At 40.5% G+C, this 71,482-nt stretch overlaps 5 protein-coding genes and 1 pseudogene across 30 annotated transcripts in view; 1 reads left to right on the forward strand and 5 right to left on the reverse strand.

Annotated features, from left to right (window-relative positions):
- LOC104603101 (PR5-like receptor kinase) overlaps positions 1-1,329 on the reverse strand; it is a 14,347-nt gene extending 13,018 nt beyond the window's left edge. The window contains exon 1 of the mRNA XM_088886395.1: positions 1-1,329. This exon is cut by the window's left edge and continues 2,077 nt beyond it. The gene's annotated coding sequence lies outside the window, so the exon portion shown is untranslated.
- A 4,964-nt stretch (positions 1,330-6,293) lies between these two features.
- LOC148792104 (LEAF RUST 10 DISEASE-RESISTANCE LOCUS RECEPTOR-LIKE PROTEIN KINASE-like 2.7) lies at positions 6,294-39,263 on the forward strand. 14 transcript variants are annotated; one of them, XR_016085838.1, is made up of 6 exons: positions 6,294-7,744; positions 9,722-9,908; positions 22,735-22,829; positions 26,394-28,865; positions 28,948-29,315; positions 29,388-39,263. XR_016085838.1 is itself a non-coding variant. In XM_088904269.1 (4 exons), the coding sequence occupies exons 1-3, from the start codon at positions 7,718-7,720 to the stop codon at positions 22,779-22,781; spliced, it is 261 nt and encodes an 86-aa protein (XP_088760395.1). In that variant the 5' UTR covers positions 6,294-7,717; the 3' UTR covers positions 22,782-22,829; positions 22,929-22,970. The 14 variants fall into 14 exon arrangements, 9 of the variants coding, with proteins under 9 accessions (XP_088760395.1, XP_088760393.1, XP_088760394.1 ...); XR_016085839.1 differs by lacking the exon at positions 9,722-9,908; XR_016085840.1 differs by lacking the exons at positions 9,722-9,908; positions 26,394-28,865.
- Positions 24,964-26,382, reverse strand: LOC148792105 (uncharacterized; annotated as a pseudogene).
- Positions 39,264-43,101: 3,838 nt separating the features above from the next.
- Positions 43,102-48,814, reverse strand: LOC104613278 (LEAF RUST 10 DISEASE-RESISTANCE LOCUS RECEPTOR-LIKE PROTEIN KINASE-like 2.1). Its single transcript, XM_010281024.3, has 2 exons — positions 47,528-48,814; positions 43,102-44,703 (listed from the first exon to the last, which is right to left on the reverse strand). Exons 1-2 carry the CDS (start codon positions 48,348-48,350, stop codon positions 43,526-43,528), a joined length of 2,001 nt encoding a protein of 666 aa, XP_010279326.1. The 5' UTR covers positions 48,351-48,814; the 3' UTR covers positions 43,102-43,525.
- Positions 48,815-51,758: 2,944 nt separating this feature from the next.
- Positions 51,759-59,269, reverse strand: LOC104613279 (putative protein phosphatase 2C 15). Of its 5 annotated transcripts, XM_010281028.3 has the most exons (11): positions 58,895-59,258; positions 58,730-58,790; positions 58,314-58,484; positions 57,559-58,037; positions 57,093-57,264; positions 56,847-57,000; positions 56,667-56,730; positions 56,416-56,523; positions 56,118-56,243; positions 55,681-55,913; positions 51,759-52,155 (listed from the first exon to the last, which is right to left on the reverse strand). In XM_010281028.3, the coding sequence occupies exons 4-11, from the start codon at positions 57,793-57,795 to the stop codon at positions 51,936-51,938; spliced, it is 1,314 nt and encodes a 437-aa protein (XP_010279330.1). In that variant the 5' UTR covers positions 57,796-58,037; positions 58,314-58,484; positions 58,730-58,790; positions 58,895-59,258; the 3' UTR covers positions 51,759-51,935. The 5 variants fall into 5 exon arrangements, with proteins under 5 accessions (XP_010279330.1, XP_088760386.1, XP_088760385.1 ...); XM_088904260.1 differs by adding an exon at positions 52,286-52,364 and having other exon boundaries at positions 58,314-59,269; XM_088904259.1 differs by lacking the exon at positions 58,730-58,790.
- A 3,731-nt stretch (positions 59,270-63,000) lies between these two features.
- The window catches only part of LOC104613281 (uncharacterized), an 18,904-nt gene continuing 10,422 nt past the window's right edge, over positions 63,001-71,482 (reverse strand). Inside the window, exons 5-7 of one of the 9 annotated variants that reach the window (XR_016085842.1) lie at positions 64,878-65,132; positions 64,685-64,764; positions 63,001-63,362 (exon numbers count right to left, since the gene is read on the reverse strand). Coding sequence is in view for 3 of the 9 variants with exons in the window: in XM_010281029.3 (XP_010279331.1) it covers positions 64,737-65,132 (396 nt within the window). In the remaining 6 variants the exon portion in view is untranslated. Of the gene's footprint in view, positions 63,387-64,475; positions 65,133-71,482 lie in introns of those variants that run through there. The other 8 variants (XR_016085841.1, XR_737934.3, XR_737933.3 and 5 more) reach the window with 8 other exon arrangements.

Below are 71,482 nucleotides of genomic sequence, written 5' to 3' on the forward strand. Positions count from 1 at the left end.
CAGCACAGGAATTGTGACTATCGAATCTTTTATAATGCAGAATCCTAGAAACAAAGTTATGTGATTGGTGGACGATTTTTACCCAAATTCTTCTTCTAGGAAACTCAGGTGTTTGGACTTTGGAGGGAAAAGTCTACAGCGAATTGACGCGACGGACCACGCTTCAGGTTCAGGCTCGATATTTATGGGTAGGAAAACCAGGACTCAAGAGATTTTGCTGATTGGCCAGGTCCAGGAAGCAGACCTTGGTGTGAAAATCCCCTTTCTTTTGACATAACGCTAGCCGCCGGTCGAATCTTGGTTCAGTGCTTGATTTCGTACTACTGTAACATTTTAATGACAATTTCTGTGATGTCTCGTGCCGGAAAGCGTGTTGGACAGGAGAGCAATAGAGCACAAATTTGATATTGGAAAATAGTGCAAATTGTACGACGAAAAATGTAAAGCCCAAAATGGAAACCATCTTAGCGATCAAATGGGAAAACGAATGAGAACCAATAAAAACCATCTCGGCAATGTGGGTACTGATGAAACCCAGGGAGTTGTAGGGGCTGAAACTGATGATGATAATGATCTTCACGTTTGCAACTTAACAAAGTAATATTGGGGCTTATTACTCTAAAGGAGGGAGAATTGAAAGTGGATGATGGGAAATTCTTTATGTCATCACATAAGCCAAATTCCAAGCTGCGATGGAGGGAGGAATCACGCATCACAATTGTGTTATTATCACCAAAAATGGATTGAACTTGGTAAGATCTTTCTCCTTCGCCGAAGCCGAATAGGATCGTGGGTCTGCCATCTGGACATTCTAAACGTATGGTGCTCACCAGTCGGCATTCCGGGTGGGTAGCGTTGGAGAAGACACTGTTCCAACAGTCGAATAGAAGACACGACTGTTCCAAGTTGTCATCAGCTGAATGAAGAGCCAAGTGAAATGACACAAGGAAGAGGAAGGAGTAAACACCACCAACAACAAAGCCATGGGTGTCCATCTCACAGTACTAAACGAACGAGAGTTTAGCTTCACTTATTCCATGGGGGATTCGTGTTCCAAATTCCAAGCACTCCGTGAAGGACGATTCAACGCCACCATTCTCCAGGAAGAGAGAGGTTGTGGGACTTACTTCCAAAGACTTATTTTCGGTGGTCACGTCGTCAGTTGACTTGAACAGATAATCAAAGACTTGGAGCTATATTTGGCTACTTCCTGGAAGGCTGGACTGGAACTATACTTGCTCTCTTCTTCAATGTCACCTCATCCAATGTATAATGAGACGTCTGGGGAGGGGGGATGACTCTGCCCGTCATTTGGAAAGTCGACACAGCATCATTGAGGGAGGAAGATGAACCATCAGGTATATAGACGACCGAGGACCCAGGCACAGAGCTGTTGAATTGTCAGCCATCGCCTTGCAAAGCCAACTGTACAAAGACCCATCACAATCAAGAGTCAAGACTGTACAAAGCAGACTGATTGCCAACCTTCTTGATACGTTATATATTATGGTTTATAGTCACTACTCAGGGCCTGTTCGGGAGGGATTCAGCATTGATTGAACCACGTTTACTGAGCCTTTTTTGGAGAAGTTACCACAACTATTTTAATAGGAAAACGTATTTACGTATTTACGTATTGTTGTGCAACCGCAATAAGAAAGCAAACATAAATTTGAACTTCTACATAGATATGGTCAACCTAAGCCCGGCCGGTTAATTAATTTGGTTCATAAATTCGTTGTGAGCCTAACCCCGGTTTCAGCCCGAAGGACCATAATCATAGATTTGAGTCCTTCTCGCTCAGTTTCGAAAAGGATACAAATACAAATACAAATATATATATATATATATATATATGTAGAGTGTGCAGAACCTTAATTGTATTTTGTATTATTTTCTATATGTTTGTATTCTTTCCAAACTGAACCTCTGTCTCAATTGTTCAACTGATTTCACATGTATTATAGGCTTAAGTATATAAAATCTTAAACACACAAAACTAGCATTTCTAAAACAGAATTAACTAAATCATTAAATTCATATTAACATTATTAAATATTTCCTTTTAAAGTGGTTATTGTATTAACATTATTAAATAAAGTTAGGATGAATAATGCAATTTTTATTATTTAGAGGCCCTTATATTTCACATAAGGCTGCAAATGGATTAATTATATCATATGGAAACTTGTATCCGAATCTGATCTAAAATATAATTGGATTTGAAAACATGGGATTTAGATCAAAACTTGCTTTTTATCCGATTCCGTTTTAACTTTTTTAAATACAAACCAAATTAAATAGATCACCAATCCCACTTGTGGTTAATAAAATAGATCACTGATTTTTTTTTGGTAATTAAATAGATCATTGATTAACTTAAGAAAGACTTTTTCACTTACCCCAGACACATGGTTTCCTGAAAAATGAATGGGCCGTAATTAGTTTTTTCATAATTGGATAGATGGTAAAGGTTGTGTTTGATTTAATAGAAAACAAAAGAGAACCAGAAATATGGGGAAAGATTTTAAGAAAATTTGGTTTTCTATCAAAATCAAAATGTTTCTATCTCGATAAAACACAGTTGGTCATGGAAAGTATTACAGTATAGAATTACTATACTGTCACCGTCAGACAAGCTTTAAAGATTTGTTGGCGACTTTCCGGCGTTTTCGTTGCACTGGGCCTGGAGCGCATTTCAATCCCATTCTGTCCTCATGCATGCAACCGTTGAATGGCCACTTCTCGTTACTGTTCATATGAAATGGCCAAGCTGAATCGGGCTTGGCTCAGGTTTTGTACTAATGATAAGGGCTTAAGCTTAGGTTTGGGCCCGGCTTGGCCTGGATTGCAAGTTCAAGCCTAACCTTTATACAGGCCCGGACTGGGCTTACGGGCCTTTATACAAGCCTAAAGACCCATTATAGTGATGCGAGAACACTGGAAAGTTGCTCAATTACACAATCTAGACATGTGTTAAGCAATTAAACCCATTACAAAGCTTCTAGAGCACTTCAGTCATTTGGAGAACACCGTAAAAGGCTATAGAAAACTTCCGCTTTGGCTAGTAAATTTACATATAGACAGGACAGTGGGCATGACATTAGGGTTATAGACCAACGTTAAGGAAAATTAAAGACTTGTTGGTGACCGACTTATAGGATCTTCGTTGCCTGGGCCTGGTGTGCATTTCCCAAACCCATTCTACCCTCATGAGATGCCATTACAGAATGGGATTGGCCACTTCCTTTGATCTTCTTTCTTTTTTATTTTGCCATTATTTGTTTTTCCTTAGTTCCTAGCTGGAAGATGACCTAGACCTTAGTCGTGTAATGAGCTGAACGAAACTGCAAGATAGAGGATCAAAGAACCCGGGGTGGTTAACTCGGCGAGGTCGTTCTGATGCTTAAATCAATACTGTATTATGATTGCGAGCTGGACACTTGAGTGTTAGAATGCTAGTGAGCAAATAATTGCGCATACCTGAGTCTTGGGGGTTGAGGCCCTTATATAACTGAGATGTTGTAGGTCTCTCGAAACGTTCCCAGAATCTTTGGCCCGTGACGTTAGGATTCGTTCCGTTTTGGTAGGAGAGTAACATGTCAATTAATGAGATTTATCATTTCCCTCTGATTCGGACGGGGAGAAGATAAGGCATATGGTTATGTGACGTGATCTTGGGAGATTTAGAGATAATTGGCGACCTTCTAAGTTCGGTTACATAACATCTCGGCGTGTCTGGGTACTGAGGTGCTCTGGTGCCGAGGTGCTCTGACATACCACCTAAACTCCTTGTACCACCTAAACTTTGTAATGGTCTCTCGGCTAACGCGAGAAACTTTGTAATGGTCTTCGACTGATTCACTCTGACGTACCACCTAAACTTCTTGTGCGTGACTCCTTTCCGAGCTGCGGTGAGGCGTACTATTGGGTCAAGTTTCGGTATTTGTAAGCACGTTTCATTGAAACGTTTGATGTAGCTCCGAATTGACTCGTGTTCCCTCTGTACCACGTTTAGAAGGCTCTCTTGTAACTTCGGGCACTTCTTACTAGTGATGAAGTGGGCTGTGAACTTGTCTACGAACTGTCTCCAACTTCTGATGGAGCCTAGCGCGAGGTTCCTGTACCAAGCCCGAGCTAACCCTTTGAAGGTGGTGGAAAAAGCCACACACATACATGCTTCATCTGCCCTGACGAGATGCATTTGAGACTGGAACGTATCTACATGATCACTGGGGTCGTAGGATCCATCGTACTTGTCCAACGGAGGTACCTTGAAATCTTTCTGCATTGGGATTGCTAGTAGCTCGGGTGATAGGGGGGATTGCCGGCTCAACAAAGCTGGAGCCACTTGTGTAGCCAATGACTTTACTTCTTTCCTTTCCTTACTTTGTTCCAACGGTTGGTTGTTCTTCGCTGGCAGGCTGTTCCTGACCTAGGAATGGCGAGTCTTGCGACGTTGCTGCTATTGCTTCTTTACTGGCTCAGTATTAGTGTTGCTGACTTCTGTATGGTCAGGCACCTCAATTCTGGTCCACTCTCACTCCCCAACACTATCACGAGGTGGATAGGTGTTGGCTGTTGCGGGGTTCCGAGGAGTCTCGTCTTGAGCCCACACCTTGGGCCCCAAGCTGACGATCATTGCGTCGTGATCCATTGTTCTCCTACTGCGAAAGTTGCTGTTGGTTGTTCCTCTCGGGCTAGCTGACTTCGGGCATGTCCTTTGGATTCCCCCTTTGAGAAACTGGGGGAGTGTGCTGTCCGTTTGTCCTGCCCCAAGGTGGGGTCTGACCTCTGGGAGGGATCGGTACCTGCGAGGTCCCCTCACCCCGATGGGGAGATTGGCGGACATCTTGACGGACCCTGTGCTGATTTTGGCTCTGGTTCTATCTTTGAAACTAACCTGTGTGCTGTGGTGGAATATGCTATTGGCTTGGTTGTAGTGGCAGAAACTACTATTGGTATTGTTGGTAGAAATAATACTATTGGAACTATTGGAATTGGTGGATCTGCTGCATCTGGATCTGCATCATCCTGACGCTCTGAACGATGTCGTCGAACTGAGAACGCCCGACCCCATGAGGGATCACGGAAGGCTCTAAAAAGGTGGTGTTCATTTGGGGCAATGGGACATTTATCTGTTGGGTTGTCTGAGGCACTGACGGAGAGGGGATCCTTGAAGCAGTCAGGGGAATGGTAAACTGCCCGATAGTCACTAAGGGGCCTTGAGGGAGTGACATTTGATGATCTTGCCCCCTGGTGGCATTCATGTCAATGCCCTTACCGGTGTTGCTGGAAGATGCCATGAAAAAGAGTGTGGCAGTTGATGAAATGTAGTATTGACTTTTCGATCGATTCCCACAGACGGCGCCAATTGATAGTGTGTGATATGGAAACTCCTAGCTGGAAGATGACCTGGATCTTAGTCGTGTGGCTAGTTGGACCAACTGCAAGATAGAGGATCAGACAACCCGGGGTGGCTAACCCGGCGAGGTCGCTCCAATGCTTAAGTTAGTACTGTATTATGGTTGCGAGTCGAATACTTGAGTGCTAGAATGCTAGTGAGCAAATAATTGCGTGTACCTGAGTCTTGGGGGTTGATGCCCTTATATAGATGAGATGCCGTAGGTCTCTCGAAAGGTTCCCAGAATCTTCGGCCCATGACGTTAGGATCCGTTCCGCTTTGGTTGGAGAGTAACGTGTCAATAAATGAGGTTTATCGTTTCCCTTCGGTTCGGACGAGGAGAAGATAAAGCCTACGGTTACGCGACGTGATCCTGGGAGGTTCTGAGATAATTGGTGACCTTCTAAGTTTGGTTACGTAACACCTCGACGTGTGTGGATACCAAGGTGCTCTAGTGCTGAAGTGCTCTTATGCCTAGGGGACCAAGCTCTCGAGGTCCTGCGATCTAATATCGATGCACCACACACTGATCTGTCGTCTGACTAGCAGGCCACATCCACATGTCCTTACTCATTAGATCGGGCCAAATCACTTCTCATTAATGCTAAATGCTAATGTTATTTTGCTTGTGGTCTGGCGCTGATGGCCCATGGGTAAGGCTAAGGGCTAAGGCAGCACTATGATCCCGCTCGCTTTCTATGGGTGGGTCGAGCTTGAGCCAATCCCTCTCCTCTAAAAGAAACGGAAGTGAAACACATTAAATAAATGAGCCCCGGAGCTAAGAGTCAAAGATGCTGTTATTTGGTAAAGCGTTCAACTCAGTGATGGAATAGTTGAAATTGGGGGCTAGTGCAGTTGAACATAAATATCATAAGCTTGCTACGTACCAAACACCTTTGTTATATATATATATATTACTAGGCCCATCACCATACATGAACAGGCCTTGATTTTTAACTTAAATCGGAGTATGAGCACATTGTGTAGCATAACAGTAATTAGGTTACTCTGTTCGAATGACTCAATCTTCCTCGCACAAAGACCCCGTTGCTGGTGGGATAGTAGGTCCACCGTCCTTTTTCTTCACTTGTTATTTCTCCCATAATTGCGTCTTTTACAAGTTAAAACCCATTTGGACTTCAGTTGGTAGGTAACGTCTCTCTTTTCACTTCCCCTGTTTTCCATTTTAATATTTTCCTTTGTGAACCACTTCCCCTGTTCTACATTTTATTTCTAACTACTTCGGGATCACTGATTTTGTTTCAAAATTTATACTTTTAGAGGTGAACCACCATATATGAAATCTTTGAATAGTGCAGATGTATAGTCTTTGCTTTACTTTGCCAACTTAATTTACTTTTGTCAAAGAATTTCATGTACTGAGAGTGAGAGGTTACCTCAGTGCTCTAGACTTTCGAGAGATTCCTCTGCCTCATTCCATCTCTTGTTCCCTCTTAAGAGATAGTTTGTTGCTTTAGCCTCACAATCCATACTTGATCTTTCACTCTCAACTTCGCCCAATGCAGCCTCACGTATTCCTCCCATCTTCCCTGCTAGCGCTCTTCCTGTTTACAGCTATCGTCTTCCTCTCCATTGAGGTTCCATCAGCTTTATGCGGTGATGATCCACAATACTTAAACTGCAATCGCACTTTCGACTGTGGAAACGTCCAAGGAGTCGGCTACCCTTTCTGGGGAGATGGTCGACCCAGTTATTGTGGCCCTCCGGAATTCAGGCTGGTATGCGGAAACAACAACCTAACTTCCATTGAGATCATGTCACAAAGTTACCGCGTTTTGCAGATCGATACCAGGAATCGAATTCTAAAGGTCGCCCGAGTGGATGTGTTGGACGACGGCATTTGTAAAACGCAACCTGTAAACACCAGCCTCAATTTCACCCCTTTCACTTCTATTCCGAGTGATCTGTACATGAATTTGTTCTACGGGTGCTCGTTAGGGTCAGGGGGGCAGGGGTATCCGTATGATAAAATTCCGGCCAAAGTCAGTTGCCCCTACAATGGAGATCCAACTGAGGTTCTCTATATCATCGATCAGGTTCCAATACACGAGGACTACAGTAGTTCTAGTGGAGTATTTCGTTGGAGTTGCAAAGCAGGAGTATCTCTCCCAGTTCCTCCAATACCCACGGAGATGCTTGTAAACAATATAGAGTCGAACCTCAGCCAAGTTATAAGGCAAGGTTTCCAGTTGGGGTGGAATCTAAGCGACGCTTCCTGCACAGAATGTTGGCAATCCAGTGGACAGTGCGGATATAACTCCACTTTGAATCGTGCAACTTGCTTTTGCCGCCATGGATCCTCCGCAAAATCTTGTTCAGGTACCACTTTCCTTCAATCACTTATTGCAGCGGTAGGCATGCTTAATTAATATTTAATTAATTTGATTAAAATTAGGGTCCCTTTGGTTTAGTTTATAGTTAGAATTGGAATTGGAATCCGAACGGTGTATTTTCATAATCTATTTGGTTCAGATATGAATGGAAATGAAAATTGAAATCAGTAGGAATGAGTTTTCATTCCTAAATCCCAATAAAAGAGAGAAGAAATGACCATTCCCTCATTGTTCAGAATAAAGTAATTGCAGTGACCAATTCCAAACATCCTCGGGGGTTTCAATCTAGCTATTAATTTGTAGAATTGTAGTTGGTAAGACAAGACGACAAGACACGGCTTGGCTTCATCTGGAATCTGAACCGAGGAACGTGTGGATGGCAAATTAGTTATTTGGATGGGTGATATGGATATTAGGAGAAATGTCAATGTCAGTAAGACTTTGTGGTATATATGTTGAGATGTGCATGTCAATCCCAAATTTTTCCTCATGCAGTCGTTTTCATGAAGGAAGGACTACTTCAGAGTTCAGTCTTGAGGTATTATGATTATTATATATTTTCACCCCTCTTCCCACTACATTCCTTCTATTTGATCCACTTGAGCAGCTGTTATTAGATGACCTCTTTGTCTTATAATTAAATGCTTCTCAGAAGACCTTACGTACTGGTGCTTACAGCTGGGCTAGCCTAGAATCTCCATTGCCCTGACCACTCTGAACCTGAACCTGTGGCCCCGAGCTAGATCCTATTCTGTAAAAGTGAGCTGGACGTTATGTTCAAACTTCTGCTTAAATGGGGATGGGCTTCAGTTTTATCAAGCTTGACGTGTTATCCCAATAACATGATATTGGTTGGGCTTGCTTGGCTTTGAAGTTTCAAATGCTGGGCCCAAGATGGGCTTCACTCATCTCTCCTACATGAGTGAAGATTCTACTTACTATACATCCAATTTGTTGATGACGACTTGTATGTGAGCGATTGAAACCGGATATAGTTGGGCTTCACTCATCGGGTTTTGACCGAGTAGAAGGATTGGAACCGGACAGTTGGTATTGGGGGCTTGGAGCCGTTGGATCTAATATAATTTGCTCCCATTCATAACAAGTATGCTAGCCCTAACAAAACATTCCCTTGAGGTTGCAATGGCTTGACCGGAAAGGAAGTTCATTGAGCAGCATGACAGTCACTGGTTGTAGTCGTTTGGCAAAGGAAAAGAATGTAGTAAAAGGACTTCAATTATCATGGGGATAACCTACTACTACTTGTTGGTTTGGTTGGTGAGTCTTGGGGCAGGGGGGTAATTAGTCAATGGGACTTTGGTTTTCATTGACTAAGAATTTTATGTTCTTTTTTCAGATTTATGTGGGAACGAGGAAAAGTTTATTTTCTTGGGTATCACTTATCTGAGTATGTGGTATCAAGGTTCAAAGTACTGACACGTATCGATCGATACGTATCATTCCAAGACACCTCCGATACGCCCCTATGGTGAGTGTATCGGGGGTCTGATTGGTTCAAGGGATGGAGGAGCCCTAAACCGGCCCCCTTGAACTGGTTTCAAAAAAAAAAAAAAAAAATAGTATTGATTCGCCTGATACGCCCATACCGACGTATTGGGCATATCAGTATTTTGAACCTTAAGTGGTATCCATCTCCTTGGTGGGTAAATAACTTTCCGGATAAGTGTTTTTCAGGAAAAACTTACCTAAGTAATTACATTTACCCGGATAAGTAACTTACCGAAAAACAAACTGGGCCTTGAAATTTTCTTTAGAAATGTGTAAATTACAATGAATTGGGTTTCATATCAATTCCGGCGATGTTTACCCTTGGACGGAATCCACCCCGAGCACACCCAGTCAAATCCCATTATCTACGTTGTGCACTAGCGTCCTGATACCGGTTCTCCCGATAAGCTACGCCTCTACAACAGTAGTCATTGCCAATGAATCAATTTTGCAGACGATTCTGAGAAATGGTTTCGAGGTGGATTATACCGGTGGAAACGAGAACGACCGCCTGTGCTCGCAGTGTATTGGTTCCGGTGGGAGATGTGGGTATTTGAACGGATTTACTTGCTTTTGCCCTGACCGCCCTTACCCAAATCCAAGTAAGGCGTGTCCTCCTCCTCTACCACCTCCTAGCAAAGGTACGCTTCTTTTTTCGAACGCCAGAGTTACCTTCAATTTCTTTGATCGCTAGCTAGTCTCCCGTTAATCATTAATTCTTGTGAGTGAATAAAAGGATAGAAAACTTGTTAACACAATTTTTCACATAATAATTCTTTTGCATAATCAATGCCTATTGTTCTCTCTCCATCTTCGTCAAGTCATTAATTTGCAGAGGGTTGGTTAATTAGTAAGCAAATAAATATCTACTAGAATCATATTGAGCTGTTCTATATATCTTGAAAACCCAACTGCAGTTTGCAGCATAAGATCCAAAATATAGTTTTTAGTGACCAGTAGTAGCTAGTACAACTACACCCATGTCATCTCTTTCAACTCATTCTACGTTCAGTCTATTCTAGAATTTCAGCAAACCCATAAGTTCCATTCTATATTCTAATAGATGAAACAGATCATTTACAGAAATTTATAGCCTGGCAATACCAGACCAACCTAAGCACTAATTAGGTGCTGTGGCCTGTGGGGGTTGACGATTCTCTTCTTCCAAAACAGCATGTGGAGCTGCGCTTGCACATGTTATTTGTTTAATTGAATGCAAATTCAAACGCAATCCAATTAAAAGGTGACCATAGTTGGATCGAATATGGATCCGTCCCTACCTGATTCCATATGATCATACTTTGACAATATTTAAATATTTACCTTAAATTTGTATCTATTTATTAGTCTAGTTGGTTTAAATGTTCTGTATTTTCTAAAGCATCATAGATTCAAGTCTCATAGATATTATTTTCAATTTATTTATGATATACAATATTAAAGTCGTTTATATAACGAAATATATATTTTGATTATTTTTAGTTTCATTTATTAATGTTATTAGTTTGATTTGAACCAAATCCAAAACCAATGGATAAGACTCGATCCAAATACCACACCACACACATAATACCACGATACCAAACACCCACTTAATAGTGTTGACAGGTTAATTTGGTGAATTGCCAAAAGAGAGGATTTGGGTGTTGGAGGTTTTAAGTTTCATGTGAAATCATGTCTGTTTTCCTCACAACCTTTATCCGTGGCAAGGTACGGGTCCAACTTGGATTGGGTTGGATGGAGCATTTCTTAATTTCTGGCCAACCGTGAGCCCATCTAGTTGAAATTATCAATCTGCACCCTTTAAAGGACCACTCTTTAGACTTCCACTTATTTGAGGAAACTATGACTATTATACTGTTGTTATCAATGTGATCTAATTTTTATTAGGTCGTTTCTTGTTATCTGTAACTCATTAATTCTGTGTATATGTTGATCTCTAATTTTTGTAGCTTTTGAGGATCTCAAGAGCTTTGTAATATTTGATTTTGTATTTTAGGGGTGTTCACGGGGGGTAAATTACAGATTGAAATAAATCATTTTAGTATAGAAATCAAACCAGATTAAACCGCTTTTGGTTTGGTTTATACAATTTGGGCTATTCTATTAGGCTTAGTCTAATTAAAAAGCTCAAATTAATTGCATTGTTACATAAATAACAATTATAATTCAAATATCAAATTGAAATGTTAACACTACCTATTACTATCATATAAATTACATTCATAATTTCTAGAACATAGACAGCTCCTTGAACATTACATTGCAAGTTAAAATTTGAAACAAACAACAACAATGTATGAAATACTTAAATAGTTAAGAGTTATGGAATATGTTTTAATGTTAATTACATGTGTGTGTTGGTTTACAAATATATCTTATATTATATATATATATACATATATATATATATATATATATATATTCGTAAATATATTATTAATAATGTGATTTACAGTGTAGTCCGTTTTTAAGGCCAGACTAGACCAAACTGCCCATTTCAGTTTGGTTTGGTGTGGTTTGATAGTTTGAACCATATAATGAACACCCCTAGTTACTGAATGTGGTTTTTCTGGCAGAGGAGTACTGAATGCAATTTAAAAGGTGCATGACTCCTGCATGTAATTTTATTAAAAGGGTAAATCTCTTAATTCTTTTAGTTGTCCTAGCCCCAAAATTAAGCCTCAGGCTTTGCACATCACAAGGCTAAAGGCTTAAAGGCTTAGTCCTCTAACAACTCAAGGCTTAAGCCTTGGTAATGGAGAGAAAGGCTATCGAGGCTAAGCCTTTTCAGTCAGTGCCTTAATGGCCTTTTAAAACCATAATTAATACCCTAAATATAAGACTTAATGTGAAGGAAGTGAATAAGAAGAAATGTAGCAGTTCAAATTACATTATATACAGTCATAATTAAAGATGGACCAAATTCAAAAGCAAGGGTATTTTAGTTAAGAATAGGATTCAATAAATGTTAATGAAAATGGTACAAACATAAGCTACCTATGTACCAAACCCTCTATCTATTGTTTCAGTCTTGATGTCTTAACAAAAAGAGAATCAGATCTCTCATGGTGGCCTTCCACATTTACACATTTGAAGTCAAACTCAAGCTTTTGAACTTTGGCTCGCATCTCTCTCCCTCTCTCATGGGTAGGAAACATGGGAAAACAACAATTATGTCCCTCATGGGTAGAAAAAATGAATGTTGTATAGTTGGCCCCCCAATGGCCATCAATATTTACTCTTCCCCCTGCCCCCTAACCCATTTTAGGTTTTAGCCCCCCTCATAAAAAAATCTCGGCTACACCCTACCCATTGTTTTTGTTAAAGCTCTATTTATTTTCACTTACATGGGTAAATGAGTTTATCCGGGCAAGTGTTTACTAATTAAAACTTGCCCAAATTAATACAACTCGAGTGTTCTTGTGCAATATAAGTTACCTGGATAAAGAAAGAGGTGTGGGAAAGAGCGTTATTGGCACATGATAAATTGTTTACCATCCTCCAAGAAACTTCTCTTCTTGTGAGACCTAATATAGCGGCAGAACGTGGGGATCGTGGTCAATTACCACCCCGCTAAATATTGGCAAACGGACATGACCTAAATTCTGTTGTTACTTCCTTTCATAGATTTAATTAAGTTGGTGTTCCCTACCGTGCTCATCTCATGGATGGCCTGTTTTGATTCACACCACAAGATGGCTGGCGTTTGGTTTTTTGTGGATGGGACTAGTCTCCAATATATAGTGGACCAACATCGTTCAAAACGTAAAATCTCGTCCACTCATTTATCTTGTGACTGAGTTTGGTCCCCAGTGTTTTGACAATTTGTCTCTCCTACTCATTGATAAGATACATCACACATTTCTCTTTACCCTACAATGGTAATGTTGAAGCTCTTCTCCACCACTGAAATCTCTTTTCCACCAATTAGTATGGGATCCAATAGACCAATATTTTGATGTTATGTTTGTCCTACAATAGTGTCTTTGTTTTTTTTTTTTTGGTTTGCATAAATAATTTGATGTTATGTTTGTCTTGCAATAATTTGTTTTTTGAATATTTTTATCAATAAAATAATAATTTTATTTTTTTAATTATTTTATTAGCATTTTTGTTAAAATTATTATTTATTGGTTAATATTCAATTGCAAGATGCCTTTTGTTTCAATTTATTTAATCATATAGATTGCAAAAATCAGACATTTATGATCAACTGTATAGATTACTACATAAATACATAGGGGTGTCAATGGTATTTGAAAGTCTAATTTCAAATTTGAGACTCAACATAATCGAATCGAATTCGGATAATTTGACTATTTAATCAATTGAATTCGGATATAACCTAATTCGATTCGATAAATATCCAAATTTGGTTGATTATTTAATTCTTATATAAAATATTTAAATGTTTTATATAATTTATATATATATAACAATTAAGTTATATAAATAATTTATATATTTATATATTTATATAAATAAAATATTTATTTTATATATTTACTAATTACTTAAAATATTAACTGGTTGAATTCAAAACGAATTGATTCGGATATTGTCTTATTCCATTCCTTAATTAGATTTTCAATGAAAGATAAAATAGACATTCAGTATTTTTCGTCAATGTTTGATGAAGATGCAATTGCCAAAAAACCTAGAGATTCTTCAAGAGGTTGTGCAAACTGTTACTTTTAGTCCATTTCTAAAGCGTAAGGGAAGGAGTTTCTATTTTCCTGGGTTCAACAAACCATTAATAATATAGGGCCCGTTTGGTAAGTCTTTTTGAAAAGATCTTCTCGTAGCTCTGATAGTCAATAGACGCATTGAGCTTTTGACATAAGATCTGGACAACCCAAAGACCATTTGGCAGACGTGCATCTTTCCGTACGAGATTAAAACTCGGAAAACACGGAAAGATTCAATATGGCCAGCTTCTGAGTTCTCACTTCTCGGAGATGACTATCCACTACTGTTGTTGGTTTTTGATAAGGAAGTGAGGGAGCGATACTATGTAACTACACCGGTTGGTTATTTGTTTCAATCAACCTAATAACCAACCGGTTGGTTATTTCCTGCTATATCTTGTAATATTTTATTTAGAGTGTGCAGAACCTTAATTGTATTTTGTATTATTTTCTATATGTTTGTATTCTTTCCAAACTGAACCTCTGTCTCAATTGTTCAACTGATTTCACATGTATTATAGGCTTAAGTATATAAAATCTTAAACACACAAAACTAGCATTTCTAAAACAGAATTAACTAAATCATTAAATTCATATTAACATTATTAAATATTTCCTTTTAAAGTGGTTATTGTATTAACATTATTAAATAAAGTTAGGATGAATAATGCAATTTTTATTATTTAGAGGCCCTTATATTTCACATAAGGCTGCAAATGGATTAATTATATCATATGGAAACTTGTATCCGAATCTGATCTAAAATATAATTGGATTTGAAAACATGGGATTTAGGTCAAAACTTGCTTTTTATCCGATTCCGTTTTAACTTTTTTAAATATGATAGTGAGTCCAATTAAGTACTAATTAAGTATAAAAGACTGAATATTTAGGGATAAAAATATGATAATTTTTATTCTCATCAAAATACAGACCAAATTAAAAAGCTAATTATTTTTCAAGTTTTAAATATAATAAATTAATATAAATATAACATATTGAACTTATTATGTATAGTATAATATAGGGTAAATTTCTTAAACTACCCTTGTGGTTTAGCTAATTGACTAAGCATACCCCTACCGTTTGACTATTGTTTAATGCTTCCCCTATTGTTTCTAACAATTGACTAACTTTACCCTTACCGTTACGATCCGTTAATATTCCATCACATGTGATATATTACTTTTTTGAAAAACCTAATTTTACCCTTCATCCCTCTCCTTGTCCCTTCTTCTTCTTCTTCTTCTCCTCCTTCATTGTCTTCTTCAAGACCCACTGGCACCTCCTGCCAATCTGCCGATGAAAACCCAGAAGCTCGAGGGAATTCTTTTATTGCTCTTCTCGGACGTTATCGAGGAAGCAACGATTCTAGGGAATTTTTTCACTGCTCTTCTCGAACTTTTGACCACTCAAGCAATAGAACTCCTCCAAGAGCCACAATCCACGAGAGTTGCAGATCTTTTAAGTTCTTTCTCTTCTACCTTGGTGGGGCTAAGAACAGAAGTCATGCAATCTGTCGGAGTTGCAGATCTTAAAGTTCAATTCTTTCTCTGCTACCTTGGCGGAACTGAGAACAGAAGTCACACAATGTGTCGGAGTTGTAGATCGGAAACGTGTGGAGCTTCCTGCTCCACGATATTTCTCCTCTGAATTGGTGAGAGAAAACGGAGGGGATGGAGAGAGAGAGAGAGAGAGAGAGAGAGAGGCCATGTGGAGGGGTTTACTGCTGCTACAGGTTACAACAACGACGGTGATGAAACAAGGGCGAGAGGGAGAGGGGACGGACGGAGAGAGAGAGAGAGAGAGAGTGTGTGAGAGAGTGAGAGAGAGAAAGAGAGAGGGTCGTGTGGAGGGGTCTGTCATTTCTACAGGTTGCAGCGGTGGTGATGAAACAGGGGCGAGAAGAAGAGGGGACAGATAGAGAAAGATATATATATATATATATATATATATATATATAGAGAGAGAGAGAGAGAGAGAGGGCCGTGTGGAGGGGTCTGTCGTTGCTACAGGTTGCAGCGGTGGTGATGAAACAGGGGCGAGAAGGAGAGGGGACAGATGGAGAGAGAGAAAGAGAAAGAGAGAGAGGGAGAGGGCCATGTGGAGGGGTCCACCACTGCTACAGGTTGCAGCAGTGGCGGTGATAAAATAGGAACAAGAGGGAGAGGGTACGGACGGAGAGAGAGAGAGAGGGTGGGGTCCACAACTGCTACAGGCAGCATGAGAAAGAGGGGCGAGAGGGAAAGGGACGGATGGAGAGAGAGAGGGGGCCATGTGGAGGGATCTGCCGCTGCTGCAGCAACGGTGATAAAACAGGGGCGAGAGGTACTTGCGTGCCAAGGAAGACGAAGAAGAAGAATCCTTTGTTTAAAGGTCATTTCGGTTGATGCCAAGCTTCATAAGACTTATTAGAATTTCTTCCCAATGCACTCTCCACAACTCTGAGTGAATGGTTGATGGTTGTAATGGTCTTACATTTGATTGAGAACCGAATTCGGTTCACTCTGTTGGGTTAAATGGTCCGTTAAATCTGGAGCTACGGAAGCATTTTCTACAAAATCAAATAATAACTCTGGCTTTTTTCATCAATTGAGTTCATGGCAGAAAATATAACCTAGAGCTGCGGAATTGTGTTGTAATGGTCTCTCTCTATTCAACATCATCCTCACACCTCTTTCACTTTCTCTCTCCGTAAGCAAGAACAGAGACCTTGTAAGAAAGAAAGAAGAAAGGGTGAGAGAGAGAGACAGTGCATCGAGAGGAAGGGGATGAGGGTAATATTGGATTTAAAAAAATTTAAACGTTTTATGGTGTCACATGTGCACACTATTTTTTGTAGGATCTAGGTGGGTGTAAGTTCTTTGCATGGATGCCAAGGAGACCACAAGTCCAACAGAGTGTAACCATCAAAGGAGATGTGGCAGGACCTTCTAAAGACCCACTAGATGAGGTTGAAGCAGTTGTCCAGTTAGAGAAGGATAAATTCGATAGAATGTCTAAATTTTGTGATAAATTGTTGGGTCGTATAAAAAATATGAGAATCAAAGATGTATAGTCTGATTTTGGCTTGGTTGTGACTTAATTTGCATACCTCTCGTCTCAAGATTTTCAAATCAAGGGGAAGAAATTAATCTGATTTTTGCTTGGTTGTGACTTAATTTGCATACCTCTCGTCTCAAGATTTTCAAATCAAGGGGAAGAAATAGTCAATATTCAAAACCGATAATAGAATTATATAGACAGAGCACATACATTCTTAATAAAATATCTAGCTATAATTCATCATATATAACCAATTATAGAAGCGGCATTAAGCATGCCTCTACACTCTGTTCAAAGAATGGTGATGACCCAACTAGTTCAGTCACCATCACCCCTGTGTTTGAGGAGGCAGCAAGGGTTTCAACTTTCAACTTTGAACCTGTGGAATGAAGGGAAGCCTCCCTTTCCTCTCTGTGTGGTAGTAATGAATTGCATTAATTGAATTCTTGGGTGCACCTCCATAACCATTAGTCCCCCTAACTAGATGGTGATGGTGAGAGAATCCAAATAGCTAGGAACCTTGCAGGAATGAACTACACACGAAATATGAGGGGTTGTGTAGATAAACATGCATCCTACTAGTTTAGTACTCAATGAGCTGTCGAATAAATAATTAAATTAATTTCAGAATAACATAAAAGAATAATGATTCATCAATTGCCACCATTCAAAAAGATTCAACCATTTCTCAAACTCCAAAAACAATTTTCTTCTCAGTTTTAAAGATATAATGTTCATTATCTCACTCACCTGGAACATTAAAGATAAAATGTTCATTATCTCACTCACCTGGAACATTAAAGATATAATGTTCATTTACACTATTAAAAAAATTCCTTACCAATCCAAACCAATCCAGGTTTAGCTAAACTATCTGCCAACTGGTTTGATTCTCTTGGAATCCATCTACAACTCCATTTTAAAGAAGAGGAAATGTCATGGATGATGGAATCAAGAAATTTAAATGGTTGGCATGTAACATGTCTGTGAGAATACAGTGGGTGGGGAGATCGGTAAAGGCATTGGCTGAAGGGATAGCCAAGCAAGGGGCAAGTAGGGAACATTTGTTTTGGGCCCAGTTGTAATTTGATATTTACCTCTTTTGTAATTCGTTTGGGAGAGGCCACAACTTATGCCTCTCCAAGGCCCAGTCCTAGGTTTGCTTCCTAGCCAATCACATTCTTTGAATCACCCTCAACTAGCAAGGGAACAACTTGTATAGCTTTAATAGATCTGAGGGGCCAACAGACAAGATTTCAAAATACCAAAATACCAGATAACTTTCTATCAATATCACCAAAGATGATAACCAGTAAAGTATCTATTAGTCAACATCCAGGAAAAAAGGGGTAAATTGATGAAATCTACCCTTAAGTTTTCAACTATAATACATCAAATGCCACATCTGAAGAGAAATTAAAAGACAACATAGGGGTGAGCTTGTATTTTCAAAATGAAAAGTAGAACTAACATAGAATTTATGCCCTTTGCTACTGAAAACAAATGAGTTCTGGTGAGGGCAGAAACTAGGAGGTGTGATGTTCTTGTGAATTTGTACATATTTCCATCATATATATCACTATCTAGAAACCTTTCTGGAAGTCAGTCCCATCATATATATAAGTTCCATCAAATTTAGTTGGTCTATACAAAAAATTCAATGATATTGAATGTCACTCAATATGACTGTGAGTATCTCAATTCTTGGCTGCTCTAACCTTCAACCTATAAAAATTCAGGTGATATTGCTAAGTCCATATGTTATAGTATCGAAATGAAATTGGATATAGCTAAAAGATACTATAACAATCTACAACATTAGTAATGTTACTTGACTACTTGATTGGCCAATATGTGAATGTTGAAACACTCCACTGCCACCACTCCTGATGCTACCCCTCCTCGGAACAGAAAATGATCTCCCTCTTGTAACACTAGATGCTCTTCCTGCTAAGGATCCAGCCTCAGATGTTGGTGGAATAGGTGTTGCCATAGATGAAGAAGCCATCCCCATGGTGCCATGCACTGGATGGGTACTTAAACCCCCCTCATGATATACGAGAGTTTCCTTCTAACCATCCAGCCTGTTTGAGCTTGTTCTGGAGCAGACACATCAACCTACAAGGAATAGTTAAATAATATTATTAAAGTGAAAATTCTAACTATTAGCATGTTCAAATTTTTAAACAATGATACCTGCACATTGGTATTGTTGCCACTAGGAGGAGAAGCACGACAATTCCTTCTATTGTGTCCAGTTCCACCACAAATAGAGCACCTTATTGTCTTACGTTCTAGTGGGCCATGGTGGGATGGGCTTGCCTCATCTTCTTCCCTTCTCCTACTAATTGGAGGTCGACCTGGCCTTCTCCTAACTGTTGGAGGTCTGACTGGATGGTAGTCAACTGGTGCCAAATACTTCTGCCCAGGTAGTGCATGTATAAGGTGGCTATATACTCTTGAATATGTGGACTTGTGAAAGGCTACATCACACAACTCCTCCACTATACCCCGAGTGTATGTTAAAACCGCAAGTGCATGATAGCACGAGATACCACTGATGTCCCATACTCTACAGGTGCAGGTCTTAGCATCCATCTTAGTCACATTATCTACCAAATCATTCCCTCTTGTTTGGTACTCATAATGTCTAGACCTGAAAACCCTAACTGACCTGCAAGTGCAGTTAACATGAGTGAGCAACGTACAATTGACTCAAGTAGTGAAAAAGATAAATTCTATATAAATGAATATGCTTTTTAACCAATTATCACCTGGCCTCTCTCCCCCTTGTGCTGATAATTGATTCCACTCTTGGCATTAGCACCGATGCCTGTGCATTGACAGCCTCGTGTCTCTCAAATAGTTTTTGCATCAGCCTCTTTCTTACTCCTTCTAGCATTTCTACGATTGGCAAAGACCAAGACTCCCCAATCCAAGAATTGAATAACTTAGTCCAGTTGTTTGTGATGTCATCCGATTTAACAATTGGGTCAAACCCATGCCTGGACCATGTTGTAGGGGGGATCTTACATAGCCAATCATATGCTTCTTTAAAACAACTCTTCACAATTTCCATACAGTGAGCAAAGTCAGTTTGGGTGTATGACTTTCCGGCAGCCCACAGAGCATCCCTTAATGCTTTTCCCATGAACAATTTCTTGAAATTGCTATACAAATGCCACATGCAAAAACGATGATTTGCACCGAGCATGCAAATCGCAACCCCATCAACTATACCCTGCATCACCAATTAATAGGATTGTTAATCATAGCAAAACATAAAGAAAAAATGAATTCAAAGATAATAGTTGTATACATAATAAATCAAAGAAAAAAAATAAACTCAAATATAACATACATACCTTCTGCTTATCTAACATAAAAGTTCACCCGTGTGAGTCATCAATACACAATGCTTCCCGAAGCTCAGTCAAGAACCACAACCAACTTTCTTTGTTCTCGACTTCCGCAACAAAATATGCAACGGGGTATATACCATTATTCCCATCTAGGCCTACAACCAATAGAATTACCCCTCCAATTGCACCAATCTTAATGTGATAACCATCCAACCCAACAATTTTTCTACATCCCTCCAAGAATATATTTTTGCAGGCTGCAAGGCAAATGAACACTCTCTTGAATGTGCCATATGTGTCATCTACTGTGGCTAGCGGAGCATGCAGTTTGACAATAGACCTAGGGTTACTTGCCAATAAAGTTGTACAGTACTTAGGTAACAAAGAGTATGATTCGGCTAGAGACCCTCTAATCCTATCAATGGCCTTTAGGCGGGCTCTATGTGTCTTCCTCCATGAAACTTCTATTCCATACAACCACCTGATTTCAGCAATGAGTACATGTACTGACATACCGGGGTCAACCCTTAATAGCCCCTCAATCTTTGTGGATAGCCATATGTTGGTAGCTTCCTTGTTTGTTGTCACCCTCAAACAAGTATGTTTGTCACAGAGTGTCTTGACAATAAAACTACCCCCATCATGGCTGAGGGATGCATATATCCTTCACATACATTCATTAACAGCACAAATTCTAGTGAATCTAGACTTCTCATTCTTTTTTCTCTTGATCTCCACACCCTCTACCACACAATAATGCCTTAAGGCTTCTCTGAACTACTTTCCTAGATGATTATCACTCAGGTGGACCAACTCCCCCTCTCTTCAGGTTGTCATTATCACTCAATGGCTCTCAATCTGACAAATCAACTGCTTCCCTAGATGATGATACACCAACACCATCATGCCCGGTTGATGGTACACCAAAACCACCCAGTTGTTCTGAATCAGTCACCAATACCACCTTCCAGCCAATCATCTTGACCACCTAGCCCATCTCCACAATTCTGATCTTCATCAAATTCACCATCAGCACCCTCCATTCCATGGCCACACTCATGCTCAGATGCATCATCATCGGACAGATTCAATAATGCAACAATCACCCTCACTTTCAACTGTATACTTTCCTTTTCCATGGTCACTACTCCGTCCACTTCTTTCAACACACGTGTCATCAACCGATACACATTTAGCATCTATAGTAGTGACATATAAGATAATCTCACGCATATAACTATGCACGACAAACATTTGCAACATGTCACTCTCACTGCCCAACAAACCCAATTGCTCCTCTGGTTCATGATTAGGTACCTTGTAGTTAATGGTTACCGTATTGTCAGGAGGTATCCGACACAAACTACAAAAGTCCCCCATGATGTCTACGTAACAAATCCTGTCACTGTCAATGTTATCCACATATCCCACGTTACCACCGGCATATGATAGCTTCCCATTAATTGTCTTCCATTGGCCACCATGGTTGACAACAAACATATATCTCTCTTCCTCCATTCCTAAACATGATAGAAACAAGACTTTAGCCAATGAAACAAGCTGCAACTAAAGTTGGTTAACCTAATGCTAATTCTACACAATATAAACAATAAAAAAGTGAATGAAATAGGCCATTTAGAACACCACTCAACTCGAAGCCATTTTGTGAGTGGATGAATCTAATATTTTTAACCATCTATTACTTCATTTTGTCTTATCTGTTAATATGAAACATGACGACCTATTAACAAAAGCAGTCAAAAAATTCAATGGGAAAAATTGGAAGAAAATAGGTCAGTGTACTTCTATGTATTAACTGGTTTGTCAATTATTCACTAATTTGCAAAGAGTTTCATAACACTTGACTCTAAAGATCAATCTGTTTAATTGTTTTATATATAGTACTGCTAATATTTGAAAGTTAAAGTTGGATTTATTTAGCCTTCCAAGTACCTATTAGTTGGACTACAATTTGGCTTGGTTTCTTATCATACCTTACTCTTTTGCCTTTAGCATCTAAAGGCCCAAAATGCCCAGTCATATTTATTAATCTTCTACATTTACTCTAGGACCTTTTTAATGGGAATTCAGTAGCTTCTTGATTTCCTATTGGATATTAATGTGAGCAGTTAGATGCAAGGTATATTAATGGGAATTCATGAATTATGTTTTTGGTAGTCATGTTTCATAGTTAAATGAAAGCTATATGAGGAAATTAGGTCCAAAAGAAATAAGCACTTATGGAGTTTCTTCCTTCTGATTTCTTTCTTATTTTTTATGTTCTTTGCTTTTTCTTAATTTGTTTCATCTTTGTGGTACAGAAGTTACTACTGTTTTTATGATTTTATGAACTTTCTGATCTCTTGTAGCTGAATGGTTGCCTGGTCGGTCAGATGTGCAGTGTCTGCATGGATGACAGAAGGTTCTCAATCCTGAACTCATTAAAGGACCATGGACAAAGGAGGTCTGGATATGTTCACACTCTTTTTATTTGTTTATTATTAACTCTATGTGTATATATTATGCATCCATGATTATTTTGTTTCCCCTTTGGTGCTTCCAGGAAGATGATCGTATTATTAACCTCATTTCATTGGCAACACAACCCTTTCTAGACTGTTCAGGAATTTAGTCAAACACATGGGGTTGTATTGGCAACACAACCCTTTCTTGGCGGTTCAGGCATTTAGTCAAACACTTGGGGTTGTATTGGCAACACAACCCTTTGTAGGCTATTCAGGCATTTAGTCGAACACATGGGGTTGTATTGGCAACACAACCCTTTCTTGGCGGTAGGCATTTAGTCGAACACATGGAGTTGTATTGGCAACACAAACCTTTCTTTCTGAAGTAGACATGTGTGGATCCAATGTTTGCACTATAGCAAACACATGAGTCCCAAAACCGCCATTTAACTCGGTTTAAGAACCGACATGAATGCGAACATAGGCCACGAATCTCAAAGTATGGCTGTACACACACAAATCACAAAGAGATGGTCCCCTACCACAAACAAGGCATGTGTACATACCTGAGAAACTACAGGTTTCAATATTCATCCGTAGAACTCACTACAAAAGCGAAAAAATAACACTATTCTAATTAGACACTAAAGATTCCTTCAATGAAAAAAAAACTTCAGTAAAAAACAAAATAACTCATCTCCGTTTTGTTGAGGGTTTAAACAAAAAGGGGTGTTAATAGGGATAAAAAACCCACCGCCAACCTCCGTCGGATTTCCGCCGAACCTTCACCGTTTGTTAGTTGCAGTGATCGCCGTCGGTGGAGATGGCGATGGTGAGCCGTCGGGATGACGCTCTTGTCTTCTCTTCCCTTCGATAGATAGGGCGAGTGTGTGAGAGGGATTCGGTTAATTTAAAATCAAGGATAAAAATGTAATTTTGTATAGGGGTATAATGGGCATTTTTAGCTTTTTCGTCCATGGTTAACAGTTAGGGGTATACTTAGTCAATTGTCAGAAACAGTAAGGGTACACTTGGTCAATTTTCAAACTGTAAGGGTAGAGTTAATCAATTAGCTAAACCATAAGGGTAGTATAAGAAATTTACCCATTTTTCAATCCAATCGAAGAGACGAAACAGAGATTGCGAGAACTCCAAGCCTTCTTCCATCGCCAAACAGAGAGCTGAACCAACCTCCGGCGAGGTAAGACCACTGCTGAACCATTATCCTCCACCACCACCACCTCCTCCTCCTCCTCCTCCTCCTCCTCTTCCTCCTCTTCTTTCGAAATCAACCGCATGCTCTGATTGAACCAACCTTCGGCGAGGTAAGACCACTGATTGAATCTTCTTCAATTCTTCTTCCTCACCGGATACAATCTAAAATCGTTCCATCCTAAACCTCGTGCAGAGGCTGCATCTAGAGCACCAATGGCTGCAATAGTTCAAAGGGAGAGAGAGAGAGAGAGATTAAGGGCGAGTGATTCAAGATCAAAGCTCGTCTCAAATCTTCCCCTACAACATCCATCGATTCCAAGCCAATATTCTAACAGGTAAGTGCGTTCTACAATATTTCATCATTTTTTTTTTGTTACGTTTCTTCCATTTTATATTTATGACTCTCTATTTAAGTTGTTGTCTCAAACTGACTAGGGCCTGAGGGAGAGGGATGGAGCTGGTTCTGTCGAATCAGCTCGTAAACTACTAAACTCTCAACGCCTACCCAACCTCTTCATTTTTTTTTTCTTTCCAACTCCGATTAGGGACTCAATGTATGATTAGTGTGATTGATGACCTTCTGATATATATATTTCTTTCCCTGTTTTCTCTTCCTAATTTCAAATATGATGTCATTAGTCCAGTTGATGGTTATTTCGTCTGAATTATCTGGCCGAGAACTGATATGAACTCTCCGATAAGCAGGGAGTTTCCCTGCAGTAGGCAATATAAGAAATAGATAAATTATAAATCGTGATTAATAAAAAATGATAAAAAAATAATAATAAAAAGAAAAGGGAATACATTAGAAGAAAAAAAAGTCTCTCTACAAATTAGAAGTGCTAGTTGTAATTAATTATTCTCCTCCTCCTTTCCATGAGCTTTCAACGACCCATGTGATCCCTTTATCTCACAGGCATGCTCCCACCTCCTTTATTTGATAGATGAGAGAGGATGAGAATAGCTGCTTCAACAATGCAACAAAGTGGTATAATTTATCAAAAAAGGTACCAAAGTGATATATCTTTGGGAGCCTGTTAACCATGATTATTACTTGATATACTTGGTAATCAGTCAATGACAGAAGCATGAAAATGCAGTATTATGAAATACTATACCTTGGAAAATCAGGTCTGTTAACCATACTTGTTGTGATGCCATGGACATGGGAATTGAGGATAACACGTTCTGGGTTGACTAGAGTTTGGAATGTACTGTTCTCACCTCCTAGGGGATCCTGAATTGCAATCTCAATGATTCATTCGTTCTCTCTGCTCAATCCAGGGGTTTCAATATCAAAAACAAAAAAATGTGACAAGTTGCTCTAGTACTTTGCTATCTGAAATCTTTTCTTGAATGTCACAGTATTGAACTCTTTCAAATTCTATCAGCTTTGGCTTATTTATGTTTAACTTAGTTGTTTCTGTAACTTTTCTGTCTAACACTTTGTGCCTGATTTCATATAGTTTACTACTCTGGGTATTTTCACTTCGTACTTTTATATGTCACTGCTTCCATCTTCCCCTATATTGTTCCTTTGCAGAAGGTTCATGGGTGCTAGATCCATGCACATAAAAACTACAACTGTTTTCAAGTGTGTAATAAGTTTGGTACTTCTCTGACCAAAAACGGGCCAAGATCCTTGGTTGAAGGAAAGGATTTCCTTTCAATAAAGATGAGACTCTGCACATAGGGTGTTGTAAAACTGAAAAACACACATAACCTGCTCTCATCTGGACTCAAATTAAAACAGAGTAAGCTTGCAACCAATGACACGTCCTGACTCACACAAGCACTTTATCTTGACCTGAAGAAGCAGATAGAAACCATTTTGGTCAGGTGCATTACAAGGAAATATATATTATGTGCATGTATAGCACAAACAACAAATTTAGCTCCACCTCAAGAGAACTTCACAATGAATTCAGAAAAGAAACCTGAACTTCTGCATTAACTGTTCAAATGGAAATATCCATTAGGTTATCGTAACCATGACTTAAGAACTCATAAGTTGGGCATAAAGCTGGTTATGAACCTTTAGAATAGCATATCTGCCAGATGTGTACAGGCACCTGCTTACTCATTTTACAGGAGCAACTAAGGTTTAGCATCCTTTGCCATTAGGTGGCAAACTAATCAATGAGTACTTATGCATCATATCTAATGTGAGAGCAAAATATCCCATTGTTGAATCCATGGGCTATATAATTATATTTTGAATCTTATTCAAAATTGAAACATACCAAGTTTGTCGCCTCAATTTTATATGTCAAAGCATGTTATTATGGTACAGGTAGAAACCTTAGTCAATTTACTCTAATGAGTTCAAGACCATACAACTTGGGCAGGATCTAATCATGCACGATCTGGATGCTCCTAGCGGGTCACCCGAACTGCAAGAAAGAGGGGTCAGAGAATTCAGGGTGGTTAATCTGACGAGATCACTCTGATGCTTAAATTAGTATTCAGTAAGTAGAGGTGAGCTGGAAATCAATAAAGTAGAGAGCTAGAATGCACTTTATCGCACCTACCTGAATCTTGGGGGCTGATACCTTTATATAGCAGGGCTACCGTGGGCCTCATGAAGCCTTTCCGAGATCTTTGGGCTGAACAAGTAGGAGTCCATTCTGCACCAATAGGTGGATATCGTGCTAATTGATAGTGCTTATGGTGTCCATCCGATTCGGGCGGGATGCGGATAAGGCCTATAGTTCCATGATTTGACCCCAGAAGACTCGGATACAGCAGGCGAGCTTCTAGAATCTGTTACGTGTCACCTCGGCGTGCATGGGTACCGAGGTGCCCCGGCTCTAGTGCTGCCCAAAGTGGCCAGGCACCCGAGGTCCCCCGATCTGCTAACGTGGCACCCAATGCTGAGTCGTCATCTGGCTGGCAGGTCGCATCCACATGTCCTCTATTCATCAAGTCGGACTAAATTACCTCTCATCAATTGCTCCCCACTCCTCATGCATGGGTCACGACCTGGTGCAAGGAGTTCATGTCGAGCTGAGGTGGATTTGGCTTCGGCCAATCTGGCGGTTTGATCTTAGCGACCCATCTGGTTCAACCAGGAAACCAGATCGCGTACCAAGAACGTACGGACGTCATGCGGATTATCAACCCTACAGACGTCAAAATGCGTGCTCAATTTGATTTTGGCTTCGAGAGGAGTGCAACCAATTTTCACGGGAGCCCGTCGGATTACATTGATCTTGCCCATCCAAAATCGACTATAGTAGCTATAAATAGGGGCTATGGGTAGGGCTGTTAATGGGTCGGGTTGGGTCGGTTTACTGCAGTTTTTCCAACCGACCCGACCTAGTCGGGTTACCTGACATAGAAACCAAAACCAACCCAGTGTTAAGCAAAACCGACCTGGTCGGTTTGAGTCGGGTTGGGTCGGTTTGGGTCGGTTTCGGTTCTAAGTTCATCCCTGTGATAAAATCTTGCTAATTTTAAAAACAGTCATAAATTGAACATCATTTCATTCATCTCCTATGATAAAATATAAATGAAAAGTTAATCACAAAAATTGTTCATTAATCACTATTCACTAATCCAAAGTTTCTTGCAACCATTCAAAAACTAGGTGGCCTAATGGGCTTTGGAACTTCATGTTTGAACTAGGAACTAAGTCGGTTCGGTTCGGGTCGGTTTCGATTTTCTTGTGTGAAAACCGAAACCGACCCGAATCATCGGTTTAGGAATTTGCACAACCCAAAACCGACCCATGCTGATGAAAACCCGACCGACTCGGGTTGGGTCGGTCCGGGTTGGTCAGTTTGGTCGGGTTGGGCCTTCTTATGAACAGCCCTAGCTATGGGGTCCCCATTTTCTTCGCCGTGATTTGTGCGTTCGTGTTCTAAGCTCGTGTCCACTTCCAGGTCAGTGTCACCTGTTCTTGTTCTTCGAAGTCATCTTCTCCTTTTCGGCTTAGGAAAGCCTCCTTCGTTCCTACTTGTTTTCCTTTGATTGCGATGTCAAGTGTCAGAATTGGTAGTCTGTTGGATGCCAGTAACGAGTCAAGTGGGACTGAGGTGGACTCCTCAGGCTAAGAAGTAGAGTCTGGTCCTGCCCAAGTGGGCACCTCGGCACAAGGTTCCAAGCCCAGCCCGCCCGAGGTGGATTCCCAAACAAAGGAGCGGGAAGACTCCGGGAAGGAAGCGTCGAGCTCCCGTAGTTCTCAGAGGCTGGGGTCAGACTACTTCGGTCCTTCCGTGATGACTGCAGAGAGGCTGCAAATGTTGGCCGAGCACTATAAGTTCCTTGAGGACCACGGCTGGTGTATCCCTTTGGAAGGATATCCTTGGGACCATGATCCCAACGAGGTCGTGTTCGAGGAGCACCTGACAGTCGGGCTGCGCTTCCTGCTCCACGGGTTCATCATGGGGACTCTTCGATTTTTTAACATAACCATAGGTGAGCTTCACCCAAACTCACTTCGCTCTATAGTAGGTACCATCTCCCTATTTCACCACTTCGACAAACCTTTGACCATGGACACCTTTAGCTCGATCTATTCTATTCAAAACTCTACCAGTCTTCCTTCTTCTAAACACCGTACTTACTACCTGACCCCCCAACCTGGGTACAAGATCCTGTATGGTCTCCCCAACAAAGTCCCAGCCTTGAGGCGCTATTTTATCGTCACTGTGGCTGGGGATGGCCGTTTCCGACGCACTGGAGAACGACCATCAGTGACCTCAGCGTCAAGTTAGATAAGGACATGAAGAAACAGGTCAGTGCTTGGGCGAAGCTCAGGTTGGAATTGGACGACTTCCTAGCTGAGGAGAAGTTAGTTAATGTAGGGCCGAGCCTGGGTAGGTCTCCACTTCGGTTTCACACACTTAGACTTTTTCCTTTCTCACCAACTTCCTCGCTGAGTTCGTATATGTGTTGCAGGTACCATGGTGGATATCCCTGTCTCCAAGCTTTTCTTCGATATGAAGAAGGGGAAAAAGAGGAAGGTATCTCGCATTGAACCCCAAGCCGCCAAGCCCATCGCTAGTCCTACTGCACCTACTACCCCTAGGAGGAAAGAGGATGTGCCCGTCATCGACCTGGTCGAGGATGACTAGGGAACCAGGTCACCAGCTCGTAAGCCTGAGGTGACCCAAGAGTTCGAGCCCAAGCCCATCCAACCCGAGGTCGCCGCTTCTAGTGCAATTACCGAGGAGGGCCAAAGCATTTTTAATGCCCGGGTTGCCACTCTCAAGAGCAAAGAAGCCATCTTTCCTACCAAGGTGTCGAAGAAGTCAGTTTTGGTGGTGGTATGTTTCTAACTTCACTTCTTTGTTCTTTGTGTTTTTCTTGCCTTACTGACTAGTACAACTCTTTTGCAGATGAACTCAATGATTCAATCATTGGTGGAGCAGCCTGACTACCAGATGGAGCTGCTAATGCTACAAGTCTCGTAGTCAAAGGCAAAGGTCTTAGAGGCCATGGTTTTGGCTGCCGAGTCGAAAGCAGCGGAGTGCCAGTCTAGGACGTTGAAGGCTGTGGAGCTGGTGAAGAAGCGAGAGGAAGAAGTGAAGCGAAAGGAGGAGCACATCCGTGAGCTAATGAAGGAGGTCAAGGAGAAGAAGGCTCTCCTTTCTAAGCGTGAGGCTACCTTCCCCTAGGAACTAAAGCAAATCGGTGCATGTGCTGTTCAAGCTTACAAGACTTCTTTGGAGTTCAAGAATTTTGTGAACGAGACAACTACCTCGGCCTTCCGCAAGGGTTTCAAGGTCTTCCACTGGCTGGCAAGACGCGCGTTTCCCCAGCTTGATCTTCAACCGCTCACAACAATCGGGATCTCCACTGAGATTGTGATTCAAGTGGCGGACGAAGATCTGGACTCCGAGGAGGATGGGGATGATGATGTTGAGCTGGAAGTTGGAGAAGTCGGGGAACTCCAACATAGCAGTCGACAAGGTCATGGAGACCGATGAGGTTGCTGTTGCGAACACATCTATGGAGGTGGACCTGACCAAGGATGCCAAGAACACTAAAGGAGGGGGCGAGGAGCCCCATCAAGACTAAATTGTGCCTTTTTCTTGGACCTTCCTGTATATACAATATGTACCGAGCCTCCGAGCTCGGTAGTAGTGCTTTCTCTCTTTTCTTTTCTTTTTTGAATGTACTTCCGACTCGTTTACATCAATACAATGTGGATTACCCCGAAGTGTTCAGCTAACGAGCTAGGCACGAGTAGGAATAAACCAATCTCGATATACGCCGAAGTAAGCAGACACTGTAGGGTATGTGCCCGACCTGCCTATGTACAAGCTACTTTTACGTTTGTCCATGCCAAAGCAACTAGGTCTTAGGTTGCCTATGCCGAAGCGACTAGGTCTTAGGTTTCCCATGTCGAAGAGGCAACTGGGACTTATCTGCCCATGCCGAAGCGACTAAGTCTTAAGTTGCCCATGCCGAAGAGGCGACTGGGACTTGTATTGTGCTGAGGTCTTTTGTCAGCTCGCCACCATGGCCCTTAGGCTCTGGGAGTGACTCATAGTCCTCTCTCCAACTTGGTGTCCTTTTGACCAGCTCAGTAGTCTTGTGGACTTAGTGAAATTTTGGGAATGTTGGAGCCACGAGCTCATAGATAATACCTCCTCAGATTTTCAATGTTCCAGGCTTGAGGTACCTACCTCCCTTCCATGGTCTCGAGCTCATATGTGCCTTCTCTGAACACTCGTCTCACCCTGTACAGACCCTCCCAGTTCAGTCCAAGCTTATCTACGCCGGGCTCAGGTACCATCACTTTACGGAGCACCAGGTTGCCAACTCAAAACTATCATCTCGTGACCCAGGCATTATAGTACCGAGCCACCCGCTGCTGGTATGCCATAGTCTGAATGTATGCCAGGTCGCGCACTTCTTCAATCAGGTCCAATTAAGTTCAGAGTTCATCATCATTTGCCTCCTTGTTGTACGCTTCGAACTGCAACGTCAATACTTTGATCTCTGCAAGGATCACGGCCTCCGTTCGATATGTCAGGTTGAAGGGCATTTCACTAGTTGCAGTCTTGACAGTTTTCCTATAGGCCCAAAGGACATTGGGCAGCTTGTCCACCCACAACCCCTTAGCTCGGGCTAAGCAAGCTTTCAGTCTGTGGTGGATAGCCCTGTTTGTCACTTTGGCCTGTCCGTTCGCCTATGAGTGTGCCACCGAAGTGAAATTCTGCTGAATCACCATCTTGGCACACCAGTTCTGGAACTTGATATCTTCGAACTACTTCCCGTTGTCTGAGACCAACACCTTGGGTAGTCCGAAATGGCACACTATGTTTTTCCAAAAGACGACCAAGAATCTTCTTTGCCCGGTTGCCGGTGGGAATGGTCTGAGGATGTCAATCCCCCACTGCACGAAGGGCCACGGGCTAGTCAAGTACTTTAGATCGGCGGCTGGTTGATGGAGGATATTAGTGTGTCTCTCACAGTTGTCGCATTACTTGACGAGCTCAAGTGCATCTGACTTCATGGTCAACCAATAGTACCCTTGTCTTAGTGCCTTTTGGTCTAGCGCTCTGCCCCCCAAGTGTCCTCTATAAAGTCCTTCATGCATGTCGCGAAGTACCAATTTTGCTTCTGAAGGCCGCAAGCAACGTATGTAGGGGAGCATAAAGGACCTCCTGTACAGCCGCCCATCAATAAGGACGTACCGAGATGACTGACACTCTACCCTCTGAGTTGTGTTGCGTTCTACTGGTAAGGTCCCGTGGAGCAGATAATCAACGATCGAGTCAATCCAGCTCGGTTCTTCTTGCAACATGGGAGTGACCTCTTCTGCCCCCCCCCCCCCAAGAATGTTAGGCCGAGGCAGGTCTTCTGTGTATATTGTCCGCATTGTATTGTCACTGGTGCTTGCCAATCGCGACAGGGTGTCAACCTTAGTGTTTTCGGATCTCGGTATTTGCCTGATGTACCAGGAAAGGAAGTAGGGCAAGAGTTCCCTTACCTTAGATAGATAAGCTGCCATAGTGGAATCTCAAGCTTCGTAGTAGCTGTTGACTTGGTTTACTACTAACTGAGAGTCGTTGCACACTACGAAGTGCTTTACACCCATTTCCTTCGCTAGACTTAGCCTGGCAATCAATGCCTCGTACTCCGCCTCGTTGTTCCGACGCCTCGAATCCGAACCGGAGAGCATACTCCAACTTCACCTCGCTCAGACCATACAGTATTAGTCCAACACCACTTCCTCACTGGTTAGATGAGTCATCGACGTGGAGGATCTAGAGCTCCTCATCCCAGATTGGTCCTACCCTGACTGGGATCGATGCCGCATTGGTTGATGCCTCCGATGTGTTAGTGGGCTCAACTAGTTCAGGGGCTGGTGCGCTAAACATACATTCTGCTATGAAGTCCGCCAAGACTTGGGCCTTGATCGCTGGTCGTGGCTTGAACCGGATGTCGTACTCGCTCAGCTCGATGGCCCACTTCGTTAACCTACCAGACACCTCAGGCTTGAGCAAAATATGCTTCAGAGGCTTGTTGGTAAAAACGACAATGGTTTGGGCTTAGAAGTACGGGCATAGTTTCCGAGCTGTTACTACTAGCACATATGCTAACTTCTCGATATCAGGGTATCTGGTCTCTGCATCCTACAAAACTTTACTCACGTAGTAGACAGGTCATTGGACCTAGTCTACTTCTCTAATTAGTACCAAGCTGACCACCTCATCACTCGCAAAGAGGTACAATTTCAGCTCGTAACCTTCCTCAGGTCAGGTTAAAACTGGGGTGGTACTTAAGTACTTTTTCAGCTCGTCAAATGTGAGCTGGTACTCTTTGGTCCATGCAAATTCTTCATTCTTTTTTATTGCCTTAAAGAAAGGTAGGCACCAACCCGCCGATTTAGACATAAACCGGTTTAGGGCAGCTACCTGGCTAGTTAGCCTTTGGACTTCCTTTATCTTTTCGGGTGGTATCATATCTAATATAGCCTTGATTTTGTTCAGGTTGGCTTCAATGCCACGACAGTTCACTATGTAACCGAGGAATTTGCTCAACATGACCCTGAAGAGACACTTGTTTGGGTTGAGCTTCATGTTAAATTTTCTTAGAATTTGAAAAATGCAATTCAAATCATCAATTAAAGAGTTCGAAAACTAGAGTCTTCATGACCATGTCATCAACATAACACTCCATTTTATTACCGATCAAAGGTTCAAAAATCTTGTTTATAAGTCGCTAGATAGTTGCTTCAACGTTTTTTAACTCGAAGGGCATTACTTTGTAACAATACAGCCCTAGCTTGGTTACAAAAGTGGTCTTGTCCTAGTCGGCTACGTCCATCCTAACTTGGTTGTAGCCAGAGTAGGAGTCCATGAAGCTCAGCAACTCATGCCCCGAGGTCGCGTTAGTGTGTCCAGAAGCGTGTCGTTAACCACTTCGGAACACCAGTTTCAATATTTATAAATTTTTCGATTCTCAAAATAACTACAAAACGCAATTAGTGGTGAGAAAGGGGTCGTATCCACAGGGAAGTGAGGGAAAATTGTTACATACTTCAATTCGGATAAAATAACAAGATTTGAGATTGCAGAAACACAAAATTTAATTAACTGAACTGGAATCCATTAAAATAAAATTTTAACAATGCTGAAAGTAAAAATTGTAGAAAAATAAATAAATAATAGAAATAAAAAAACTAAATAAAAAATATGCAACTCGATCATAGGTAGCAGTCTTCGGATCTATCCTTTAATAAAATAAATTGCAAAAATAAAATAAAAACAGGAAATTAAAGAATAGAAAATAAAAACACGCGTAAAAATTAAATCTAAAACTATGGGAAAGTAGTTGGGATCTGGATCCAGAGGTGGCAGTAGTGGCTAGGCAAACTGCAAGGAGGAACCCCTCCTCTTGCCTAGGCATTCTCCTCTTCCTCTACCCTTGAACTTCTCAAGAACAACCTTCCGTCTTACCTGGGGGCAGAATCCAACTTAAAATAAAATAAAGAAAACAAAAGGGAAAGTTGATCAAATCCAGTGGCGGTAGTTGCAGATTGGCTGGACTGCTTGCAAGAACCCCTCCTGACAAGATCTAGGCGTCCTTCCTTTCTACAACCCTTGAACTCTTTAAGAAACCTTTGCCTTGTGAACTGGGTGAATTGACCAACCCCTTCTCAAGGGCCCTTGGGATCCTTTTTATAGAGAAGGTGGACAAAACTGGGATTAGAGAGAAAGAGATGGGCAGCTCTTGGGTTTATGCAAAAATATGGGCACCCTAGGGTTTGAGAATGGAGGGTTAGGATTGTTCTAAGGACACCCTAAGGTTGAAAAGAGGAGAAAAGGGCACCCAATATTATGTAGGCTGAGATTTGGGTGCCTAGAGCTAGAGAAATGTGATTGGTTGGTGTGATGTGGCACCCTAAGGTGATTGGTTGAGGTTTAAGGAGTGAGGTGTAAGGCTAGGATGCTGTCTAAGGAGAGATCTAAGGGTATAAGGGGCTGCTAAGGCTTTGATGGTTGAGATTAGAGATTAGGAGAGAGTGGAAGGTGGAGATTTGATAGTCTAGGGCATCTTGGTTTGTTAGAGGTGAAAAGAATAAGTGGGGAGGTGCCCTAGGGTTTGCTAAGGAGAGGGGAGTATGCTAATATAGTAGAAGGGGCGCCTATCTGGGTTTGGCAGATAGGAGGCACCCTCCTGTGCTTAGTTTTTCACAGAAACACCCCCTCTCTCAGCTGGAATTCACACCAGCTTCCCAAAAACTACATTTCAGCCCTTAAACTACTCTAGTTTTCCCTAGGATTCGCACAGGGACCCTCAGAGGTCATAATATTGAACTTAACTGGGAAAAGGCACATTTTGACTATTCTAAGGTCTAAAGTACCCCTGAAATGATGCCTTTAAGGCATCAAAATACAGAGTTATCATGCATCTATCAGGCTGTCTATTCTGGGAAGGGGGAAGCAGTCCTTCGGGCAAGCTCTGTTAAGGTCGGTGTAGTCAACGCACATGCACCACTTCCCATTGGCCTTCTCACCAGCACGGGGTTGGCCACCCAGCTCGAGTAATGGACCTCCCTAATGAAGTCTACTGTGAGGAGCTTCCCAACCTCCTCATCGACTACCCTCCACCAGTCCGGGGTGAGGTTGCGTTTTCTTTGTCTAATTGGCCTGACTAAAGGGTCCACATTTAGTTTGTGAGTAATCACAGTAGGGTCAATACCGAGCATTTCTGTTGTAGACCAAGCAAAAATATCTAAATTATTAAGTAAGAAACTTACTAATTGTGATCGGAGCGGTTCACTTATTAGAGCGCCGATCTGGAGGGTTTTCGTCGGCTTGGTTTTGGAAACCAGTACATGGACTGTTTCCTCCATTGGGGCAGCTCGCTCCTCCATGTAGACAGATGGTTGCTCCAGTTCGACTTCGTCTACTAACTTTGCCTTTCCCTTCAGCACGACCACGTAGCACTTGCGAGACTCGAGTTGATCGCCTCATACTACCCCTACTCCGCAACTCGTCGGGAACTTCTCGCCAAATAATAAGTTGATACTATCACACACAAAGTGTGCTAGATGGGCCAACCACTGATCATGTTATAGGGGGACGGAGTCACGACCACCAAGAATGTGTGTTCGAATCTCACTAAATTTGGCCATGTTCCTGCCACAACTAGTACTGTGACCCGGCCAAGGGGTCTGACCTCTTCGTCGTTGGACCCCACCAAGGGCATATTCGTTGGCTTCAGATCGCTCTACTTCAGCTACAACTTGTCAAAAGTCCCTTTGAATAGGATATCGACCAAACTCCCGGAGTCCACCAAGATCCGCTTTATCTCGAAATCATTAATGATGAGCTTCACAACAAGAGCGTCGTCATGTGGATATTGTATCCCACGTGCATCATCCTTGGTGAAGTAAATGGGCTCTTCCACCCAAGGTCGCTTCGGTGGGCTCTCTACTTCCTGCTCCAATTCCCTGACAGAGGTCTTCCCCGCTGCTGTAGTACACCCTGCTACAATGGATCCGCCAGTGATCATATTGATCACCCCACGAATCGATCTTTCTTCAGGCGGCTGCTGCCGAGGTGGCTGATCATTCTGCTTGCTTGACTCTAGAGCATCTCTCCTTTGGTCAGTTTGTCGGTCCCTCTATTCCCTCCCCTCATGCAAGATATATTTCTTCAGATACCCGCGGTGAATGAGCTCCTCGATTTCATCACGGAGATTTCTGCAGTTCTCAATATTGTGCCTGATGTCGTGATGAAAATGATAGTAGGCATTTGGGTTCCTGGTTGCCAAGTCTCCCCGTAGCCTGGGTGGCCACTTGATGAAGGAAGAATCCTTGATTGCCATCAGGATCTCTCCTCGTTTCACATTGAGGGGAGTGTAGGATATTCTTTCCACCTGAGGGGTTCTGGACCGCCGACCTGACCTGTGACTCCGAGATGGGGACTTACTTCTCTGGTGAGTTGACTTGCTTCTCCTCAGTGACTTGCTCTTCTTTCTCCTGTGCTTGCTACTACTTGTTCCTTCTTCTTCTCTCTTTCTCTTTTCACCTTGTTGGCTCTTTGTTTTTGAGCCGAGAGCTTCTTCTATGCTCATGAACTTCTCAGCTATCACAAGGAATTCCGTCATAGTCTTTGGACAATTTACTCCAAGGTACCATGCGAACTCCTTGTGCTTCACTCCCTTCCACGCTGCAGTGAGGCGCATAGCTAGATCGAGCCCCCGTATCTACAGACACTCCTCGTTGAAGCGCTTGATTTAGTTTCGGATCGACTCATTCTCCCTCTGGACCACGTTCGAAAGGCTCTCTTGTGACTTCGGGCACTTCTTACTAGTGATGAAATGGGTAGTGAACATATCAATGAACTGAACCCAACTTTTGGTTGAGCCTAGCATGATGTTCCTGTACCACGTCCTAGCTAATCCTTTGAAGGTAGTGGAGAAGGCCACACACATGCATGCTTCATCTACCCCAGAAAGATGCATTTGAGACTAGAATGCGTCCACATGGTCACTAGGGTCAAAACATCTATCATACTTCTCCAACGGGGTACCTTGAAGTCCTTCAGCATCGGGGCTGCTAGTAGCTTGGGTGATAGGGGGGAGGGCCAGCTCAACAAAGCAGGAGCCGGTTGTGCAACTATTGAGCTCACTTCCTCCCTTTCCCTGCTTCGCTTCAGTAGCTAGCTGTTCCTGGCAGAAGATTGGCGAGTCTTGCAATGTCGTCGTTGCTGCTTCTTTCTGGCTCCATGTTGGTGCTATTAACCTCCGTGTTATCGGGTATTTCAACCCTAGTCCGCTCTTGCTCCCGAACACTATTGCAGGTGGGACAAGGTTCCTTCCTCCGACCTCTTCTCGGTCGCGAGGTCACTGCTAGCTATTACGGGGAGCCAAAGGGTCTCGTCTCGAGTCTACACCTCTTGCTTCGAGCTGATAATCATCGAGCTGTGACTCATGATTCTCAAGCCACAAATGTTGTTGCTGACTGGTCCTTGCACGCTGGTTGGCCTTGGGCCTGTCTTTCGAATTTCCCCTTTGAGAAAGTGGGGGGGTGTGCTGGCTGTCAGCCCTACTTTGAGGTGGGGTCTAGCCCCTAGTAGGGACTGGTACCTACGAGTTCCCCTCACCCCAAGGGGAAGTTCGGTGTACATTCTGCTAGTACTGTTGGTGATGGTGGGATCAGTGCTTGTTCTAGTTCTGATTCTGGTTTTGGTTTTGATACTGACTTGGTTGTTGGTTTGGTTGTAGTGGTGGAAACTGCTGATGGTACTATTGGTAGAAATAGTACTGCAGAAATTGTTGGAATTTATGCATTTGCTGCATCTAGATCTGCATAGTTTAGACGCTCTAGACTAGGTCGTCAAGTTGGTGGTGCCCGACCCCAGGAGGAATCACCGAAGGCTCCGGAAGGGAAAAAGTGGTGCTCACTTGGGGCAGCGAGACGTTCAGCTACTGGCTTGTTTGCTGCGTCGGTACAGTTGGGATCCCCGAGGCAGTGAGGGGAATAATGAACTATCCAATGGTCACTGAGGAGACTTGAGGGAATGTTGTTGTGTGGTCCTGCCCCCCAGTAACGCCCATATCGACACCCTTATAGGTGTTGCTTGAAGAAGCCATTGGAAGAGAATAGGGTAGTAGATGAGATGTAAAGTAGACTTATCAATCGGTTCTCACAAACGGCGCCAATTGATTGTGTGCAATCTGGATGCTCCTAGCTGTAAGGCAACTCGGACGTCGATTGCCAAGCGGGTCACCTGAACTACAAGAAAGAGGGATCAAAGAACCCAGGGTGGCTAACCCGGCGAGGTCGCTCCAATTATTAAGTTAGTATTCAATAGGTAGATGCGAGTTGGAAATCAGTAAAGTAGAGAGCTAGAATGCACTTTATCGCGTGTACCTGAATCTTGGGGGTTGATGCCATTATATAGCAGGGCTGTCGTGGGCCTCACGAAACCTTTCTGAGATCTTCAGGCTGAACAAGTAGAAGTTTGTTCCGCACTGATAGGTGGATATTGTGCTAACTGATAGTGCTTATCATGTCCATCCGATTCGTGCGAGATGCAGATAAGGCCTATTGTTTCGCGATTTAACCCCGGAAGACTTGGAGACAGTAGGCAAGTTTCTAGAATCTGTTACGTGTCACCTCGGCGTACATGGGTACCGAGGTGCCCTGGCTCTGGTACTGCCCGAAATGGTCAGGCACCCAAGGTCCCCCGATCTACATGGCACCCAATGCTGAGTCGCCGTCTAGTTGGCAGATCATGTCCACGTGTCCTCTATTCATCAAGTCGGGCTAAATCACCCCTCATCAGGACCTAAGAGTTATATTTTTTATAGAAAGAGATAATATTATATTGAAAGGAAACAAATAAGAGATACACCCTAAGATTGAGCTTCCACTACAGTGAAAGGCTGTATGAAGGACTCAACGTCAATTACATAAGCACTGTCAGGATGAGGCTATCCAATAATCCCCTTATACCCATGTTCCCATACAGAAAAGGCCATGTCTCATAACACCCCTGAACTCCAGCACAGATAAGCAGGAACATGTTGCAACTTCATTTCTCGTCACCTCATCTTTTTTAGCAGACTTATTGCTGAAAATCCCGAAGTTTCACTCCATCCAAATGATCATAGTAGGGTTGCTGTCATGACTGCACATGCTCTTTACTTAAATAAGCTCTATAGCAGTTACATCACTGTTACTGGAAAGCACTAGCTAGTGTTGATGCCTCTCAAGAAATGACACCAAATTTTCCATGTTATGATCACAGAAGCAGCAGCCTGTTTTCCACCAAAGTTTCAGGTATTTTCATGCATTTTTCTGCAATTTCTTGCAAAATTCTAGTATTTTCATGCATTCCTGAATTTTCTGCAAAATTGTTGTAACTTCTGCATTTTTCCTGCAAAATTTCTATATTTTTTTGCAATTTCTGCAAATTTTGAGTATTTTCATGCATTTTTCTGAATTTGTTGTAAAATTATTGTAATTCCTGTATTTTCCTGCAAATTTTCTGCAATTTCTGCATTTTATGGTATTTTAATGCATTTTCTGCTTTTTTATTTTTATTAGGGGCAAAATTGGAAATCATGGCTGATTCCGATTCCAACCTCTTGATGAACCAAACAGCATCAATCGGAATCCGATTATGATTCCTGTTTGAACCTAATAGGTAGGGGGAATAGACCATTCCGATTCTGATTCCAAGGGATTCCCATTCCGATTCCGATCATGAACCAAACGGACCCTAATTATTATTTGGATATAGATTGCAAAATCCAAATCCGATCTATACATAAATACACAATTTGAATCCACGATAATCGGACCGAATGTTAGATTAAGCCATGGAATTTTAGGTATCAATGGCAAGCATAATTTTTAAAACCAACCCGGTGACCGAACAGATCAGGGTCCGGCTATCGGGTCAAACGGTCCAACCGTTCGAACCGAACACTAGACCCGTTCTGAAAAAAATATAAAAAATTTCAAAAAATTCAAAAAAATAAAAACCGTTTAAATGGTTAACTGCTCGATTTAACGGTTCATTGACCAAAATCGTTGATTTTGGGGGGAAATCCGGTTTTTGGTGAAAATGGAACCCGTCCGGTCCGGTTTTGAAAACCATGATGACAAACATAATTTCACATATCAATTACGCCGCATTGGTTATGGATAGGATGTATGCGTGTCCTAAACTCATCTTTAGGTACGTTTGTGGCTTGCTAAGGGGGATTTCACCAATGTGCATGATTTTACTTTTCAAAAATGACATGAAAAAAACAATGCTGATGTGGTAGTTTCTTTTCTTATGTTTTAGGTAACAAAACCATATGCATTGACAATAACAAACACCCCAAGGACATTTGGTTGGTAAAGAAAACATTTGCTGCCACGGTCATTAGCTCTTAGGTTGTCTTTGGTAACATTGCCATTTCTACCTTACATATTTGGGGTTCAATACAAATTTTTGAAAAACTGTCTCATCACGATATAAGATAGCCACTTTCACTAAAAAAATGTAATGGATTGATGTTATCACATAGAATAGAAACTAAACATTATATTGATCAATTCAAAGTATTTGTGACAGAAAAAAAAATCCCTCGTCTCACAAATTTGCATTGACCAACCCCAAATGTTGCAAATAGGTAAAAGTGACAATGGTACTAAACAGAGCCTTAATAAGACAATAGCAGCGATTGTCTTAAATTCAAAACATTCCAATGACCTGAATTTTCAATATTTGATAGTTTCCATGTCTGTGTTTTATTAGGAGGCCACAAGAAATGCAGCGGCTGTGTCAACATTGGTGCAAAAACAAATATGTATCATATAATACACCCACATGTATTGATACTTTAATCCTTGCTTACTTACCAGATACGTAGTTTATCAAGTTGCATTGTTTGTGAAGTACATAATTCAACAGCAATCAGATTTAAATGAATGAACCATTGTAATTTTGAAAAGTGTGATTATTGATGTAAATATTTGCATTGATTTTATCAATGTTGTATTTACATCGATTATCGGTGTAAAACTCTACTGTAAGTAGGGCTGTTCACGGGTCGGGTTGGATCGGTTTACTGAAGTTTTTCCAACCGATCCAACTTGGTCGGGTTACCTTAACTTGAAACCGAAATCGACCCAGTGTTAAGCAAAACCGACCTGATCGGTTTGAGTCGGGTTGGGTCGGTTTCGGCTCTAAGTTCAACCATGCCCCCATGTGCCTGTGTGGTGCAAGTTTGGATTGTCAGTTTGAGAATTTATTCTCGCTAGAAGTGAAGACGGCAAAAGGAAGACAAATTGATAAGCATCTGGGATTAGAGATTAGTTTCACCACGAAAACTGAAATCATGAATTTCAAACATTATATCAACTTGTATGCACTACACAAAGGATTATGAACAACTAAACAAAGTATACAATAACATGCTTCTTTAGCTAAGTCGGTTCGATTCAGGTCGGTTTCGGTTTTCACACAAGAAAATCGAAACCGACCTGAACCATCGGTTTGATCGGGTTGGGCCTTCTTATGAATAGCCCTAACTATAAGTGAAGTTTATATCGATTTTCAATATAAAATTACACTCCATCCAAACACCAATAAATACAAACCGGGAATTAAGTTTCCCACCGATCTGTATTTACACTGAAAAAAAACTCAGCCTAAATGGTTACTGTTAGATACATTGATTACCAGTAACCAGACCTCATATAGTGCCTATCTTCACCCAGCACCACTAGACCAGTTGTCCCCAAGTAAATTGTTTGCTTGAAGCCAAAAAGCTGATGAATAAACAACCCCTTCACTTCTAGGGTCATAACATTGTAAACCTCTACAGCAAAAATAACCCATGACCATCAAACTTGCTTGATACCAATCCAAAAGCTGGAGCAACCTTGCAAGAAAACAACTAACATTTAATACAGAGGATATCGGTCTTCTTGGAACCACTAGTCTTTCACCCATTCAAAGATGAATTGGTACTATGTTTCTCCTAAGCAGAAGACCAATGGACTGGCTAGCCAGTGACTGCACGAAGGCGTATTTGAGGAAAATGTGGCAACAATCTTCAACTTCTCCATCACACTGAATTCAGGCATTGTGTTGTAAGATGATGTTCTTCTAAACGAACCTCTGGTTAATTAACTGCAATGGTATTGGAGCAATGGGACCAAAATAAAATTTTTAACTTTGTTTGGGACATTCAGATTCCAAAAAAGCTTCCATATAGTTTGATTAGAATGGCGTCTGGGATGTTGTCGTGCTGATCTTCGGTCTTGCTCCAATTTCCAAGCCAGGTGATAACCAGATTTAACGGTGTAAGCACCATTTTGAGTAGGCCCAAATCATCTTGTCATCCTGATCAACAGAGGAGACAAAGAAGTTGCCTCTTTTGCAGAGGCCAACAGCTTATATGGAACCGGAAGTTATCTTGTCGGATAAAGTTTCTTAGCTGGAGAGATCATTTTCTTTTGGAAGATGTACATATTATGGTGCAGAAGTTGGAAGAAGTCAAATTTGTTTATGTTAGTAGAACCTTGAATCAAAGTTCAAAGTATCGACACGTATCAGCCCGTATCGGCCGATATGTATCGTTCCGGGACCCCTCAGATACGCCCCTACAGTGGGTGTATCGGGGGTCTGACTGGTTCAGGGTGTGGAGGAGGCCTAAACCGACTCCCCTGAACCAGTTGCAAAAAAAAAAAAAAAGCACTAAAAAGCTGTATCGATTCATCCAATATGCCCATACCGGCATATCAGGTATATCGATATTTTGAACCTTGCCTTGAATAGTATGGCTCATAGGCTAGTATGGAAAGCATGTTTTAATGTGTAAATTAAAATATAATATGTACCGAAGAACATCTTTTGTATTCTCCTTGAAATAGACAAATAGTAATGAAATACTAGTATTTCGTTGAAAACAAAAACTGGCTCAGTTCAAAATTCATTAAACCTTAAATCTATCAAATACTAGTATTTTGTTAAAAAAACTAGCATAAATCTATCAAATTAAAAATGAAATAAGAATCTATACTGTGAACAGACAAAAGCAGGCTTATCTAATTCCCAAATTCCACTTAATCCTAGAGGATATTAAATTAAAATCCTAACAAGGGTCTATATTCAAGCAATACACAAATACAATCCAATCAATAAACAGATCACACTTTTAGATCCACTCAATCCTATTTTATATTCCAATCCAACTTAAATAAATAGGATCAAATCTGATCTTTTGTTCTTTTGAACTTTCTCAGGCAAATGTCTCAGAATTAATGTTGGTTCTCACTTTAAAGTCTGGAAATAGAGGTTGATAGATTATTCAACCAAGGAAATTCCTCCTAGAAAGACAACTATTGACCAAACCAACAAATACATTGGAACTCGTTTGATTTTAGGTGGTTTGTATTTGCCCAGTTGGTCGAACCCCAAATTAATTATTGCATTCAGGTAAGTTGGTTTAGGATGGAATTAATTCCTGGCCAAACCACCGGGTGCCAAAAAGAAGTAAATATTTACCTCATGGAACAACTTTCTTCTATTACAGGGGAACCACCGGGTGAGGTTGGTCTTGATCTTGATCTTGAAGGAGAAGACAGAAAAGGCTTGGGTGGAATCTGCAAGGAATTAAGACTTCCTTCTAACATCTCCACAACCTTACTCATTGAAGGCCGACTTGAAGGATCAATCTGGATACACCACAAACCTACTATACTCATCTTCCTTACAATTTCTTCTTCTTCAGTAGTGATATCTCCACATAACCCAAGATCCTCATCCATTCCGAGACGCTTATATATCCAGTGGGGGAAATATATTTCGCTAGTATTGTCAACACCCACGTCAATGTTCTTCCGTCCACCAACCATTTCTAGAACCATCATTCCATAGCTATAGACATCTGATTTGTGCGAGACTCCTCCAAAGTTTCTAGAGAATACTTCTGGTGCAATATAACCAGCAGTCCCTCTAGCACCCTGCATCGATATGACACTTTCTTTCTTATCAGGACATAGTTTAGCAAGGCCGAAATCCGATATCTTCGGGCAGAAGTCTTGGTCCAGGAGAATGTTATGTGGCTTTATGTCAAAATGTAGAATGCGAGTGTTGCAACCACGGTGTAGGTACTCCAGCCCTCGAGCAATGCCTATTGCAATTTGATGAAGTCTTTCCCACCCAAGATGACGATTTGCCTGTGAAAACTTCCCTTCATATATAAACTTTTCAAGAGATCCATTGGGCATGAACTCGTAGATAAGAGCTCGTTTTTTCCCCTCAAAGCAGAAACCCAGGAGAGTGACAACGTTGACATGAGAGGTTCTACTAATGCTTGCAACTTCATTAATAAATTCTTCTCCATTGCCTTTGGATTCACTCAAAACCTTCACTGCAACAAGCTGACCATCAAATAGCTTCCCTCTGTAAACATAACCATAGCCTCCTTGTCCTAATTTATCTTTGAAGGAGTTGGTTATTTTCTTGACCTGTGAATATCTGTATCTCTTTGGGGCAAGGTAATGAAGGTATCCATAATTCTTGAAATAGACTACCTCTGTATCTCCGTTATTTTTCCTGTTGTTAACATCTATATCTTTGCTTTTCCGGCGAAGGACGATGCATATTACAAGGACGGACCCGGCTATGACTCCGGCGGCGCTAATACCTAATGCAATCCTCCTCCAACTTTTCTTATCTGCCGAAAATAAAATGAAAACAAAACAAAATCTATCTTGGCTCTACCATTTTCGATTAAATGAAGAAAAAAATTTGAGAACTAATGAGAAATTGTAACCAATGTGAAGTAGAACGAGGAAGGAATGGCATTGCCATTGAGTTCGGATCTTCTCCCCACAAAGCACGCCATACACCAACCTTACGGCATATCGCAGGGGTGAATTGGGAACATCTTCCCGTAAATGATAACACCATGTAAGAGAGATCTCCTCAATGCATGCCTGTGATGCTCTGTGAGGAGCAAATCCGATCTCATTGCTAGTGCTATCATGAGATTTAGTCCTTCCAGACCACGCCACATGAATTCGGATCTTCACCTCACAAAGCGCACCTCACAGCACGTTTTAGCGGTGCATCTGGAGAATCTCCCCATCAATTAAAATTTACAATTAGGGAGATGTTCCACGTGAACGTGCTGTGAGGTCAGTTTGAGGATGCGCTCTTTGAGGAGCAGATCCAATCTCACCTCACACCAACCATACAACATATCACAGGTGTGCATTGGGTGAGGAATAAATCCAATTTCATTGCTATTACTATCATAGGGATTTAATCTTTATAAAATACACCTCAGACCAACCTCACAGCACATCATTGGCTTCAGACAGTATAAAACCTGTTTGAATACCGTTCAAACATCCTTGCATGGGGAATATCTCTATACTTCTGTGCTTTATTTCATGGGGAGATATTTTCAATGCAAAACTATAATGGTTGTTCGAATGGGTTTTGCACTTATTGAATCCGGTTTAATTGCAGTGGTGTATTGAAAACATATCCCCATTAATGAATGATAACATTAAACATGGAAGATGTTCTTAATGCATAGATGTGATGTACTATAACATTGGTGTGAGACACGCAGTGAGGAGCAAATCCGATCTCATCACTCATTGACATTGCCACTCCTCTTAAGAGACCAGATCTGCTCCTCATAACTGGCGCCTCATATGCACATCCTACCATGCATTTGGGGAACATCTCCCGTACTTATTAGTTATTATTCATGGGAGATGTTCCCAATGCACAGTCAATGTGCCTATGAAGCGCCCATTTGTGAAGAGTAGATCTTGGCTCCTTAGACACATGTTATCAGTGAGGGCATGTTGTTAGTGTATTGATGACCTATACAACAACTCCGAAGGGGGTGACAATAGCAACTAGACCCGGCAAAAAGTTGACCCGACCCGACCCAACTCGAAAAAACAGGATCAGGGTTTCATATTCAGCTACCCGAATGTGAAAGTGACCCGATTCGACCCAACCCGAAAAAAACTGGGTTGGGTTGGGTCATTGATCAACCCGCTGACCCGATTGTCAAGTCTAATTAGAATTATTTATGCATTGTTAGAAGTTTTCACTCTTTAATTTTTTTTATTGTCTCTACTTTTTATTGTTTACTTTTTAAATTGTTAAATGTTCAAAATTTTTTATTTTATATTTAGAATTTTAAGGTTAATTCTTTTAATTTTGACATTTTTTATATAATATTTCTTTATTTTTTTAGGCTTACCATCTTGGCAACTCTTCATATGGAAACTGATGAAGGAAGATTTGGCCCGACCTCGCAAATCACGGCACGTGGCAAAAAAGGCAAGCAGCTCGGCACTCAAGACAGCATACCGAGGGTACAAACGCCAAAGGGAAGGGACCAGCAGGCCCGAGCTCCCTACTTAGAGCTTGAACTCCCTAGCAAGAGGCCCGAGCTCCCTACCTAGAGTTCGAACTCCCTAGCAAGAGGCCCGAACTCCCTACTTAGTGATCGAGCTCCCTACCTAGAGTTCGAACTCCCTAGCAAGAGGCCTGAGCTCCCTACTTAGTGCCCGAGCTCCCTACTTAGTGGCCGAGCTCCCTACCTAGAGTTCGAACTCCCTAGCAAGAAGCCCGAACTCCCTACTTAGTGATCGAGCTCCCTACCTAGAGTTCGAATTCCCTAGCAAGAGGCCCGAGCTCCCTACTTAGTGCCCGAGCTCCCTACTTAGTGGCCGAGCTCCCTACCTAGAGTTCGAACTCCCTAGCAAGAGGCCCGAACTCCCTACTTAGTGATCGAGCTCCCTACCTAGAGTTCGAACTCCCTAGCAAGAGACCCGAACTCCCTACTTAGTGATCGGACTCCCTACAAGGAGCCCGAACTCTCCCTTTTAACCCCGTCGCACAAAGCAGGGGCCCGAACTAGCCCGCCTTATGACAGTGACGGTTCTGCCCCAGCAGAGGCGATGACGCCCGAACTGGCAGAAGCACGGAAATAATCATTCCCGACCTGACAGGAATCTAGGAGTGAGTGCACGAGGTGGTTATAAAAGGCTCTCCACCCCCAAAGATGAGGTATGCAAACTTTGCGCTATCTGGTTTATCTTGCCTTTGAAAGATTCTAACTTAAGCTTCGGAGCCTTTACACCGGGTTCTCCCCGGAGCTTCTTCATCTCCTCCATTTCAGGTCCCCGCTACTCGATTCAGAGGCAAGGTCATTAACAACTAAGACCGACCAGATTGCGCATCATCAAAAACCATTTTAGTTAGCGATCAAATGGGGAAAAGAATGAGAAGCAATAAAAATCATAACGAATATAAAATAGAACGAGTGAGGAAAGGCATTGCTAATTTGCTATTGCCATCTCATATATTGGCACTGCCGCTCCTCTATTTGACACATGTCCTAGAAGTGTATTGACGTGTAGAACTACTACTCCGAACTCCGAAGGGAGTGACGAAAGCAAAAGGTGAACTCGCAATAGATGTAAGAGTCTGTCTACCTAGCAAAACGAAAGAGATCAGAGGCTTACCATCTCGGCAACTCATCATTCGAGGGCGATCGCGGCAGAGACAAGTGAACTTGTATGCTTTCCAGTCAAATCCACATTGCCCCCCGCTTTCTAAGCAATCACTACAGTTGGCAGCATTCCATCTCAACAAAAACCCCTTATTTAAAATCTCCTGGTACATCTTACCCTGAAATATTTCATCCCCAATTTCCTTCTCAACCGGTGCCAATACCGACTTGTCGCATTCTTGGAACAAGTAAGAAGAGTTTAACTCCGGATCCCCCTCAAATAAGGTCAAAGGAGAGAAGGTGTAATCATGGGGTGTACAATTTATCCTGTAGCGTGAGTATGCATCATCCAGAAGAGAGCTACAATTGAAGAAGATGAAGAGATAAGCATGGTCGTAGTCAAATCCGAAGGGAGTTCGATCCAGGCTAACGTTATAAAGTGGAGATGGACAATAATCATCTGCAGCCCCTTGGTACGTGACCCTAACAGATTGGGTTTGGTTGTTGATTTCTTGAATCATATAATCATTCCCAGAGATCTTGAGCATAGGCTTGTCGCTCTTGCAGGAAATCTCAAAGCCTGGGTAGCCGCAGTAATCAGGTAGTATCTTAGTGTCATTGATCCAGAATGGATAGCTTATGTTCTGGTTCCCGCAGATTTGAGGCTTGCAAGTTCCGAATCGTGGGTCAACGCAAAGAACCCTTTCTACCGATAAGACCGAGAAGAACAAGAATAAGAAAAAGGAAAACATACCGTTATATCTAGAGAAGCAAGGAGACTCTGAATGGGGAACGTTAGATCCCGACTCCCAAGGATGAGGAGAGGGAAAGCTCATGAAGGTCTGAAGGGAATTACAGATGAATTGATTGAGAAGAGGGAGGGGGGAGGTGGGTCTCTTTAGGTTTGGCTTGACTCTGCCTAAAGACCAGAGGCAAGAGGGAGAGTGCAGTTGAATTTTGAGCCATCGCCTTGCGAAACGAGGACCATACCAACTGTACAAATACCCAGCATAATCAAAACGTTCAAGAGTCGATAAAATCCAAATATGACAAACGGATATTTATAAAAGAAGGGGGGTTTTACTACAGTTCAGTCCACCCCCAGAACATAACTATATTTGCAATTTTGCATTACAAATATCTCTGCAATAAGTATCTGACGTAGGCGGTCTACATATGTAATAAAATAATAATTAAGATCCGATCATCCGGAATGGATGAAGAAAAACGTATTCTTGTAGAAAGCAAAAATGAAAACGATGACAAAAGTTTAACTTTGTTCCCAAAATCTCAAGTTGTGTTTTGTACGTGGAGTTGGAGTTGAACATGACAAATTTCATTTTGTTGTTTAGGCTGCATTTGAATACGGTATAAAAGTAAAATTATATAGATCAGTTTAAAGTTATGGACCATTATAAACTAGCAAGTATGATTATCGATGTAAATATTTATATTGTTTTCATCAATTTTGGAATGTTTAATTACACTCCATCCAAATGCGGACTGAAATGTTTAATTACATCCATCCGTATTTACACCACAAATAAGCGCAGCAGCCCTAAGACAATGTTGTGCTTTCCTACCACAATTGTGGCATTGCGCAGCAAATCCCATTGAAGACAAAAACCGGAATCCAAGCGAGGCAATAAGTGGTCACCGAGTGGTTCATGCACCGGAATTTGATAGATAGAACATCTATCTCGAATAGATGGTATAGGCTAGGTTCCGGTTTGTTAATTAAGAATACTAGAATAGATCATGTTCTGGGCCTGTTAATTAAGAATAGATCATGTTCTCGGCAATGAGGGTACTGAATAGTGATTACTGATAAAAAGAAGAAGGGATAAATAGACTGTATCCCACCTCAGAATTCTGAATTTCACTGTAAATTACAATAATTCAAAATTTTAAACACTTTCACCTAAACACCAATACTCACCTATATTGGCATCAATTCTGAGCTGGCACCTAACCAATCAAGGGCTGGCTCGTTGGTGTGTTAGCTGGGTTGGCTCAGCATTGATGCAGAATCAAATCTCGCAACTAGCACTTTGAAAAAAAGAAAAGGGGGGTAAAGGGGAAAAATATTGTTAATTAACCAAAACATTCTGAGCTGGCACCTACCCAAACTGTATGATGGAGTTAGGATTTATGGAGGTGGATTGAAAAGTAAAAACCCCAAAAAAAAGAAACTAGAGAGTTGTCATCTGACATCTTATCGGGCATGACCAGGGAAAGTTTATTTCCCTAGGTATCACTTGCTTGGGTAAGTGATACCCATCTCTTAGGTAGGTAAATAACTTTTCCACCTTGGGGAAAGTTGCCAACACTTGAATGGGACAAAATTACCCCTTATAATATGGATTTTTATGGGTAAAATGGTCAATGTCTTGTTTGCATGGAAAATAAAAGAACATGGGTAAATGCATTTATCCGGGTAAATTTTTCCTGAAAAACACTTATCTGAATAAGTGCATTTACCCAAATAAATAACTTACCCAAAAAACGAACGAGGCCTAAAGAAAATAGATTGAAAGTGGGTGACGCGACTTCTGTATGTCATTACACGAGCCAATTCCAAGCCGTGAAGGAGTGAGGAATATTGTATTAGTATGACCAAAATTGGATTGAAGTTCATAAAATCTTCCTTCTTTGTTGAATAGGATCATGGGTCTGCCATCTTGACATTCTATATATGGTGCTCAGTCCGCATTCTGGGTGAGTTGCGTTGGACAAGGGATAATGGATGTCGTTGAGGTTCCCACAGTGGAATGGAAGACACTGCTCCAAGTCGTCTTCAGCTCAATCAAGCCCCAAGTGGAATAACAGAAGAAGAGGAAGGAGAAAACAACAGCAAAGCCATAGGTGTCCATCTCACACAAATAAACAAACGAGAGTTTAATTTCACTTATATTTTATTATGAGGGATCCGAGTTCTGACTACTGCATGAAGGGCGATCCAACGCAGCCATATATTCCCTCTTCTCTATTATATTACATGCAATTTTCGAAGAATAGAGGTTCTGAGGGGGAGAATAAACTATCAAGTATAGACCGAAGACCAGGGGCACAGTGCTGTTGAATTGTCAGCCATCGCCTTGCAAAAAGGAGCTATACTAGCCATGGTTTTGAAAACTGGACCCAACCCGATCGTCAGATTGGTTGACTCAGGAATCTGTCAGACAATTGGTTATATTTCACTCTAAAATCGTTTTGGGCAGAAAAGCGTTAAATTAATCAGCAATCCACTGACTTGATCAATCGAACTGTTGATACACGACTTGAATAATGGTTTTTAGCCATTTTTTATTTTTATTATTTTTTTTTTATTTTTTAAATCAGAACAAATCATTCATTTGAACCTGATGATTGGACCATTTGACCCAAAAACCAATGGCCAAAACGGTTTTATGTCCGATCCAGTTTTTAAAACCTTGATAGTTGATACTAACCGTACAAAGACCCATCACAATAAAGAGTGAGGACTGTAGATCGAAGATTCAGTCAAGTGTCCAGACTGATTGCGAAATGGAGTCATGCCAACAATCTTGATATGTTATTATGATTAATGCATGGGCTATTGATCATAAATTTACGACAAAAGATTCAACCAGCTCCTTCATTTCTCAAAGTAGAGTTACTGGAGTAAGAAGAAGTCAATTGGCAATTAAAGCCAATCAATTCAAAACCTCAACTGATGAGCTGCCCCGCAGTGGCCAGGACCTCAATGCTTTCCAAGAGTCGGTTGTTTCCTCTCACCTTCCCCATTGACCAGAAAGATCAACTCTCAAAATTGGGTGGCAATTTAAAGCAAAGGATTCCGGGAGAATTATCATTATGCTCTGTTCACTTGGATTTTTTAGTAATTCGAAAATTCAGGTTGTATTTAATGGATATTTAACTCCCACCTAAATAGCCTCAGCTGTTTCCAACCAAAAACTAAAATCACATACAGTTTCTGAAAGAAAGTAGTACTCAGTATGTTAATATATGGCTAACAGGTAATTTGGGGGTAGGGATATTTGGGGCTTTGATCTTTCAGGCCAACAATAGATCGCATGAGACAAGGGTGACTTACTATGGAGCAACGTTCTTATAGTATTTGCTAGCTTTTTCTAGTTTTCCGGGGAATGAAAGCTGAGCAGGACAAAGCCGCCTCCAAAAGAATTTTAATTTCATCCATCGTCACAATGTTGAAAGTCAAAACTAAAGAACCATTAGAAGTTAAATTGATATTTCGGCCATTTAAGGGAAAGAATAACAAATTTACTCTTCTTCATATGCCACAGCTGATTTATACTATTACATATACAAAGGATGCATCATCATTTTAGGAGATTCAAAACAATTGCCGGGCCAAGAAAAAAGGCCTAATAAATTGGAATGAGAGAAAAAGAATATGACAAAAGAAAAGTGGACAATTAAACCACTTTGACTCCACTAGGGCGCTTTCCCTCCATTGCATCCTTCTTATTACGGCAATCAGCACAAAGGAAAGGACCTTGCCAGGGTTTTGTGCTGGTGGAAAAGATAGAACCAGCATGAACTGAGATCCCCTCGCTAGGGGCAAGGTCTACTTGGCAAACAGCACATGTGAAAAGACCAGATGTTGACTGACCCATGGATGACTCACTGCCCAGTCTGCATTCCATTATCAAAACAAAAAGTACAGAAACATTAACATCATATAACTAATAGGAAATAGGTGAAAGAGTAAATGATAATAAATAAATAATGAATGGCAAACCAGATATCAAGCTCAGGACTAGACCTGTTCAGGGCCGGGCTCAGACTTCGCTTTTGCTCAAATTTTAATGAGCCCGTCCCAAAACCTGAGCCTGAAGCCTGAACTGTGAACAAGTTTATTCAGAGCAAAGATGAAGTTTAAGAGCAACGAATGGCAAACCAGTCAAGGGTGCTTGAAATAACGTTTTCTAATCGGGAATTGATAAATGTCTACTTGCATTAAATTTTAGGGAAAATTGCATATAGGTAGCTTCTACTTTGGGGGAAGTCACACTTTAAGGCCTGATCTTTTAAATGTGCCACTTTTTTTTTTCTTGATCAATAACAATCAGCTTTGTTAATATAGAAGGAAGCAATTATAAGATATAGGGAAGGTAAAATGACTTAACTCCCCACCAACAAATTACAAAGAGAGAGAAATTAGAAATTAGCCCAAAACAGACACCCTATTCAGCCCTTGCTTAGCTAACCCTTCGGCAAATGAGTTGCCATTTCTTTTCACCCAGCTGTACTTCACCTCAATGTCCCTATTAAAATCTGCCACTTTAGTACCTGAACTCTTGGAAATATACATTTAAGTCTTACTCCATTAAATTAACGTTATGGTGAAGGGTTAAAATTACAAAAGTGCACATGTTTTGATTCTCTTTTTTCACTATTTGTTTTCTTCTACCTTGGACTTTGGACGCAAACCAGCAGTAGCAAAATAAGCTCACCCCAGTCCATTCATAGGGGTAGTCTCACTTTCAGAGTCTTTTCCACCACCAGTTTGCATCCAAAATACAAAGGTAGAAGAAAGATGGACAGTAAAAAAATGAGTCAAAACATAGGCATTTTCATAAATTTACCCTAACCGTTATGTTAATTTAATGGAGTTGGACTTGAAAGTATATTTCTGGATGTTAAGGTACTAAAGTGGCACATTTCAAAGTTTAGGCTCTAAATTGAGAAATTTAGGACCAGTTCTCTCCAATTTCTAATATTAGTGTGACAAAAGTGAATATTTAGGCACCTTGGCAATAGGATTTCTAGGTAAAACTGTGCAATAGAAGATTCAGTTTAGGCTTTACAGTTTAGTTTAGGCAACAGCTAACACACAATGCTGGCCTTTTGGAAAAGATATCACCTATATTTATGAGGTGTTTGAAAACTAGTTTGATTTCATTTTCCTTGTTTTTCATTCACACCAAACCAACAAAAATATTGTAGCAAAAGAAAAAATCAATAAAAATGGGGAAATCCGCCAACTGACGTTTGGGAAGGAACAGAAACTCCCACCCCTGGTTTCTAAGAGATGATAAAGATCATCATCATGAGCGCAAAAATACAATTCATGATCCATGATCATTAGAGTTTGACAAAAGTTTTGTATGCCAGCTGTCAACCTGACAGGCTGACACAACCCCCCTCCTTTATATGGGCTTGGGACCAGCAGTGTTAAACAAGATCACATTGGAGGAGTTTCTCATAGATGATAAAGATATCTTTCAAAAATTGAAAAGAGTTTTCCCTCACAAAAAGCTACTATTATGCAAAATATTCAAGTTACCAAATGGCCCTAGTTTCTCCCAAATCTTTCTTTCCTTAAAAAAACACTGTTTTTGAAGAATGTGTGGGCCTGTTTTATTAGAAGTAAAATACTGAAAGCTGACCTAGATGTTGAACACCCTCTCAATAAGCATTTGATCTAGATTTATAGCTCTTATAAGGCATAATCTAATTGTTGTCTGGAATTCTGGATTCCTTATCTCAGCGGGGTTCAGCAGCATGAATTTTATTCTTCCATTCTGCTGTACCTAACTTTTGCCTTTCTGAGGTGGAGCTTTACCTGTTAAGAGAGATTTATTTCCATTCCATTTTCTTTCTTATTCAGGTCTGTAATTAAATACAGTTCATTCAGGTTTAAATTTTGTATCTAGCCTCTCCCTAGTCCATATATTTCCAAAAACATGATAGGTTTGAGTGACTGTTCATCAAAATAAAAAGCATCAAAAAACACAAAAGAAAGAAATGAAATAAATAATAGAAAGAAAAAAAAAATGTCTGAATGAAATGCTGGTGAAAATCTAAAATGTCAACTCCGGGTATTGAGAAAATGTTCATATGGGCATTTTAATAGTATTCAGAAAATCCAGAATGTAAACTCCTGGTATTCTCTAAACTTGATGCAGGTTTTTGTATGAAATCTAGGTGTAAATTAGAAAAACAAAAGTTTCTAGTAATTGCAGTCAACTTAAACTGAGCAAAACTGCAATGACATTTGCCACTAGCAATACTAGTAGAGAACAGTGCTTAAATGTTTAATCAAATGGGAAGTTGGTCATTAGATTTGAATTACATAAGCTTGAATATACATGTAATTTGGAACCTAGAAAGGTAATTACCAACTATCTACATAAAATACTCAGGTCAGGAAGTAAATAGTTTAGAACAGAAAACATGAAAATCTTGCAGCAATCTCTCCAGCTTTATACAGACATTCCAGGTATATTTAGAACCTCAGATACATCATGCATATTATTCTAATACAAACTGACCAAGCTGGATTTGCAACAAGGTTAAATACATCTATGAAGAGTCTAATTTTCATCTAGGAAGAGAAAACTGGAAGCAAGAATATTTAGAGAGAAATCAAGAAGCAAAGAAGCCAAGGTAGTGCACTGAGTAAAAACATTGGATGCATTTGCACCTTTTACAATATAATAATTCCTTTTCTTTTCCACGGAGACTCTATTCTGGACCTGTTGGCATTGAGGACTCTACGAAGGCAGAATTATGAACAATACACTGAACAGAAGTCATGTAGCCAACCCCACATAGTGGACAAGGCTTAGATGATGATGGAAAAATCCTTAAATTCCAGAGACTATAGACTGAAGGAGACTCACATGTGATCATTGGCCAGATTAGAAACAACAAAGCGGCCATGCGGGATCATGGAAACTTGGACACACTTTAAGGGAGACTAATAAATGTGAATTGGAGCTGGGCACTAGCTACAAGTGAACACCATGTTATGCCAGTAGCCTCACTGAGGCAGGGGTTAATAGAATTTAGAAGTATTGAGGATTAATTCTCCAAGGATGGAGTCTGTAAATTCTTAGTGGTGGCTAGGCTAGAAAAGGCTAGCTGCCCTCAAGGGGTGCTTGAAACATGATAGTTGTACCTTATTTTTACAATATATAATTATATAAAAAAATTAATTGTGGCTGATCAAAACAAGAATCCAGCTTTTATCACAAATACATGTTTTTAGTGTTCAAGGATAATTATAATTGATTAAATTCAGAATGGATTGTACACCTTTAGCTAAAAGGAAAAAAAATCACGTCAAATTTATACTTCTATTAACCAATCTAAAAAGTCAATACTTTTATTATAGCTAAAATCAACTAAACAGAAGATAGAAAAAATGCTAACCTTTCTGCAAGCATTGCTGACCCTTCTTCAAATAGTTCTTCCACTATACCTACAGTTGACAGACTTTTTGCCAGTTTATTTGCAGAATCACAGGACCTCTTCCTGAATATAAGAGCTCTAAGCTTATTCTGCTTTTTGGGAGGGTCTACATGTACAACAGGATTATCTGGAGGAATTATGTCAACAACAATGCAAGTTGTGTCATCTTTCAGCCCTCTTGTTCTCAATGCTTCCTGAGCGATAGAACCATAAAATACAATAAGAACATGACACCCCTTGGGGAGTTAGCTTAGTTGTGCACACACACACACACACACACACAAAGAAAAAATAAAAAAGTTTTTCCCCTTCCTGTCTCCTTTTTTTCAATCTGAACGATTAGTTAAATAAGTACATGAACACTGATGAGAAACTGGCGCTGGGTGAGTTTAAATTACCTTCACCACTTGCCTAGCAGCAAGCTCTGCAGGCAACCCACGACAAGACTTTGCGGCCATCTCAGAAGATAGTGCATCCCAGATGCCATCAGAAGCAATTATTAGCCTTCCCCCTGCTTTTGACAACTGGTACACCAAAGAAGAATGCTACAAGTTCAGAAGGATGATGGAGATGATGGATAAACAGCATCGAAATGTTGATCATAATCAATAAGAAACTAGAAATAGCAATTGGCAAAAAAGATGCCCAAAAGGGAATGGAAGTTCAAAAGTACAGTCTCACCAAGATGATCTATACCTTCACTTGTTTAACATATGGTATGGGAACTATAAATTCCCCAACATCCATATCTCCAATGGACCTTGAAAGGCATAAACCCCCAGGCCAACAACGAAGGGGACCAACCTGTACATTAAAATTTAAGAAGCTGACCATCATACTTAATTAAAATTATAGACAAAATCTTGAGTTATGTGTTTTTATACAGAAACTAAGCAGACTTTTCTACTGACATTTTAATATATGAATAGCAACTAAAAATAACTTACCTCAACACCACCAACAATGCTTAGTCTCCCAACTTCACCTCCACTTGCAGTCACTCGTTCTCTCCTGCAGTTACAGTATACACAATTTAAATGTATTCTAACATTAGTAAAAACAAATTGAACAAACAAGAGGTTCCAAGAAACAAAATAAAATGAAGAAAAAAGAAATAAACCACATACTCTTCTAAATTCTCTTCAAGCCGATGATCGACAGTCAAGATAGAAACAGAACCACCCTGAGCATCTAAGATGCAACGTGAATCCCCAACTGATGCAACTGTAACAGTCCAGCCATCAACTATTACAAATGTAGCAGTTGTTCCAGAAGTTTCCCCTGCCATCAATACGATGATGAAAGTTGGGATCAGTACATCTTCAGAAGATAACACTGATAAAATACAAAGCAGATAGGAGTTAACCCCATACCTCTGCTCTGGAATTCCTTGTCAGTCTTCACAAACCCAGCAACTAATGCCCGGGGCAAGGCATGAAGCCACTCTTCTTGCCCAAGACCACGAGGTATTGCACCCAAAACATGATTTAACAAGTTCTCCCTTGTAAAAATTGCCGCAGCATTTCCATTGTGCCCATCAAAGATCTGAAAATTAGTTCATCAAATAATGAACCACGGGCCATCACATAAACAGAACAACAAAAGTAGAAGAAAATTTCATCAAAAGAAATAGTTTAGCGTCTTAATGTTGGAAAATGATTATATAATAGCTTGAACATCTATGAACTGAGAAATTTATCAATATATGACCAATGAATCACTGTTTTAATTTCCATTGGTTTGTATTCATATAAAAATAAAAAACATAACAAATTTGCATTATGATGAAAAAATCAGTAGAAAAAAGACTGCAAAAGTCGGTGGTTACTGGTTACATACTGCAAATACAGAAAACGTAGACGACGAATTCCCTGGAATCCTCTGACAGTCTGTCTTCACCAGGAAATAGTCTTCCCCTTTCCTAGACTGAGCAGCGTGACCATATCTCACACTCGGCTTCTCCATCTTCTCGCTCTTCAATTCTCTGCTGATCAAGGCCGCAAGAGGAACTAGATCGTGCCGATCACGCCTATCGTGCTTATCATGCCGGTGACGCCTCCCCTCTCTCGACGCCATATCAACCAACCCAAATTCAAGTCTTCGGCTCACTTCCACAGCCTCCAAATCAAAATCTTGGACTTAAAGACTAACCCAACTATGTTGTGATCTCATCATGACATCCCGAAACAACTCCATTAAACTTAAACCCAGAAAAGAAGATCCATCCTTAATATATTTCCATTTCCAGGTTAGTTGTCTTCCTCAACATCATCAATGTCCCACACTCCCACACTCCATTGCATGAGAAGCACTGGCCCCTAATTAAACACAAAATCCAGTATTTACCAAATAAGTCCAACATTTCCAACCTGATCCAATACTAATATGGTGGAATTAGCATCAACGTAATACAATTGGTCATGAGAAGAAATAATCCTAGAGAAACAAAAAGAAACAACAAACTGTTGCAATTCAAGCAACTGTAAGCTCCGCAAAGAATCCACCGCACGGAGGACAAAATGTCGAACATCTCTACGCCCCAATCATCAATTCAGCTCAGAGATAAACACAAAGAACGAGTGAGTGAGAATTACCTCGTCAATTCTCGATCTTGGCCAAGTCACACCGCCTACACCGTCTTCTCGGAAGAATCCAAGTGCAGATCTGATCCCAGTCACCGCCCACACCAACAGAAAACCAACAAGAAGGAAGCTCAACACGAAACGCGGAGTGGTGACATGATATGAACTGTAAAACCTAATAATCTAAAGCCAGACCCCAATTAGAAGAAAAAAAAATCCACGAAAGTCACTGAAAATAATAATAAACTAAAGCACTCTCTTGATTTCTTCAAACCAGACCACGCCATCTGCATTTCAAAGCCCCACCACCAACCTCAAAAAGGAAATGCTCAAGCTCAAAATGCTCTCCAAAGTAAAAGCAATAAAAAATTCTTCTCAAAAATTAGAATTTTGATTAGTTCAAACCTTTAAAGGAGTAAAAAGCAAACCTTTTTATTAAAGAAGAAACAAAGCGGCACCTTTGCTGATCAAGTAAAGCAATTTCTCATCCTAAATTTAAAACCCAAAAGTCATTTCTCCGGAAACATGTACAAGAAGAAAAGCAAGAATAATCAACTTAATAAAAGAAAACAAACAAATAATTAGTTAATTACAGTGGCCTCAGATCTCAGGATTCAGGAATGCTTTGAGAGAACGACTGCTCCAGTTATTATTATAATTTGAAGGAAAACGTGGAAAAGCAAGAAAAACGAGATCTGTTAAAAGGGTCCAGAGTAAGTTCATGCTATCGGGGCCTCGCTTTCACGCCAGAAGAAAACCCAGAACCATTTTGCACTTGGTTGGAAAAAGCTGTCACGTGCCGACGTCCTCCATGTGTTCTTCTTTGCTTCTATCCCCTATCCCCAATTTGATTCTCCTAACGTGAGCCGTGTGCGCAGTCAGCCCGTCCAACGAGAGAAAGGAGAAATCTCTCTTCCCTATATACACCAGCTACCCAATTGGTGGAAGGGCCCAACTATCACAACACAAAATTTCACGAATCAGATGGCAGTGATAATCATTTGGTGGGTCCTGTCCTGTATCACTCACTACGGGGATATTTGTAGTGCGATGCATTGTGAAGTACTAGATCCTATAAAAAGAAAAAAAAAAGGGAAGGAATTTGGCAGCGTGGAGGCAGCTGTATCAGGGCTCAGGGGCTGCGGCTGTAATTATACGTGCACGCAGGGATTGAAGTGTCCATTGACTATTAAATCTTTTCTTTGGTAAAGAATTGGCGACTAAAATAACTTTCATAAAGTCTGAGCTGTTTATGATTGGATATTCACGGTTATATATTGATTGATGATGTGTGTAGTAGTTGTAAAGAATGTCGATGGCATTTAATATGTTAACCAATGGTTTAGAAAATTTTATAATATTATAATTCTGTATATCAGAATAAATAAACTTTATAACTTTATTTTGATATTATAATTTATAATAAATCTTATCTCTATATTCTAATCAATGGGCTAAAAGTAGCCCAAATTTTGGGTTATTCCTAACCATTTGATCTAATTTTGAAGCCATTCCAAGATGGGAAAAGTCATAAGCCATCACTATCATGATGTATTGGAAATGTAGTGTACTGAATGTAGGTCATTCATGATTCATGTTTACTTCACAAACTGGCGACCAAGTTCATTCATGGGGTGGAACCCACTGAAGAGAAGTGGCTGGCCCACTGGAAAACCACATCTCTGATATCAGTTGACGGTGGATAATTAACTCGCATATTGAGATGATTTACCCTAAGTTGACCATACATTCTGTTTACATATGATATACAAGGACCCACACCACCCACTAGTTTGATAGATAAATGTTTGTCCAAGCAGATTGTGTATAACTTTTGTGAATCTCAGTTAATGAAAGCACATAGATTATCTCTTTGTCTGTCTTCCAGTCCTCTCCTCTCAATTCCTGGGTTCCCAAGAATCAAGTTTTCTTGGTTGGGTAAGTGTGAGTTTCTATCAACTTCACCAACTTGACGTCTCAAAAGGTTTTTAAGGTGTGGAAATGGATCCCATTACGTAGAAACCATTTATTTGGCACAACTATTCTCTCAATAATTCTAACAAGTGGAGCAGACATTAAGGAACAGTTCATGTGTCATCAGACACACATTTAGTACCACATATTAATGGCCTACACTTACTCTTTTGGAAAATTTGCACACCATTTTGGATGAGATTGACATTACAAATTAAACTTAAAGGCTCAGTTTAGAAAGAGTACAAATCATGGTTTTAAAAAGGCTAAACGTGGAGGTAAGGTGGTTTGGTGCGAAGAGGCTAGAGGTATAAATATATTTTTTTAATTTATATGTATATAAATACAATGTATGTATATGACAATTTATTTCATTTTATAGCCAATTTATATATTTTTTTTATTACATACATATTCTTTTTATAATGAGCTTTATGCTTTTTCTAATTTTTTTTTCTATTTTATTTGGTATTTATGACTCTGTTTATCTAAATAATTAACATATACATGCATATTAAAATTATTTGTAATATTTTATGCATTAAGGATGCAACTTATTTATTTATAGCAATTTTTATATTTATATTCATTTTTGTCTTAAAATTAATCATATGTTTTATGGTAACAATTTACCTAAATAAAAATAAAAATAGCTTTACTTAATATATATATATATATAATCTTTTTCAATATAATTTAATTTATAAATGATGAAGAATTAAAACTATTAAAAAGGGGGTTCTGTTGGAGCAAAGGCAAGTGAGCTGAAACAGAGGAGAACCCCAGGTGTTAGGGCAGAATTGATTGGGGATTTGAGGGCGGAGCCTCTGGCCTAAACCTAAATTTGTTTGTAGTAGGGAATTTTTGTTCATTGTAATTAGATTGGGAAAAAGAAACCTTATTCTAATATGTGCATTTAGTAAAAGAGAAACTAATGACATTTTTGTTTTAAATGAAGTATTGTGGGATTTTTTTAGTATAGATTGGTTTATTTTATTTGTAAGCAACTAAACGATTAAATGTTTTTTAAATCTTAAGAAGTATTATAACTAATTAATAATATTTTTTTTCAATTTTAATGCTTTTTATATGAGGCTTATGCATCACGAATTTGAGGCGCAAGGTAGTGAGACATAAGCCTCTCAAAAATAAAGACAGTGGCCTCTTAGTAGAGGGGAAGGTCAAAGGTGCATGAGGCCAGACATTTTGGCTCCACCTAGCCTCAATGCCTTTTAGAACTGAGTTATACAGTGCAAGTGCAAATATATACAAAATAATATGTAGTATAAAATCTTGTATTTTGTATTTATAAACCTTGTATATGCATTTATGTAATTGTATTTATACTGTTCCCAAACTAAGACTGGAGTGTGTTTGTGGGGCGCAGATGTGATCTCCCTGCTCTCTATAAACTGTTCAGCTCTTCAGATCAGGAGGCAAACAGTGGAGATCGGCTTCAGTCAAGGCAAGCCCGTGCTCACACCATCTCAACAGCCTCTTGCAACCTTGCATCGGGAATATCTCCCTATAAAATAAAGCCCATGAGTAGGGAGATATTCCCAATGCAAAACTGTAAAGACTGCTCGAGCAGGCATTGCCCCAACGGAAGCCAACTCCAAACAGTGGGACAGACTGGGCAAGAGAGCCGAGTAGGTGGCCCTTGAACCAAAGTCTCTTAATAATACAGAACCTCAATCTCGCCACATGGGAAGTCGCTGCACTGAATAGGTTATTGTTTATTTTTCCCTTTTCTTTTTTTTTTTTTTTTGATAGGCACGTTGTCATTCAATGAATAAGTTGCTAATGGGGTTGTGAACTGAGCTGCTTAATGGCTGAAAATTAAAAATTTAATTAACTTATCCGCTAAAGACAAAACAAGTCATTCAGTTCAGCCACTTCAACTGAGACAGGGCATAAAATTGAAGCCTCAAAGTCTCTAATCTAAATCTCTTTTCTTCTTATTTGGACGGTTGGTAAACAGGATTGGTCCCGGCCAGCCATGCATTAACTAAGCAAACAAAGTGCACCGTTGAATACACGCATACTTTGGGATAATCATCTATAAACTTTACAAGTAAGAGACAGAAATCAGGCGGATATAACAAAATATCTACGTTAACCACCACAAAAGTCTAAACAATAGCTAACGAAAAGAATAAGAACCCGATTCACGCTTGAATAGAAAAATGCATCTGGAATCCATTAGGAGACCCATCCTTTCCACCGCGCTTCTTTTTCCCAACAAATTTGGAGGTATTCATTGCCTACTTTCTCAGAGCTTAGCAATGACTTCAATTCTAGTCTTTTTTTTTTTTTTTGCAGAAAATTTCTGAACCCACTTACTTAAGGAGGGCTCTTTCACATTGAATGATCGAAATATCAATTTGAGGAATCGTTGAAGCCACGGCATTTAGATTTAAATATCTTAATTAGTTGCTCCTAATGTGAATATCTTAATTTATGATATTCATTAATGATTGCTGAAGCTATTAGCTGTTCTTTTCTCTTTATATAGAGCATGGTCGACCTGGTGGCTCTTGAGCCTATTAGCCTTGATCCAGGAGGTCCTTAGATAAGTGACTATCAAGTGCCAGGGGCCCAATCGCCACGATAATAAAGCTGATTCTGCTCAAAGCCAGACTGTAGTCTGTAGAGACTTGGAATCTTAGCAACTGTATGTTCACCAAGTCTGGTCACAGCATTGCGGAACTATGCACACATGGAATTGAAACAATATGCAGCTAGTAGCAGAAAATCTTCTTCAAACAGATAATTCACACAAATGGAACCAAAGTTGTTCCAAGATTTCAGTCAAGCTTCTGCCTCTACACAAAATTATCTGATTCAAAGTTTAAGGTAAGATAAAGAATGGATCATAAGAGGATCCTCCTTCACATGATCAACCAACCAGTCACTAAAGATCACTTTGAAAGTAGAAGAATTGAGAACAATAGCCCTCCCATGTGACAGCAATTTCTTTCCAAAGCTTCTCTCAACCAGACTGCGGCTTTATGGCCAGCAAAGAACCATTTAATAGGGGATCTCATGCTTTTAGTAATTTTTCTTGCCAGCAGCAGAAGCCCCTTACTGATTAATGCAAGAGCCCGTTAGCTGAAAAATGTGATCTAATTACTTACCATTTGATTACCAAAAAATTTACTTACCATTTACTAGGTCAACATATATAAGAGATCAACTACAAAAATCCACACGAATGAGGAATTGTTTCTGAAATAAATGCCTTCATTGAGGAAGACACGACCAAAAAGGATACTGGTTTTATTTCTTTTATTTCTTTAATTTTCTTAACATTATTTAAGGAGTACAGCAGTGCAGCATCTAGCAAGTTCAAAGATCTAGAAGAGAAGGCCCATAAAGATATGCATAATGCAGTGGGATACAATTTAAAGGTGATGACCATTTCAAGCATGAAGGTATGTGAAATTCTTATGGTACTGTGTGCCAAATCCTTACTCCCAGTAATTACAGAACAAATGCAATGACCGAATTATTACCCCACTCTCCAGCAGATGCTCCAAATTCAGATGCTACTAGAGTTTTTTACCTACCACCCATTTGATGCATTTTTTTTTCCTTTCATTTTTAAGTTCAGTAGCTTTCGTTCGGTGAAACTTGGCCTCACTTCCAAGTTTTATCAAAAGATGCATCATATGACAGATGGTAACTTCACTTTTTGTTCCTAATATCAGCAGTGCCTCTCTGATAGAGATATCAATGGGTCAGATTTGGTTTGGGTTTGGCTAAGCCTGAATACAGCCTCACTTGACTGATCCCCAACTCAAACCTGCCCCACCCCTGTGAATAGAGTGGACCAGGGTTTGTCAAGGCATGAAGCAGAGAAGGCAGAGTGAGATATAATGTGAAAATATTAAATATAAAATAATTTTTATTATTAGCACAACTGGCAATACTGTTTTAATCAAGGAATAAAATGATATAATAGAGAAAATGACAACAATACTTGCAATCTATTTAGAAGAATTTGAAATATTCATGGAATGGCAATCTAAGTATGACATTTATCATAACATGAGCACAAGCCAAATCCAACTAGAGGTATACTAAACCCGACAGAGTAGGGGCAGCGTGGGGCAGGTCACCTAATTAACCTACCCCCATTGAAATCCCTATCCCATGACAACTACTGATTAGAAGTTGCTGCCAGACCAAAGGGAGAGGTAACCTGATATGATCTATAACTTCACATAAATACAAATACTAAACGTAACATAGTTATGTATACATAATGAAGTTGCCATCCTGATCTTTGACAATCATTTTACCAAATTGATGGCTATTGAAATGTAAAATCATAATTATGATTCAATTGATCATTTCGAAAGAGTTTTGTGCGTTGTAACAGAATATGAAAACAAAACAATGAATACCTTTTCATGGAGCTGAGGCTCATAATTTATTTGAGATGCACATAGTAGCCAATCACCATATCAAGCTCTTTCTTCTACACCTGTCAACACGGTCAGCACTCATCCGTGATTTTTCTTGCTTTTTTGACTTCTTACAATTCACAAGTTGACTATCTAAGCTGTTTCTAGAGATTTCAGAATGGTCACAACCTACTTCAAATCCATCTGAAGTTCCACTTTCAACTGGTTTACTCTGATCTCCTGAGTCGGTCCTTGTTTTTTTAGGACCATTTGTTGTTGTCCTTTTACCAATAGTCAACACAAATTTCTTCAGGTGTTTAATGTACTCGGGATAAAGTTCAAGATTGCAATGGCCACCACCATTAAGCCAAAGAGGTTCATATTTTTCCTTGCAAAGCTCCCAAAGCTGCTTTCCATGGGAGAAATCAACAACTTCATCTGCTGTACCCTAGATGAATCGAAAATACTATCATTAGGTTTGTTCAACAAATATTTTAAAGATAAAACTAATGCATGTTCAAATATTATAGACATATAATAACCACGAGTATCACATAAGAGACTAGTTTAATGTTTCTAAACTTTCTTTTTATAGACAGCTATTGCATCGGTCCTTGTCTTCTTCTTCCCAAAGATAAATTTTGATTTCAGTTCCTTGGGGAATCCTGGACAATCATGGATTTGGGTAGCATTTAGAAGGGTTCTTATTGTTTACACTGGTCTGATTGGTGAGGGGATGACTATTAGAAAAGATGCATTAGCAATTAAACATTAAACGAGATTCAAATGGATTCCGGATTGTTTGCTGGGCAGCTGCAACATCACATAAGAGAGGCTAGATCATTGTAGCAGGGTGAACATCTCAACACATTGGCAATGCATTAACTGATAAGAGAGGCTAGATTGTTTGCTGGGCAGAGGGGGTCATTTTCCATTTGCCAAAAGGTGTTGATCTTCAGTAAATAGTAAGTCCTGTATTAAATTAAAAGTGTAGCAGAGGATTTGCAGTATGGCTTAGTAGTCCCCAATGTGTGGTGGGAATCTATACAAAAGAATGCAAAACACAAACAAAATGCTATGCAGATCTATATTTTTTGTCTCTATGTGAAGAGACTATCATGAGAGAAAAAGGAAGCTCTCTATGCTATGCAGTTTAGGAATAAATCATCTGCAGTTTCTAACTCCAATGCCAAAAAAATTGTCCATCAAGAATGGGTTTTAGATTCTTGAGTTGTCCGTTGCAAGGCATGGGTTGCCTGTTATGTTTTGTTGGGTTTTCTATCTTATAGTACTTTAACTTGCTTCTTTGATTTCTAAGCATGGTTTTATTATCTGTAACTAAGGCTCAGTTTGTTTGCACATTTGCATTGGTAAAAATGAATGAGAGTACAAATAGGCACAGTGTAAATTCTAGTTTACTTTTGCTTTATATTTGACTTTGTTTTGTTTTATTTGTTTGGGAGAAGTAAAATAGGAATTAAAATGATGTGGTCCCAAACTGTTTGAAAGAGAACAGAGATGGGAGGTTTATTTGTTTGGAGCAAGGTAAGAAGCAAGATGATGTGGTCCCTACTTTATATGAGAGAGAATTGATGTAGGAGGAATGTGGTTTGATTTGTATTGGTTTTTTGGGATGCAAAATTTGCACTGTTAGTGAGTACAAATGAGACAAAAGTACACATTTTGTATCAGGTAGGAATACAAATCATGGTTACAAAAAAAAAAATGCAGAACTGAATCGGGTGAAAAATTTGTATCCAGTTCAGATTTGCATTGCAAACAAAGAGAGCCTAAGATAAATTTATTGGCAAAAGCAGGACACAAAAGAAGTTAAAATAAAACAAAAAATACACCACTGTGGCTCCACTTTGCTAATGCATTCTCATCTCAGATATAGATAAACAATGCACCTGATCACTAGTCATCCTCGGTTGTGGTATTGACAGGAACACAAAGATTTTGTACCAAGTGGAAAGATAGCCCTATATTTCATTTTATTGTATGAGACATGTTATGACTCAGCCTGCCTTAGAATTCTATCTGTCTGAGATCGGTTAGGTAGAAAGAGGTAGAAAGGTGGAAGAAAGAGAGAAAGAGAGAAGGGGAAATTCTGGTTCGAACTGGAAGTGTCAACATAACATTCTCCCAGTCGGCCAGACAAAACTTATATTATTAAAAATGATTGAAAAGACATATGTGCCCTTATTTAAGTTAGGAGCACTGGTTCCAACACAACATTACAGATCAGCAACATTAATCTAGGTAAAAAGACAGAAATACCCCTACGCTAACACTCCCCCTCAAGCTGGTGAGTATATATCATATACTCCCAGCTTGTTACATATGTAGTCCACTCTTCCCCGACTCAAGCCTTTTGTAAATAAGTCAGCCCACTGATTTCCTATATTAACATGTGTAGTGTCTAGTTCTCCATTCAGCACCTTCTCCCTTACAAAGTGGCAGTCAACTTCAATGTGCTTGGTTCTTTCATGAAACACCGGATTAGAGGAAATAAGAACTACAGCCTGATTATCACAATAGAGCTTCATTGGAGTGTTGATGTTGTACCCTACTTCCTGTAGAAGGTTCCTTAGCCACACTAATTCACAAGAGGTGTGCGCCATAGCCCTATATTCTGCTTCTGCACTGCTTCTTGCCACAACCGTCTGCTTCTTACTTTTCCATGTCACCAGGTTACCTCCCAGGAAAGTGCAATAGCTTGTAGTAGACCGCCTATCAGACATAGAACCGGCCCAGTCAGCATCAGAATACCCTTCTATTTCAAATTTTCCGCCACTCTTGTATATCAGACCGCGACCCAGAGCCCCTTTTAGATACTTCACAATTCTCAGAACTACATTCCAATGAGGAATCAGAGGTTTTTGCATGAACTGGCTTACCACACTAACCGCAAATGAAATGCCTGGTCTAGTAATGGTTAGGTAGTTCAGTTTGCCCACAAGTCGTCGGTATCTGCCAGGGTCTTCAAACACTTCACCCATATCACTGCTTAGCTTGGTATTTGTGTCCATGGGTGTTTAAGCTGGTTTGGCACCCAACAAGCATGTTTCTTCCAGCAAATCAAGCACATATTTTCTCTGGCACAGGTTAATACCATACTTGGATCTTGCTACCTCTATCCCCAAGAAGTATTTCAGCTTACCAAGATCCTTTGTCTAAAAGTGATCCTGCAAATAAGTCTTCAGCCTATCAATACCCATGTTATCATTTCCAATAATAACAATATCATCTACATACACCACCAACAGTATTTTCCCTCCCGGAGAGTCATGACTAAATACAGAATGGTCAACTTTGCACTGTTTCATTCCAAACTTCTTTACCACCTCACTGAACCTACCAAACCATGCTCGAGGAGACTGTTTAAGCCCATATATAGCCTTCCTTAGTCTGCACACCTTACCATCCTCCCCCTGAGCAACAAACCCTGGAGGTTGCTCCATGTAAACCTCCTTGAGTAAGTTACCATGCAAAAAGGTATTCTTGATATCAAGCTGATATAGTGACCACTCATACATGGCTGCAAGAGAGATCACAGCACGAACTGACCCTATCTTAGCAACCGGTGAGAAGGTCTCTGTGTAGTCAATACCATAGGTTTGGGAGTACCCTTTTGCAACCAATCGCGCTTTCAGGCGTTCAACACTACCATCAAGCAGATACTTAACCGTATAAACCCATTTACAACCAACAGCTTGCTTCCCAGGAGGAAGAGCAGTGAGGTCCCAAGTATGATTATGATGAAGGGCAGAGAGTTCTTCTTCCATGGCTCAGCACCACCCTGGAGAGGCAAGGGCTTCCTGGACATCCTTAGGGACAACAACTGATGATAACAAGGTGACAAACTGGTGATGGAAAGCGGAAAGGTGAGTAAGTGAAACATAATTAAAAATAGGATGAAGGGTGCAAGTGCGTTTACCTTTCCGCAAAGCAATGGGAAGGTCAAGCTCAGATGCTAAGTGCGAGTCTGGTGCCAGATCCGTCGACGGAGATGTAGCCGGAGGAGTAGTAGCTGGTACGCGTGGGCGATGTGTATACACATGACGGATAGGTGGGCGTTCAACAGGTGGTGGCACCGGAGGCAATGGTTTGGTCACGGCTGGAACCAAGGGAAGAGGGTCAACAATGGAAAGTGGAAGAGAAGGAGGTGATGAGGAGGAAGAAGCATCACCGGACCCCAAAAAGAACAGAGTAGACTCAAAGAAGGTGACATCAGCACACACAAAGGACCGTCGAGAACTAGGATGGTAACACCTCTCGATACAGCAAAGGCAGATCTATCTGAGATATTAGAGTTCTCAGTAGATCCGATAGAAATCCTCCGGAGCCGAGCAAACACCTCTTCCAAGGAGGGAAGAGTTGATCCTCCTAATATCTGAGCCCGTACTGGTTCATATTCAGACTTCAATCCCACCAAAAATCTAGTCACATCAAGCTGTTCTCTCTGTTGCTGCTGAATCTTGACATCAGAAGTGAGAGGGCGATAAACATTCAACTCATTATGTATGTTTCTCATGTTGGCATAGTACTCCTCAAGACTCTGATTGCCCTGTTGCAGGTTAAAGTACTCTTGATACAGCTGATACACTCTGGTTGTATTGTCCTGACCCGAATACAATTTCTTCGCATGGTCCCACACATCTTTGGCAGTGTCAAGAAACATGAAGTTTACACTAATCCTGGGTTCCATACTATTCCACAACCATGTGATGATCTGAGCATCCTCTTGCTCCCAGTCTTCATACTCGTGAGAGTCAGTGGAGGGTTTCTCCTCTCTTATGTGTTTTACCTTCTTCTTTGCCTTCAGAAAGACTTCGATGGATTTAGCCCAAGGCACATAATTCTCTCCATTTAGTTTAATGGAGGTCATCTGAACATTCAGGTAGTCTGTAGGCACCATCACACTAGGTTTACAATCACTGTTATCACCGATTCTGCACACTTGCTGAATTCTATTACCACTGAATTCTGCACACTGCACACAACTAGATCACACCTGTCACACTGGTTTCAGCACTTGTTGTTGCTGAAAAGTATGCTCATTACACCACAAACCCTACTCCTACGACTACCTGAAATCTCACCACTATATGATTATAACTCTTCCTTCGAAATACACAAAAACCAGCATAAACCCTAGCACATTACTGTCTGAAACCCTAGCATATGGTCTGAAACATACTTCCTATTTGATCCATAACAGATATCATGCACTGAGATCTCTTACCTTATAACTGAAGTAACAACCACACGAGCAAGAAATCAGTCCACACACGACAGCCACTGCACCACACAGATTGGCCCTCTATTCTTCATCGATTAGGGGAGGGCGATCTTAGAAACCACAGCAACCGACCACACACGACCTGACTAGAGGCATAGAAACCTCCAAGGAAAGAGGGCAATCACTCCTTTTCAGCCCTTTCCCTTATCTCTAGTCGAATGCAGAAAAAAAAAGGAGAAACCCTAGATAGGGTGCGCAGAGAATAGAAATCTAGGCAGACAGAAATCTAGGCAGATTCAATCAGCTCTGATACCATGTTATGACTCGGCCTGCCTTAGAATTCTATCTGTCTGAGATCGGTTAGGTAGAAAGGTGGAAGAAAGAGAGAAAGAGAGAAGGGGAAATTCTGGTTCAAACTGGAAGTGTCAACATAACATTCTCCCAGTCGGCCAGACAAAACTTATATTATTAAAACTGATTGAAAAGACATGTGTGCCCTTATTTAAGTTAGGAGCACTGGTTCCAACACAACATTACAGATCAGCAACATTAGTCTAGGTAAAAAGACAGAAATACCCCTATGCTAACAAGACAAATTCATGAGCATGCCTACTATCCATTGATATTGTTGTAACATCTTCAGGGAATTTTCTGTGATTTTGACAAACGTCACAAACCATTGAAAGAACATTTGATATTTTTTTATATATTTGATACTTCAGATGCATTGGAATTTAAAAGCAAGAAAAAAAAAAGAAAAACATGAAAAGTAAATAGAATAACTAAAGGGCAATATATCAAGTTTATTTCAGCTTGTATCAGTTATTTATCTCATTTTAATTTTTTTTCCATTCAAATTTCCCAAATTCCTACTTCCTGTTTGCACTTTGAAATTGTGCACTTTGTAAACTGTTTCTTCCAATGACTCAATAGTTGAGATGGTCAAACAGCATAACTCCCAAAGAGCATTCAGAGGACCTGGCATGCATCCTGCAGTTTTCCTACCTTAAAGTCCCAACTAACACCAACTTACCCACTAATTACAGATCTGGCGTATAGCACATCGCCCTATGGGGATCAAGGCACATTACAGAACCAATAAAGAAGTTTTTTTTTGAGAAGTTTTTGTCTCTTGATCTTGTTTGATATTTCTGTGTATCTCAATAAAGGAGTTTCTAAATTATTTCTTACTTCTGAAACAAGTCATGCTTGTGCACAGGTTATCAATCAACCAGTGCTAGGCCATACAAACAAGAGACATAAGGGATAGAAATCTCAACAGTGCTAGGCCATACAATCAACCATAATAACCCAGATTAACCTGGCCCTGCATTTAAACCATCCCAGACTGCTTTGTAGCCTGGTAGGCTGGGTTGAAAATATCAACCCTCTATTAATGCTACATTAACATTTGTTATGTTATATATATGAATAGTTTAAGAAATGTATTCATGCATAGAAATAATAAAGCCTTATCCCACTATTAAGCAAATCCTACTCTGCCACTAAGTTCTAGCTAGGATTCCTGGTCCACAACATCTATGAGTTTATCA

This window comes from Nelumbo nucifera, chromosome 4, assembly GCF_055504915.1.
Source record: "Nelumbo nucifera cultivar China Antique chromosome 4, China Antique-T2T, whole genome shotgun sequence".
In the NCBI taxonomy this organism is placed as follows: domain Eukaryota; kingdom Viridiplantae; phylum Streptophyta; class Magnoliopsida; order Proteales; family Nelumbonaceae; genus Nelumbo; species Nelumbo nucifera.

Excerpts from the sequence above, each read along its gene's own strand:
- LOC148792104 (XM_088904261.1), top strand. The coding sequence starts at position 6,925 with ATGCAGCCTCACGTATTCCTCCCATCTTCCCTGCTAGCGCTCTTCCTG. Across the intron at positions 7,745-8,253 it reads CTCCGCAAAATCTTGTTCAG|TCGTTTTCATGAAGGAAGGA; the intron begins GTACCACTTTCC and ends TTCCTCATGCAG.
- LOC104613278 (XM_010281024.3), bottom strand. The coding sequence starts at position 48,350 with ATGAGCTTTCCCTCTCCTCATCCTTGGGAGTCGGGATCTAACGTTCCC. Across the intron at positions 44,704-47,527 it reads AATGATGAGTTGCCGAGATG|ATAAGAAAAGTTGGAGGAGG; the intron begins GTAAGCCTCTGA and ends TATTTTCGGCAG.
- LOC104613279 (XM_088904259.1), bottom strand. The coding sequence starts at position 57,795 with ATGGCGTCGAGAGAGGGGAGGCGTCACCGGCATGATAAGCACGATAGG. Across the intron at positions 57,001-57,092 it reads CAAGGAATTCCAGAGCAGAG|GGGAAACTTCTGGAACAACT; the intron begins GTATGGGGTTAA and ends TATTGATGGCAG. Across the intron at positions 56,244-56,415 it reads CATATGTTAAACAAGTGAAG|TTGTCAAAAGCAGGGGGAAG; the intron begins GTATAGATCATC and ends TTGGTGTACCAG.